Here is a 72,089-nt window from a genome sequence, read left to right on the forward strand (position 1 = left end):
AGATTTGAAATCCATACCTAAAAGTGTCAGGTAGTTTGAAGGTGAAGTTTTTTGATGAAGATGCTTGGTCTTCTTTAGTGGAAATCCTTCTACAGCAGATGATGGGTGGGGCACCTGCCGATGAGGACCCAATCCCACCTGACAATGTGGACCCTCACCCTCTTCCAGGCAACAAGAATGCTTTCCCTGGTTTTCATATTAACCCCCAGCCTGCTCAGCAAGATGATATGGATGCAGATGAGGGGCACTGGGCTATGCAGCCTCCAGTTGTTAATAATGTTGATGTTGAGGAAGAATTTGATTTTCTGCAAGGTGTCCAGTAGGAAGAAATTGCTTGGGCTGATGGTGAGGAGCTTCCACCCCCATTGGAAGGCCACAACAGCATCACAACCACTGTTTCATTGTCAGAAGGGTTTTCTTCTCATGCAAGTGAGGAAGTGAATCAGATCCCACCTATGCAGCAAATTCAGGGCAATGGTCTTGAGATTCTGATGCAGGACTACCAAGAGGAGGATCAAGATGCTCCTGCAATTCCAGTTATTCAGGCTCCTCCTGCTATGGCAGTTCCACAGGATAATTTAATACCTGCAGTGCCTCTGGTTGAGTTACAGGTTCAGCCAGTTTTGGAGGAAATAAATCAATTTTTTGAGCCAGTGATTGGGCATAGCTTTGATGTACTTCAGGACCTGACTCTGGACTCTAACAGAGTTTTGCCTGTGGATAAGGAAGCAGCAGACCAAGGCAAGGAACCCTTTCAGTCAGAAGCTGCAACTTTGGAGGGGGAAGCAGGTGTTAGTTCTCCAGCAGTAAACCCACCTCTTTTGGCCCATACTAGGGTGGATAATGCTAACAACAAAGGTAATTGGATTGACCAAATAGAGGAACACTTTGAGTTTGCACCCTCTTTACTTGGTTTAAAATCTATTCAGGTAAAGGCTCTTGCTAATAAAGATACTATTCTGTCAGAGGAAGGTCTTGTGATTTGGAAGGGGAACTTTTCTCAAACACCTTTGGGGTTCCTTCACTTTCTGTTAAAGTCCCAGTAAGTTGGTTCAATTTTATTGTGCACCTTCTCATGACACCAGACAAGTTTACCTAGACACTCAATATGCTTAAATCTCCATTGTGGGAACTACTTGCTGAAGTAGAGGGCACTGAGGATTCTTATCTTTTCCACATTCCTGATAAATGTCTAGCTACTAAGGCTCCTATTTGTCAGCAGATCATGGTTGAACCACATCAGCAGGACACAAACAAGGAAAATGCAAGAGATTCTTCCAACCAGCAGGACTTGGACTCTTTGGCCCTTCTTCAATCTTTTGGGGCTGAAAACTCCAAGAAAAGAAGAGGAGGAAAGACACCTCTTGTAGAAACAGAGGTAAGGAGGAGTGATAGAATTAAAAAAGATAATGCTGGGTTTAAAAGAGGTTCATGCTCTAATAATAAGTGTCTGCCATATAATGCTGCCCCCCAGTTGTTCAGAAATCAGTGGTTAAAAATCTCACAACCTCATTTTGCAAGGTGGCTGATCAGGACTTGGAGGGGAAGATCTCTAAGAAGCCCAAGAGAAGAGTGGGAGAGGAATTGGCTGGGATGCTCCCATCCAATGAGGACAAGCAGGACTCCCAAAATGCTTAGATGATCAAGTTATGTGCTTTTGTAGTGGAGAGATAGGGGATTAAAGTCATGACTTGTATCCTTGTTCCTTTTGGTTGTACTTGCACTATATGGGCCCTTTGGACTTACTGTAATAGTTCATGTACCTCTGACAATGCACTCTGCTACTATAATACCCTTTGGGAAGTTACCTCTTTTGCTATGCTATGGATGATGTGGTTGATGTATCTGCTGAAATTGCTTACTCTGCTGCCTTCTGGGTCAGTTTTTCCTGGGCTCTGGCCAAGTGGTGGTGCTTGGTCATTGGTTACTCTCATAAATTGTTTCCATGAATAGTCAAAATAGAAGCTGGAATATTCTCAACTGGAACATCAGAGGGATTAACTCACCTGATAAATGGCTTGCTCTAGGGCAAAAAATTGAAGAAAGTGCTTGTGCCATTCTGTGTCTGCAAGAAACCAAGAGGGAACATTTTGATGCTACTTACATTAAGAACTTTTGTCCTAACAAGCTCAATAAATTTGCTTTCCTGCCTTCAATTGGCGCTTCTGGAGGACTTCTAATCACCTGGAATGGCTCACTCTTTGAGGGAGAGGTCATCTTCCAAAACAGATTCTCTCTCTCAAGTAGTTTCACTAGTTTTTTGTCCAATCAATCTTGGGTCCTCACCAACATTTATGGGCCTTGTGAACAAGCAGACAAACTTGAATTTATCAATTGGTTCTCCAACATTCATATGCCTCTGGACACTAATTGGATCCTGGTTGGAGGTTTTAACTTCATTAGAGCTCCTACTAATAGAAACAGACCTGGTGGGGATGTTAATGAAATGCTTCTCTTTAATGAAGCCATCTGTAACCTTGGTTTAATTGAGCTCCCACTTCATGGTAGAAAATACAGTTGGAGTAATATGCAATAGAGTCCTTTGTTGGAAAAGCTGGATTGGTTCTTCACCTCTGCTTCTTGGATGACTGCTTTTCCTGATACAATTGCTATGCCTCTTTCCAGGCCTATTTCTGATCATCTGCCATGTGTTATTAAAATTGGGACTGCTATCCCAAAGGCCAGGGTCTTTAGATTTGAAAATTTCTGGTTAAAGCACTCAGACTTTAAAGATGTTGTTTCTGCAGCATGGAGTATTCCTGTGGGTAATCTTGATGCAGCAAAAAGCTTAAATGTCAAGTTCAAAAACCTGAGAAGGGCTCTCCAACTTTGGGCCAAAATCTTGTCTTGCATGAAAGTAAAAATTGCAGCAATTAATGAGGTTATCTTCTTGTTTGATCTGTTTGAAGAATTCAGATACCTGGGTGATTTTGAGTGGAAGTGCATGGTGATTCTCAAAGAGCAATTGCTCATTTTACTGAAAAACCAAAAGATCTATTGGAAACAGAAAGGTAAGATCAAGGGTGTTAAGTTTGGTGATGAAAACACAAAAAAATTTCATACAAAGGCTTCTATAAACCACAGGCATAATCACATTGCAATGCTAAAAAATGAGGATCAAGTGGAAATAACATATCATGCAGGAAAAGCTGCCCTTCTGTGGAATGCCTTCAAGAGCAGATTAGGGCAGTCTCAGCAAACCACTATGCACTTTGATTTATCTTCTCTGCTGCAACACCAAGCTAGTTCTTCAGACTTTGAACAGCTGGAAATTCCTTTCACTGAGGAAGAAATCAATGAGGTTGTAAAACACTTGCCATCAGACAAGTCTCCTGGACCTAATGGATTTAACAATGAATTCTTTAAGAGCTGCTGAGATATCATAAAGCCTGATGTCATTAGACTGATTCATGAGTTCTATGCTGGGCAAATTTCTCTAGAGAGTATCAACACCTCTTTCATAACCCTGGTTCCCAAGGGGCCCTCTCCAATTACTGCAAATGATTTCAGGCCTATACCTTTGCTAAACTGCTGTCTCAAGCTCATTACCAAATTGCTTGCAAACAGGCTGCAAAAAGTGATCCTCAAAATGGTCCATACAAATCAGTATGGTTTCCTAAAAGAAAGATCTATCCATGACTGTCTAGGCTGGGCCTATGAGTACTTGCATCAATGCCACAAGTCCAAGGAGAAAATTGTTGTGCTGAAACTAGATTTTGAAAAGGCATTTGACCTCATTGAATACTCTACAATCATTGACATCCTCAGAGCAAAGGGATTTGGTGAAAGATGGATTGGCTGGATTAAAATGCCATTTACATCTGCTTCATCACAAGTGATTCTCAATGGTATTCCTGGGAAAAAGTTTTATTGTCTGAGAGGTGTAAGGCAAGGGCATCCCCTCTCTCCTCTCCTTTTTGTGCTGGCTGCAGACCTCTTTCAGTCAATCATGAACAGAGCTATGAATTTGGGTCTTCTCACACCTCCTTTGCAAGTGCAGTCATGTCCTGATTTTCCCATAGTATAGTACGCCGATGATACTCTGATTCTCATGCAAGCTGATGCCCCACAACTCCATTGTCTTAAAGCCCCGCTTCCCACCTTTGCAGATGCTACTGGGCTAAAGGTCAACTACAGTAAATCAAATCTCATTCCAATCAATGTGAGTGATGAAAAAATGGAAATTTTGACTGGTACTTTAAACTGTTTGAAGGGATCATTCCCCTTCACCTACTTGGGCATGCCTTTAGGGCCCCTAAAACCAACAGTGGAACAGTGTTTGCCTTTAGTAAGCAGAATTGCAAAAAAATTGGTGGGTCTATCCTCTTTTATGACTCTTGCTGGCAGGTTGCTTCTGGTCAAGTCAGTGCTCAATTCTCTTATTATATATTTCATGGGTTGCCTTGATGTTCCTATAACCATCAAAAACCAGGTTAACAAATACTTGAGACATTGTCTTTGGAGAGGTCCATACTTGGAGGATCACAGACCTGCTATGGTAGCTTGGTCCACTGTTTGTAGACCCAAAAATCAGGGTGGCCTAGGAGTGATGAACATCTTTGTGCAAAACCAAGCCCTTCTGCTCAAAAACCTCCACAAATTCTACAATAGGGAAAATATCCCTTGGGTCAACCTCATTTGGGAGGCTTATTATGACAATGGCATCCTCCCAGGACAAAAATGGGAAGGATCCTTCTGGTGGAAGTGTAACTTGAGGCTCATAGCTACAAATCCATGGCAAGATGCACAATTGGAGATGGTAAATCTGCTCTGTTTTGGTCTGACCTCTGGCACTCTGCTTGTGTGAATCAATTGTTCCCTCATCTTTACTCCTTTGTCAGAGATCAAAACATTTCAGTGCAACAGGTCCTTATGTTTGAATACTTGGAAGACTTATTTCACCTACCACTTACTCAGGAAGCTTTTCTGGAATTTGAGCGGATGGAAGAGATTTGTGACACCTTAAGAGGATCTGTATTTACTGACCACCTGGATTCTTGGAGTTATATGTGGGGGAATAATACATTTTCTGTGGCCAAATCATACAAAATTCTGATAGGTGTAAAAATTGTACCAGCTCAGTTCAACTGGATTTGGAAAAGTTCTGCTCAGCCAAAACACAAGGTCTTCTTTTGGAGACTTCTGCGTGATAGACTCAATACCAGGAATCTGCTAAGAAGGAAAACTTTTCATCTTGACAACTATAATTGTGCTACTCTCAACTGTCAGCAGGAAGAAACTTTACAACACCTATTTTGGACCTGCCCTTTTGCTTCTGCTTGCTAGGATTTCCTATGCCCTAACAGACAAAGAAACCTAACCATCATGGAAGCCATTCCAGACTTAAGAGGCAATCTACAACAACCTTTTTCTATGGAGATCATTATCATTGCCTCATGGGCCATTTGGATAATCAGGAATGATAATATTTTCAGTAACATTCCCACTAGCCTTGATAGATGGAAATTCATCTTCCTCTCAGAGCTACACCTTCTCAAATTCAGAATTAAGGAGAAGTTTTCATCTGCTTTCATTTCCTGGTTGGACAGTCTAGTCCTGTAATTTTTTTCTGTTGGACTTTTTAGACTAGTTTTCACTTTTCTTCTGGGCTTATCTCAAGCCTTGTATGTTTAAACTCTCTTTTATAATATATAAAAATTGCAGTGGGGTTTTGCCCTACTGTGTACAGTCAAAAAAATATCAACGCTAAAATAAGTTATCCCTAGCCCATCATGCTCAATCATCGATCCATTCATGAAACACACTCGCATATTAACTACACCCAATTCTCAAGTACGATCATAGTGCCCCCTAGTTGGTGCTTTATAAGAGAAGATGGAGACTCAGATTAAGAATAAAAATTGTATAAAGTAAAAGAAAGGCCCTTCACGGAGGGAAGTAGATATTTGTAGAGGTGCGAGAGCTCAAAGCGAAAATTGAGAGATAAAAACATTTTGAGAGGCATACTTTTCCCACCAACAAAAACGATTTAGAGTTCCCAACACTTTCCATGCTAGATATATCATAGGCGGTTCCCAAATATAAATTAAAGTTTATGCCTTTTTCCACCATACTTTCACTTTCCATGGCTAACCGTATCCACGGGTGCCTTCCATACCAAGACTTTTCAAGGAATTTATTATTTGACAACATAAAGTAAGTTCATTTTTCATTTCGGGACTGGGCTTCCCTTATACCTTTGCCTTACTCTCGTGTAATGACAAATGAATAAACTCTAATCGTGAGAATAACACATTTAGCATGGAAAAAATTGGCCACCCCTCGCCGCCTTGCGAGCGGTACGAGCACACAAAAGAGAAAATTATTTTGAAAATTAGAGATGACACATACAAATTTGCTTAGAACGGCAAAATAATACCACATATAGGTAGATATAATGGACTCATGTGGCAAAACTGGTTTAAAGGATTTTGGATGCACAAGTAGTGATCATACTTAGTGCAAAATGAAGGCTAGCAAAAGATTGAGAAGCGACCAACCAAGAAACGAATAATCTCATAAGCGAGCATTAAGCATAATTAACACTGAGTAATGCATCACAAGTAGGATATAATTTTATTGCATAACTATTAACTTTCAGGCTTGCATAGGGAATCACAAACCATAACAACAATATTCTTACTAAAGCATAATTACTCATCAACATGACTCACATATCACATCATCATATCTCAAAACTATTACTAGGAATCAAGTTTATTTTGTCCAATGATCTTCATGAAAGTTTTTATTATATCCTTCTTGGATATCTATCACTTTGGAACTAAATTTCATGTGTTGCTTTTGATAAGCTCATACAAATATAAGTGAAGATCATCAGCATAATTTTTCTTTCTCTCAAATTAATTTAAGTGAAGCCAGAGAGAATTTCTTTAAAATTTTACTAACTATCAAATAAATCTAAGTGAAGCAAGAGAGCATTTCTTCAAAAATACTAAAGCACACCGTGCTCAAGAAGATATAAGTGAAGCACTAGAGCAAATCCATGGCTCATAAAAATTTAAGTGAAGCATAGAGAGCAATTCTAACAAGTCATGTCATAATTTTGGCTCTCTCAAATAGGTGTTTCCAGCAAGGAATCAAGACTAAAAACACAAAGCAAAATAAGCAAAGCTTCAAATCATACAAGACGCTCCAAGCAAAACACATAGTATGTGACGAATAAAAATATAGCTTTGAGTAAAATACCGATGGTCCTTAGAAGAAAGAGGGGATGTCACTCGGGGCATCCCCAAGCTTAGTTGCTTGCTTCTCTTTGGATAATAACTTGGGGTTCCATGGACATCCCCAAGCTTAGCCTCTTCTTACTCCTTATTCCTTCACCCATCGTAAGATAACCCAAAACTTGAAAACTTCAATCACACAAAACTCAACAAAACCTTCGTGAGATCCGTTAGTATAAGACAACAAATCACTACTATAAGTACTGTAGAAAAACAATTCATATTTTATTCTTGCATTATATCTACTGTATTCCAACTTTTCTATGGCAAAAACTCATCAAAGAAAACCATAGAATCATCAAAACAAGCACACAACGCAAAGAAAACAGAATCTGTCAAAAACAAAATAGTCTGTAGCAATCTGGATATTTCGAATACTTCTATAACTCCAAAAATCTTGATAAATTAGGAAAGCTTGAGAAATTTGTATATTAATCTTCTGCAAAATGAATTTGTATTTTATCACGCTCTGGTTAAAAATGAGAATTGTTTTCGTGAGCGCAAAAGTTTCTGTTTTTCAGCAAGATCAAACAACCATCACCCAAGAAGATCCTAAAGGCTTTACTTGGAACAAACACTAATTAAAACACAAAAAACACAATTATAACATTAGCATAATTTTTCTAACACTCAAGAATAGAAATCAAAAGGCAAAAATGAATTTTATTCCTTGGGTTGGCTCCCAACAAGCGCTATCATTTTACGCCCTTAGCTAGCATAAAGCAAGGATCTAAGTTTTGTCATCTTTGTTTCGAGATCCATAAGATGCCCTCATGATTGATTCATATGGTGGCCTAATTCTTGTTCTAGGGAAGTGTTCCATACCCTTCCTTAGTGGAAATTAGAACTTAATATTGCCTTCTTTCATATCAATCACGGCACCAATAGTGCGTAGAAACGGTCTACCAAGAATAATTGGACAAGACAGATTGCAATCAATATCAAGAATAATAAAATCTATGGACACATAATTCCTATTTGCAAGAATACGAACATCATTATTTCTTCCCATGGGCTTTTTAATAGTAGAATCCGCCAAGTGCAAATTTAAAGAGCATTCTTAAATATCGGTAAGACCAAGCACATCACATAAAGATATCAGAATTGTAGAAACACTAGCACCCAGGTCACACAAAGTAAAACACTCATAATTTTAAATCTTAACTTTGATAGTAGGTTCCCATTCATCATGTAATTTTATAGGAATTGAAACTTCTAATTCCAACTTTTCTTCTAAAGCTTTCATCATAGCATCAAAAATATGCTTAGTAAAAGCTTTATTTTGTTCATAAGCATGGGGTGTACTTATCATGGATTACAACAAAGAAATATAATTAATCAAAGAGCAACTATCATAATTAAAGTCTTTGTAATCCAAAAGAGTGGGCACATTACTAGTTAAAGTTTTGACCTCTTTAAATCCACTTTTATCAATTTTCTCAACAAGATTTTCACCCTCTGAATTATCGGAACGCCTTGTAGCTAAAGTTGACTCTTCTCCAGTCCCTTTTTGATCAATCTTAACTTTACTAAACAAGGAATCAATAAACGAAACACCAACCATTTTAAGATCATCGTTTTTATCTTCTAGCGAGACTGGTTTAGCGGCCATTTGATTTACTAGGGTAGCTTGTGCATCGGATATTATTCCTAGCAAACTTTCAGAAAAGGAATATTTAGATTGGAGATTAAACTTCTCTACTAATATCATCAAGTTGTTTTGTTATAGCATCAAGCACAACGGAGTGTTCCTTAAGTTCTTCGGTAAAATACTTATTATGCTCAAATTGTGTAGTCATATATTCCTTAGTACTTTTCTCAATTTCAAGCAAAATATTGGGGTAAGGAACACCATAATATTTTCTTTGAGGCATCATGACTACGCAAACAAGAACGCACACAAAAACAATTCCGACAAGAAAACGGCAAACGAAAAATAGGGCGAATAAAACGACAAATTTTTGTGAAGTGGGGGAGAGAAAAACGAGAGGCAAATGGCAAATAATATAAATTGCGAGGAGATGAGATTTGTGATTAGGAACCTGGTATATGTTGAAGATCCTCCCCGACAACGGCACCATCAATTCTTTTTGATGCGGCTTGAAGTTACGTCGGTATTTCCCCAAAGAAGAAGGAATGATGCAGCACAGTGGCAGTAGGTATTTCCATCAGTTATGAGACCAAGGTGTTGAACCAGTAGGAGAACCAAGCAACAATACACAAACATCGCCTGCACACAAATAACAAATACTCGCAATCCGACGTGTAAAAGGGGTTGCCAATCCCTTTCGGGTAGCGGCGCCGGAAATTGGCAAATGGACGTGAGAGAGTAGTAAATATTGATAGATCGAACACCAAATAAAATAAAGTGTAGCAAGGTATTTTTGTATTTTTGGTTTAATAGATCTGAAAACAAAAGCAAAGGAAAATAGATCACAAAGGCAAAAAATATGAGAAAGAGACCCGGGGGCCGTAGATTTCACTAGTGGCTTCTCTCGAGAAAAATAGCAAACGGTGGGTAAACAAATTACTGTTGGACAATTGATAGAACTTCAAATAATCATGATGATATCCAAGCAATGATCATTACATAGGCATCACGTCCAAGATTAGTAGACCGACTCCTACCTGCATCTACTACTATTACTCCAAACATCGACCGCTATCCAGCATGCATCTAGTGTATTAAGTTCATGGAGAAACAGAGTAATGCAATAAGAACGATGACATGACGTAGACAAGATCTATTTATGTAGAAATAGACCCCATCATTTTATCCTTAGTAGCAACGATACATACATGTCGGTTCCCCTTCTGTCACTAGGATCAAGCACCGTAAAACCGAACCCACTACAAAGCACCTCTTCCCATTGCAAGATAAATAGATCAAGTTGGCCAAACAAAACCCAAATATTGGAGAAAAATACGTGGCTATAAGCAATCATGCATATAAAAGATCAAAGAAACTCAAATAACTTTCATGGATAAAAAGATAGATTTGATCATAAACTCGAAGTTCATTCGATCTCAACAAACACACCGCAAAAAGAGTTACATCATATGGATCTCCAAGAAACCATTGTATTGAGAATCAAACGAGAGAGAGGAAGCCATCTAGCTACTAACTACGGATCCAAAGGTCTACAAAGAACTACTCGTGCATCATCGGAGAGGCACCAATGGAAGTGGTGAACCCCTCTGTAATGGTGTCTAGATTGGATTTGGTGGTTCTGAACTCTGCGGCGGCTGGAATTGATTTTTGTCGACTCCCCTAGGGTTTATGGAATATTGGGGTATTTATAGAGTAAAGAGGCGGTCCGGGGGCACTTGAGGTGGGCACAACCCACCAGGGCGCGCCTGGGCCTCCAGGCGCGCCCTGGTGGGTTGTGCTCCCCTCAGAGCAGCCCCCAGGTGCTTCTTAGGCCCACTGGATGTCTTCGAGTCCAAAAAAAAAATCCTCAAAAAGTTTCGCTGTGTTTGGACTCCGTTTGGTATTGATTTCCTGTGATGTAAAAAACATGTAGAAAATATCAACTGGCACTTGGCACTATGTCAATAGGTTAGTACCAAAAAATGATATAAAATAACTATAAAATGATTATAAAACATCCAAGAATGATAATATAATAGAATGGAACAATCAAAAATTACAAATACGTTGGAGACGTATCAACTACCAATGTCTAACCTACCACAATAGGAATCACCTAGAATGCCTTTCAAGTCCCACTTAACAAGATCCCAAAACTCGTGATAAAAATCAATAGGGAATCCATTAGGACCAGGGCTTTTTTTTGAATTTTAGGACCAGGGCTTTTATTTTTCTCCATCATGAATTGCTTGCATAGAAAAAGGTTCTATTATTATTTCAGCCACCTCTCTAGTAATCCGAGGCAAATCCTGGTTTTGGAAAGCAATATTAGAGAAATCGGGTTACCTATTTTTATTTATAAAATTCAGTTATGTAAGCCATCAACTGAACTTCACCCTCTATCACCCCTTCTTCCTGTTCCAAGGATGAAATCATATTTCCTCTTCTTCTCCCCCATTTACTTTAGCATTAAAGTATCTAGTATTGATGTCTCCATCTACAATTTCTTTATCCTTATATCTCTGCAGCCACTTCAATTCTTCCTATTTTAAAATTATAGTCAACTAATCTCTGAGCTCTTTTCTGCTCCCGTCTATCACACGCAAAAGACCCATTTTCTCAGTAGTTTTATCAATAGCATCTAGCTTACCTAAAATCTCCAACTTAGTCTTGTAAACCAAACGTCAACATTTCTACTCCACCCTCAAACTTTCTTCCTTAGATTTCTCAGTCTTTCCCACCATCTGTCGAAATTGGATCCATAATAATTTTGATTCCAAATTTTAAAGACAAAATCCCTAAAACCCTCTATAAGCATCAATGATTTCTCAGACTAAAAATAGGAGGGGCATGGCAGCGATCTCCATAATCTAGAAACAAAGGAGTATGATTAGAAACCTCTCTAGCAAAGGCTTGCAGCATAGACAAAGGACAATGTTCCTCCCATTCAGGGCAGAAGAATACTCCATCTAGTTTTTCAAAGGTAGCATCCTCCAAATTATTTACCCACGTGAAATTTCTCCCATTTAAAGGCTTCTCTCTCAACCCAACATGTTAAAATGATGTATTAAACACAAAACGCTAGTGATTAGTATCATTGGATTTGTTTTTTCACAGCTCTTTCCCATTATTTTAAAATCCCCACCTACTAAACACGGTAGAGGATTATCTTGATATATTCTAGCCAACCAATCTTGGAAGTTAGCTTTTCCTTCCAAGTGCGCATCACCATGAACAATAATGAGATTCAAATTAAATTCGACAATCTTATAAAAAGTATTATTCTAATAAAGTACTCTCCCCTCTCCAGTTGGATAATATCAAACACATCTTTATTAATACCCACTAAAATCTCACTGGACCTCCACCTAGGATGATTTCAATGCCACTATTTTTTTCTACCACTCAAAAGAGTGAAGTTCATTGTTAGAAAAAAAATGTTTTGTGGTTTCCAAAAGACCAATAAAATCCAATCTATGATCAATTATCATTTCCCTAACATATCTCTTTTGGGGATCTTGTCCTAAACCTCTAAAAATTCAATCTAAAAGACCTCCCACGTTACAACTTGGATGGACCTCATGCATGAGTCTGGGAGAAGGTTTCGAGGAGTTGCATCACAAGCCTGCGGCCATCCATCCCCTCCCACGAGGCCTTCCTAACGCAAGACTCCGTGCTCTGTCGAGACGGCTAAACCTATCATTAAAATATTATTTTATTTGTTTTTATCCATGTACGTATGCACCCAGGGTAACTATACTTTAAACCGTTACAAAGAATACCTTTAGTTGGGAATTGTTTTCATAACAACAAGCCTACAATTACACCTTGTTTTATTTCGTTGAGATGATAGTCCTAGATTTATGAAATGGAATTTGTTCCTGAAGTGTCCGTTTCCACGTCAAAAGTGTAAGTGCCACCTTGAATTGGAATCGTGATTTTACTCCGATCCAGCATTTGCTTTTCGAGAACAAGACTCCGACTCAGTTTTTCTTTCGTCCGATTGTCCTAGAATCTTGAGAATCGGGAGAAAGAACTTGGCTCCGACATTTGTTTAGGGATAACACACCATGGCCCTGGCCCCAACGAAGCTGCAAGCCCAGCCCACCGGGTACCCACGTCCCTCGGGCCTCGGGCCTCACCCATTTCCATTAGCTAAGAGCAACTCTAGTAGACCCCGCAAGAAGCCCCGACCCGCAAAATAACCGCTAAAATGCGGGTCGGCGTGGAAAATCCCGCCCGAACAGACCTGGCATACACGTCCGACCCATAATTTTTTTGCGGGCGTGGCAATAGATCTTCCCCGACCTCTAGATTCACAGGGTGGGAGGACGACTCGAGCTCGGCCCTTATCCACAGCGAGATTTGGCGGGAGGGACATTTCCGCGCGGCCATTCCTGCTCCCTCGACCCTCCACCACCATTGCCCCATCACCTCCCGCTCTGGTGCATCTTCCTCGACTGTCCTTCGCCGCCATGGACGACTCCCTGCCGTCCCCGTCACCGTCGAGGTCGCGCACGCTCAATCCCCTTGGGCGGATCTTGTCGCCGGCCATGTTGGCCCCGCCGTCGCCCAAGGCACCACTGCGCATGCCCGCAAGCGGCAGGGCAACATGGTCATGCAGGGCGGGAATCCGGCTGCCCCCACCAGAAGGCCCGCGCTCCGGGCGCCGACGCCGCTGCACGATCTCGGCCGGTGGCGGAGAAGGTCGCTAAGGTCTCCGGCGCAAAGCAAAAGAGGATTACGGCTACAAAGAAGCCGGCTCCTTCATCCACTCCCTCTGGTCCGGAAAGAGGTTCCTCGACGATGCCGCTCAACGGTGCTGCTCCCACCGCAAGCGAGGTGTTCGACGAAATGGCCGAAAAGTATGCCTCTCCGGTCATGGAATTTTTCTTTGCTTTTTCGCCATTTGTGATGGCTCGTGACTTGTTGCCATTCACTATAGCGGTGGTTCGAACAAATGCAACTATCGAGTTCGTGAACTTGTTGAACACCAAAGCCGTTGACATCGATCAAGCCCCGTTCGCCGCATTTGATTACAATGAAACAAAGGGCGGCGTGGATGATCATGGGGGTGAAGAAGAAGTTGAGGAGAACGATGAGGGGGCGTATGAGCAATCGCAAGCAAGAAGTGGAAAAAGCCAGAGATCGAAGAACTACACGACCTTGGAGTGCGGTGTCTCTTGATGCATGCACGGGTACTTCTCAAACCGCCAAGAGGTGTTGGCAAAGGATCGGAGATCAATACTTCTGCATGATGGCAAAGTATCCCAATAGGGCTCCACGCACCTTTCGGTCGCTCCAAGGTCGTTGGGACGTGATCCAGCCTATTTGCAGCCGTTGGGCAGCTTGCTTGGAGCAAGTATGCAATGCACCTCCAAGTGGAACCGTGGAATCTGACTATGTGAATTTGTTCTGACTTTGTTCAAGTTGTGCACATCATGTTGCATCATATGAAATGATTGCATCATATGAAATGATTACATCATTCAAATTGTGTAGGACAAAATTGCCCAACAAAGATACAAAGACATGGAAGCTTCAGAAGGCAAATTCTTCAAACTAGAGCGTTGTTGGGATTTGCTCAAAGAATGCGAGAAGTGGAAGTTGATTGACAAAGAAACCCCACTGAAGTAAGGTTCACTTACAAACATTGATGAAGATGAGGATGACGATGGCCCAAGAAACTGAACAAGCCCGATGGCAACGAGAATACTAAGGAGAAGATGAAGAGAGAGCACGAAGCGTCGAGCTTGAGGGAGAAGATTGATGCCATGGTGCAATCAAATGAGTTGATGTTAGTGAAGACGTTGGAGATCAAAAAAGAGTTGGTCGAGAAGAAGGCATGAGGAAAGCAAGAAAAATGGCAATTGCTCAAGGAAGAGGGACTGCGCAAAGCAGCCATTTAGGAGAGAAGAGCACATGTCGCTGAAAACGAAGCCATGTCCAAGTTGCTCGCAGAAGAAAACAAGATCATGACAATGAACCGCAATGATATGGACGACCTCACCAAAGAATGTCATGATATGGCAACAAGAGAAATCTTGAAGAGGAAAATGGTTGCGTCGGCCAGTGCGTGTTACAATGGCAGAGATGTTTTTTCAGTGGGGTTTGGACCAATGTCACCGATGTGTTCAGTGCATCAGCCGATGATTTCGGTGCAGGAGTTGGAACAAGCGCCGGAGGTGAACTCCATGGACTCGATGGCACGGAGTGAAGATCGATCAAGATGATGTCGAACGTGATCGTCACTTTTGCAAGACCCTCTTTTGCGTTTGTCTTAAAAAACTTAAGCTTTTATTTGCGCGTGAACTGTGTTTTATTATTTGAATTTGAACTTATTTGTTGAAATCGATGTCAAATTTGATAATTGGGCGTCCTCGGTTGCGGGTCGACGCGGCGGTGCCCGAGCAGATCCCGCATAGCTGACTCACAAAAATGCATATTCACCGAATATCTTTTTTACGGTTCTGTTTTGCAGGGTCTGAGTCGGACCTTATCCGCGCCAGCCTGCATATACACGTTTGTGGGAACTACAAGATATTGCGGGGTCTGTTAGAGATGCTCTAATAAATACTAAATATTGGTAAACCCCCATCCCCTCTCCCCCACCCCACCACACACACAAGACAGCGGCCAGAGAAGAGGAACTGAAAAGGAAAAAAACGGGGAAGAAAAAGGAGGCAAGCAGTGCACAGGTCTAGTGGAAAATGGCGGAGGCGGCGTGCTCGACCTCGGGCACGTAGCTCACGCGCAGCTCACCGTTCCCCGTCGCGCTCTCCAGAGACCCCGCGCCGCCGCCGGCGACCAGCAGCTCCCCCGTGCGGCGGCTCCGCGTCTCCACCCGTCTCGTTCTCCCGCTAGGGTTTCCCCCGATCCCCAATCACTGTAAGCCGCGAAGACTTGTCTCGCTAGTTTCCTTCTGGTTTAAGCTCACGGGAGCGTGCGCGTGGTCCCCGAGTGGGTGGATTTGGGGGTTGCGGTCTCGGATCTTGCGCGATCAGTGTAGCGCTGTTCCCAGCTAGGGTTAGTTCGTAGAAGCATAAGCTGGGAACTGAAACTCGTGGAGCCTTATGTCATTTGGGTCAGCGAGCTGCTTCTGTAGCGAGAACTTATAAGCTCTGAGCGCGTCATGTGGAGTAATTGGCCTATTCTGTGCAATAATCCCATCTTTAAACATTCGTCTCTTTTCCGGTTCCGTTAGGGATCTTTTGGGTGTGACTTGGGTTTATTCCTTGTATGCATTGCCTAGTCATGACCTGATTGGTTAGCTTTTAGTTGCACTTAATTGGTCGGTGAATTGTGTTATAGGGTGGGATGTCTTGTTAGTGAAGCTTGATCAGTATCATGCATCTGATTGCTTTTCTCAAAGAGTGGCACTATTTTTTTAGACCAAATGAGTGGCACTATTTCGTTGTTATCCACAGAATTTTTAGCATGTGGAGCGGTCCCACGCTACCATGAAGCAAGAAATACCAGTTTTTAACTTTAGCTCAGCATATACTGATATCTCTGCTACTTTCTCTAGAGCAGCTTGAATGCACGCCATTGTGATGCCTGCTATTAATTTACATAGCATTACATGTGGTGAACATGCAAATTCTATAGCAACTTTTTTGGAAGTTCTGTTTTTGGTAGCTATGTAACTGTAGAGTATGCCTGTTTGCAATTTACTAAACCTGCTGCTCTGCATTAACAGTTTGCATCTACAAAGATTAGCTCTGAAATTCATGCTGCTGTATCTGTACTCTCTTTCGAACTTGGATCCATAATAATTTTGATTCCAAATTTTAAAGACAAAATCTCTAAAACCCTCTATAAGCATCCATGATTTCTCAGACTAAAAATAGGAGGGGCATGGCAGCGATCTCCATAATCTAAAAACAAAGGAGTATGATCAGAAACCTCGCTAGCAAAGGCTTGCAACATAGACAAAGGACAATGTTCCTCCCATTTAGGGCAGAAGAATACTCTATCTAGTTTTTCAAAGGTAGCATCCTCCAAATTATTTACCCACATGAAATTTCTCCCATTTAAAGGCTTCTCTCTCAACTCGGCGTGTTAAAAATGATGTATTAAACACAAAACTCTAGTGATCAGTATCATTGGATTTGTTTTTTTCACAGCTCTTTCCTATTATGTTAAAATCCCCACCTACTAAACATGGTAGAGGATTATCATGATATATTCTAGCCAACTCATCTAGGAACTTAGCTTTTCCTTCCAAGTGCGCATCACCATAAGCAGTAATGAGATCCGAATTAAATTTGGCAATCTTATCAAAAAGTAATATTCTAATAAAGTACTCTCCCCTCTCCACTTGGATAATATCAAACACATTTTTACTAATACCCACTAAAATCCCACTGGACCTCCACCTAGGATGATTTCAATGCCACTATTTTTTTTCTACCACTCAAAGAGTGTAGTTCATTGTTAGAAAAAAAATGTTTTCTGGTTTCCAAAAGACCAATAAAATCCAATCTATGATCAATTATCGTGTGGTGGGCCTTGGAGAAACACAAAGTCCCAGCAAAGTACATTACCCTCATCAAGGACATGTACAATAATGTTGTGACAAGTGTTCGAACAAGTGATGTCGACACCGATGACTTCCCGATTAAGATAGGACTGCATCAGGGGTCAGCTTTGAGCCCTTATCTTTTTGCATTGGTGATGGATGAGGTCACAAGGGGTATACAAGGAGATATCCCATGGTGTATGCTCTTTGCGGATGATGTGGTGCTAGTTGACGATAGTCGGACGGGGGTAAATAGGAAGTTAGAGTTATGGAGACAAACCTTGGAATCGAAAGGGTTTAGGCTTAGTAGAACTAAAACCGAGTACATGATGTGCGGTTTCAGTACTACTAGCTGTGAGGAGGAGGAGGTTAGCCTTGATGGCCAGGTGGTACCTAGGAAGGACACCTTTCGGTATTTGGGGTCAATGTTGCAGGAGGATGGGGGTATTGATGAAGATGTGAACCATCGAATCAAAGCCGGATGGATGAAGTGGCGCCAAGCTTCTGGCATTCTCTGTGACAAGAGAGTGCCACAAAAGCTAAAAGGCAAGTTCTACAGGACGGCGGTTCGACCCGCAATGTTGTATGGCGCGGAGTGTTGGCCGACTAAAAGACGACATGTTCAACAGTTAGGTGTGGCGGAGATGCGTATGTTGAGATGGATGTGTGGCCACACGAGGAAGGATCGAGTCCGGAATGATGATATACGAGATAGAGTTGGGGTAGCACCAATTGAGGAGAAGCTTGTCCAACATCGTTTGAGATGGTTTGGGCATATTCAGCGCAGGCCTCCAGAAGCTCCAGTGCATAGCGGACGGCTAAAGCGTGCGGAGAATGTCAAGAGAGGGCGGGGTCGACCGATTTTGACATGGGAGGAGTCCGTTAAGAGAGACCTGAAGGATTGGAGTATCGACAAAGAGCTAGCTATGGACAGGGGTGCGTGGAAGCTTGCTATCCATGTGCCAGAGCCATGAGTTGGTTGCGAGATCTTATGGGTTTCACCTCTAGCCTACCCCAACTTGCTTGGGACTAAAGGCTTTGTTGTTGTTGTTGTTGTTGTTGTTGTTGTTATGATCAATTATCATTTCCCTAACATATCTCTTTTGGAGATCTTGTCCCAAACCTCTAACAATTCAATCCAAAAGACCTCTTGCATTACAACTTGGATGGACCTTAGGCATGAGTCCGGAAGAAGGTTTCGAGGAGTCGCATCACAAGCCCGCGACCATCCACCCCATCCCACGAGGCCTTCCTAACGCAAGATTCCGTGCTTTGTCGAGACGACGAAACCTATTATTAAAATATTGTTGTATTTGTTTTTGTCCATGTACGTATGAACCCAAGCTAACTATACTCAAAACCGCGTTACGAAGAATACCTCTAGTTGGGAGTTGTTTTCATAACAACAAGCCTACAATTACACCTTGTTATATTTCATTGAGATGGTCCTAGATTTATGAAATGGAATTTGATCCTGAATTTTCCGTTTCCACGTCAAAAGTGTATGAATTGGAATCGTGATTCCACTCCGATTCCAACATTTGCTTTTCGAGAACAAGACTGACCCAGTTTTTCTTTCGTTCGATTCTCCTAGAATCTTGAGAATCGGGAGAAAGAACTTGGCCTCCGGCATTTGTTTAGGGATAACACGCCATGGCCCTGGCCCCAACGAAGCTGAAAGCCCAGCCCACCGGGTACCCACTGCCCTCGGCCCTCGGGCCTCGGCCCTCACCCATTTCCACTAGCTAAATACTGGTAAACCCCCCCTCCTCTCTCCCCCACCCCACCACACACACAAGACAGCGGCCAGAGAAGAGGAACTGAAAAGAAAAAAAGGGAAGAAAAAGGAGGCAAGCAGTGCACAGATCTAGTGGAAAATGGCGGAGGCGGCATGCTCGACCTCGGGTACGTAGCTCACGCGCAGCTCATCGTTTCCCGTCGCGCTCTCCAGAGACCCCGCGCCGCCGCCGGCGACCACCAGCTTCCCCGTCGGCGGCTCCGCGTCTCCACCCGTCTCGTTCTCCCGCTAGGGTTTCCCTCGATCCCCAATCACTGTAAGCCGCGAAGACTTGTCTTGCTAGTTTCCTTCTGGTTCAAGCTCACGGGAGCGTGCGCGTGGTCCCCGAATGGGTGGATTTGGGGGTCGTGGTCTCAGATCTCGCGCGATTAGTGTAGCTCTGTTCCCAGCTAGGGTTAGTTCGTAGAAGCATAAGTTGGGAACTGGAATTCGTGGAGCCTTATGTGATTTGGGTCAGCGAGCTGCTTCTGTAGCGAGAACTTGTAGCTCTGAGCGCGCCATGTGGAGTAATTGGCCTATTCTGTGCAATAATCTCATCTTTAAACATTTCGTCTTTTTCCCGGTTCCGATAGGGATTATTTGGGTGTGACTTGGGTTTATTCCTTGTGTGCATTGCCTAGTCATGACCTGATTGGTTAGCTTTTGGTTGCACTTAATTGGTCTGTGAATTGTGTTATAGGGTGGGATGTCTTGTTAGTGAAGCTTGATCAGTATCACGCATCTGATTGCTTTTCTCAAAGAGTGGCACTATTTGTTTTTAGATCAAATGAGTGGCGCTATTTTGTTGTTATTCACAGAATTTGTGGAGCGGTCCCACGCTATCATGAAGCAAGAAATACCATTTTTTAACTTTAGCTCAGCATATAGTGGTATCTCTGCTACTTTCTCCAGAGCAGCTTGAATGCATGCCATTGTGATGCCTGCTATTAATTTACATAGCATTACATGTGGTGAACATGCAAATTCTATAGCAACTTTTTTGGAAGTTCTGTTATTGGTAGCTATTTAACTGTAGGGTATGCCTGTTTGCAATTTACTAAACCTGCTGCTCTGCATTAACAGTTTGCGTCTACAAAATTAGCTCTGAAATTCATGCTGCTGTATCTGTACTCAATGTACTGTATTTGATTATCGAAATCTATCACGTTTGTTTTCCTACATTAACTAATGGCGTACTGGTTTGCCTCTTATAACTTATAATTTATATAATTTATTTATCTTCTTTTTGATTGATCTTATTTTGATGGCAAGCAGAGTTTGCAAATGGCTTCATCACAGCATGTTGAAGTGGAGGCTGCGAAGCTACTTCAAAAACTCATTCTGGAATCAAAGGATGAGCCCGCTAAATTAGCAACAAAACTTTATGTGGTATGCAGCGCAACCGATATACAGGACATGAAAAGCCTTAACTCAACCATAACCTTGTTTCTTTGTTCAATGTTCTAGATATGTCAACATATGAAGTTAAGTGGAAAAGAGCAGTCTCTTCCCTATCAGGTCATATCTAGGTAAATATTTCTTTTGTTCTTGGCTATCTTTTCAGAAGTTTTTTTTGCCATCAATTTTACTGTAAATATTAGTCAAATATTCTGTTAGAAAAACACTACTCTCTCCGATCCATATTAATTGATGCTGGTTTAGTTGTATTAACTTTGTACTAAACCAGTGTCAACTAATTTGGATTGGGGGGAGTAGTTAAAGTTCTACCTTGTGTCTTAGACATGTTGTCTTGTTATTCTTGACTTTCAGATTTGATAATTGTTGATGTGTTGTTCTTATGTTCGAAAGTTCTGCTTATTTAATTATAATTATGCCATCATCAAACTAGATTTCACACATCAGTTAGTACTCATTGTCAATTCTGGAATAGCATACAAGGAGGGGGCCTAACCATCTAGATGCTGTTGCAGCGAGGTTGTAGCTTGGTACTCTCCCTAGGTACTAAATGTTGCTCCAACTAGTTTAGGTGAAGAAAATAGGAATAAGCAGAAAGACCAGACGCCCCTGGACACAGGCTCAATGAGGGAGACAGGAGGGGATTGAAGCTCAGTGATGGACACTTTCCTCATCTATGTAGTGAACTGTTAATACACACTTACACAGTAGTACGATATCCACAACCCCAAAATGCATGGGCAAATTGAAGTTCAACATCCTCCCTCTGAGCAGCCTTTCTCATGGAGATGGAGATTGAGGAGGGAGAGAAGTCGTTGGAGGATGGCAAGAGGGAGCGGCAGAGAAGTGCAAGTAGGAGTAAGATGGGAGTAGCGAGCTGTCATTTGGAGGCTTACAACTGATAATATTTGTCTTTTGGTTGACATGTTAGCCTGTAGTAATAGATCTTGATTCTTGAAATCCTCTATCCTTGATGGGAGTAGCGAGATTTTTAAGACTATTTGATTGTGTTTGGCTGGGCTGTGGATTTTGAGCTTGGCCTGGGCCTGAGTTTGGTGCTGATTTGTGCCTGGCCAGGCTGGCCTGGGCATGAAGCGTTTGGTTGGTGGCCTGGATGTAATAGCCTATTGGTTGATAGTAGCTCTGAATAAAATATAAATAAAAGCTCTAGACAAAGCTATTTGCATGGGATAGCGTGCCCAGGCAGGTTTATAGATGGCCAGGCATCCATTTCCATACGCCTGCCCCAGGCTAACGCCCGTGCCTGGTGCTCCAGCCAGGCTAATCAACATGAAAAATGCTCCAGGCCAGGCAAGCATTTCATTGCTCAGGACACCATCGAAACAACCTCCAGGCTAGTATCAGGCAAGCTCCAGGCCAGGCATAAAGAGGTGAGGAAGCGAACCAAACTGACCCTTTCTGAAAGCAGATGCAAGAGATGTACCGTGGGAAAGCTGCTGTGGACGGTGTGTTGTGAGAAAGCTGTGAAGCCATTTGGCAAACTAGCTGTCTGAAGTGCGGCTGCGGGGATAAATGTCTGAAATACCCTTAAAAGCCGAGACATTGGATACATACTGTTTAATGATAAAAACATCATTACAGGTTGACCTAGTTCGTAAATATAGCTATTCAACCAGTTACCTAGTTAATTATTTCATGGAGTTTTTGTTTTAATGCATATTAATAAAAATATATATAGCTCTACATATCACAAAATAGATGCACCAGTGCCATACAAAATTTACATATCAACAGACACATCAATCTGGTTCCAGTCTGACCATAGGCTACTACTGCCATACAACATAAACATATCACCAAAAAATGCAATGGTCGTACATCTCCAGTGGGGCAAATCTGGAGAAAGGAACGACATGTACATGGGCGAGGGAAGCGGCAGTAGTACACCTCGAATGGGGGATGTAGCAGAGGTCAGGCAGCCATGGTCGGCGGTGGCCTTGCTCGTCCGAGTAACCTTGGACACTGGTGGAGGTAGATGAGGGGGTGGGGGTGGAGCAGGGAAGAGGAGTCCAATTGACCGAGGTGGATGAAGGGATGGAAGCATCCACCGGCGGTCTTGCGGCGACGTGCCGTCAGTGACATGGGAGCGAGCTGGTGACCAGCAGCTGGCCGGCGGTGCTAATGAACCCTAGAATCGCCAGAGGTGGGGGACGAGAAAAGGACCTTACTCGATGGGTTTGGTAGAGCTGTCTCTCGTGGACGTACCGGCTGGATTATTTTGGCGGTGAAGGTGAGTAATTTGATCTCAAGTGGATGTAGGTTCAGGGAGCCATGCAGCCAAAGCCAGAAAAGCACCTCTTCGTCCGCTTTCACTCGTACATGTGTTTTGCGATGGCTTTCAAGGGAATCGCGTTCGCTCGTTTTGCCGTTTGGTTGTGATTTCAGCTCTGAAGGAGAGAAATCCACAGCGAAAGCCAAACCAAACGCAGCCTTTGCCTTAGACAATTTAAGAGTGTAGAACCTTGCGCGCACCATTTGTCTGGAATCAATCATCAGTGCTGTCAACTGGAGCTATCGTTTTCCATAAATTTGGGGTTGTTTTTGCACCAAAAGAATTAAGTATCTTTTGTTTGGTAGAGCTTATACTCCATTATGATATTGAGTGCGTTATGGTTTATACTCTATAGTAGGTGGTGTCAGATGATTTACCAAATGTACTGTTTGCAACGTGTAGTATAAGTATAGTAATACAAATAATCCAGTTTGGTTAGGTTTACTGTACCTGAGTGTTTGTAATTTCAAATGAAAGGATTCTGTGTATGTCAGAGAGTTCTATCAAACTTTCAATTTTTCTCTAGCTTGACTTCTCTCCTCTTTCTAGTTTCTAAGATGCCCATAACATCCGTAATTTTTGCCTGCAGGGCCATGGAGACTGTTGTAAGTCAACATGGAATTGATATGGATGCACTGCGATCATCACGAGTTCCATTTGCCGGCGGTCCACAAGCAGTAGATTCTAGTGGCGTTATGTCTAAGGACAAGGAGATCATTGGTGGTCAGTCTTCCATGGTTGGAAGTGATGCATCCCAGAGCAGCGGTCAAGCTGCATTATGGCATTTGCCACCAGGTAACCAACCAATTTGGAAAGGAAACTGCAGTCACTGTTTTGGAGATGTGATATGATTTATTTTATATTATTAGGTTCAGCAGATATGGCAAGGCCTGGGGTGTATATTCCAGGCAGGGTTCCAGCAGGACAAAATAGGGGTGATGTCGCAGGATCTGATATTCATCAAGGCTCCATGTCGCAAAAGAGTGGCAGGTCCTCTGGAGTCGAAAGCCCTGCAAGTCTGCAAATGGAGGACACTAGATCTATGAATTCACATGATTCTTTGAAGTCCGATGAAAAAACAAGCAAGAAAGCTTCCTCTTCCAAGAGAAAAAGGATGGATTCAAAAGCAGCAGGGGATATGCAATCTGAAGAAAACTCAAAATCAGATGGTATCTCAAGTGGACAAAATATTAGAAAAAGGAAACAGGTTGGCAAAGCAGGTGCACAAGGTCAGCCCTCCAGGGGAGCTGAGCCTGAGCAATCACATATACTGCAAGGTGCTACTGCTCAGGTGCCACCCTTACCTGGTGGTGCATCATTTTTCAGGGCTCACCAGGAAGGTCCACCAGCTTCTGCTGGGAGGACTATTGACAATACTAAACCATCAAACCCGTTCGCAATGTCACAAGTTTCAAATTTTGCTGAAGGGCTGGCTTCTGGTAGTATCCCCACTGAGTTGCAGAAAAGTATACTGGGAGGAACAAATATGTTTAACACTGGTTTTGGCTGGAATCAAAGTTCACAAGGTTCAGCTATTAAGAATACTCAAGGTTCTGTTGCCAACTTAATGCGACCAGGAGTTAAGGTTGAAGGTACTTCCATTAAAAAATAATGACATAACAGCATTGTGAAAGACTTGAATTACAAATATTTACCTTAATGAGCTTGCTTATACTGCAGGGAAAATTAATGTAGGGTCACAAGGAGCTTTTAACCCTACTCCCACATCGCAGATGGATTTTCCCAAAATCCCTCCTTACATGTCTTCCTCCTTTGGAGGTGGCTCACAGTTTCTGGACAAGGGCAAGGATTCGGCTTCTGGCAATACCGGCACTGAACTTCATTCTGCTGCTAAAGTTGGAGTTAACATGGGGATTGTGCATGTAAGGCCTGTAGTTTAATCCTTAAAGACCCGGGGTGTTAACATGCTATTTCGGCTACAGTTTGGCCCTTCTAAAAAATCTTTTAATTGAAAAGCTAATATTTTTTGCTGTGTTCGCCAATGGTAACCTGTTACGGAAGTGCCTAGTAGTAATGGTATAATGCAGGGTATTCATTTGCATAAGATTGTACTCGAGCTTCGAACACAAGTGTATTGCACGCCGGTTTCGTGTATGTCTATTTGCGTGCCTTGATAGACTTTCTGCCAGGTTTCAGGTTGATCAACCGATAAATAAGCTGTTTCTGCCTGCAAGATTAATAATTTTGTTGTCTGGTCATTTAGTGATATGTTAATTGATTTCTGTATCTCAAGTAGAGGTGCTTTATTTGATGCATCCATGTAATACGACTTTGCAGGGCAGTCCAATGCAAGAAAGGCAAAATATTACCAGAGCACCACAGAGGGCCGAATCATCTTTGCAAGAAGCCAGATTGTCTTCGCTCCCGAATAGAAATGTTGGGCCATATCAAACGTCTCACATCTCTCCAAACACACCTTTCAAAGAACAACAGTTAAAGCAGCTCCGAGCACAGTGCTTAGTATTTCTTGCATTCAGGTACATGCTTAGAGCACTGTAGGATGATTGGTATCCGAAGTTCATCTCTGTAGTACTAATTTAGCTACTCTTTCTTGTAGAAATAATATGCAGCCCAGAAAGGTGCACCTTGAAATTGCCTTAGGTGGAGGCCCCACTGCAGAGGGTAAGAACTAAGAACAGAAAACATTGTGTGAGCTGACAAGGTTTCTGTACTCATGATGAGCTTATAATTAAATAAACAGGTGGCGGCGCGGGTCAGGGAGGTAACGAGAGCAGAGTGGCTGATGGTTCTGTAAGGGAAAACGGAAACAGTCAGGAAAACTCTGCTATTTTCGGCAGCCAAAGTGATATGTCTAGACTCCCATCCACATCTGCAGGCAGCATTGCAGAGGCTGACTCTTCACTGAAGGACTCGGAAATTAAGAAGAAGATCAATATAGCTGAACATGAGAAGTCATCGATGGAAATGGAAAATATCCAGCAAGCTGTTATGCAGGGAACTGGTTCAAGTTCTGAAATGCGCTCCCAAGAAATAGCATCCCCTGTGCCATCTGGACCACAGCAGTCATACTTTCAGGGAGATAAAAGAAGAAATGCCCCTGAGGCCTACAGGACGGATGCAGAAAATTTGAACAGGAATTTAAGTTTCGGAGGCCAGGGACCATCTTCTTTGGGTGGTAATAGACAACATCCAAATTTTGAAGCTGCTGTTTTGACCAAAGATCGATTACAGGATGAAGCATCTAAAGAATCATATCCACCTTCGAGGCTTCATCACATGCCTATCGATGGTTACAACTCCAATTTACCAGGAAAGGATCTAACTCCAGATACAGATAGAAATGAGGTTGAACATTGTACCCAGATGGGGGAGATGTCTGATCGATCAGCTGATGAAGGAGATGACGATCTATTTGAGCATGATGATTTTGCATCAACTCCTCCAAAATACACAATGACTGAAAAATGGATCGTGGATTATCAAAAGAGAAAATATGGAGAAAATGAAAAGAAGGTATTAGAGCAGCAGAGCGCACATAAAAGGATGTCAGCATCCTATCAGAAGTTAAAGGTCTCTCTCTGCCTTCCTCACATTTATTTTTGAAATGGGGGAGTGTCATTTAGAAATACTGTGTACATATTTATGAGTTTTTGCGAGTTCCTGTTTCATATGTCCAGTTTTCCCTCACTGTAGCAGCTGTAATTGTTGGTTGCAAAATTTTAAGTTCTTGTTCATCCTACAGGAAAGTGTTAGTTCATCTGAAGATCTTACTGCAAAGACAAAGAGTGTCATTGAATTGAAAAAGCTTCAACTTCTCTCACTTCAACGTCGTGTGCGCAGGTTTGCTTGCCATTGGAGATCATCAGTCTTCAGTTTCTCTCCTTGTGCTTACCGTATGTTTCTATGGCTGTAACTTCCCTATTCTAATTTCTTGCTTATATTGGGCAGTGAATTCTTGTCAGACTTTTTCAAGCCTAATACAGCTGATTTGGAGCGTGTAAAAGCAGTAAAGAAACACCGGCATGGACGCCGTGTGAAACAGCTTGAAAAAATTGAACAGAAAATGAAGGAGGAAAGGCAAAAAAGAATACGTGAGAGGCAAAAAGAGTTCTTTGCTGATATAGAGTCTCACAGGTTGGATGACTATATTTGATTCTTCATTCTGACCCCTTTAGTATGTAGATGTTATTTAAATTTTTTCTTACGCAATATTCTCAAGTATTTGTGGCATCTATGCTCCGTTTTTACAGTACTGATGATTTGGGGTCTATTTGGTATTTGCCAATGCAGTGACTATCAAGCTTTACTTTCATTTTGGTATTGTGTATAGGCTAATATCATCTGCATTAGAGCCACAACAAAAGCTGTTTACATTATTCTTGCTGTTGTGTCGCAGACTCACCTTGTTTTGGCTGTTTCGTATGTGTGTGTGGCGGCTCTGCTAAGAACGGGAGGACTGGATGCCTCCTTCTAGGTCAGTACCTCCACATGGGCTTGGGCCCTAAGTGACAAGGCTTGATGGGCTTGGGCCCATACCGGTTCAACACTCCCCCTCAAGATGGGTGGTAGATATCTATCATCCCCATCTTGTCACATGCCAAGTTACAGTCCTTCGTTCCCAGTCCCTTTGTCAAGCAATCTGCAAACTGCTGCCCAGAGCTGACGTGAGTAAGACTGATGATACCAGCATCAAGTTTCTCCTTAATGAAGAAGCGATCAATTTCCACATGTTTTGTCCTATCATGCTGAACTGGGTTATTAGCAATAGCTATAGCTGACTGATTGTCACACCACACCTTCAAGGGTCCCTTCCTCAGAAGTTTCAACTCGCTCAGTAGGTACTTCACCCAGAGCATCTCACATAACCCTTGAGATAAAGCTCTATACTCGGCTTCTGCTGTTGATCTAGACACAACAGGTTGTTTCTTGCTTCTCCACGACACCAAGTTTCCTCCCACAAACACACAGTAGCCAGAAGTTGATCTTCTATCATCTTGACAACTGGCCCAATCAGAGTCACTATAGCCATCCACTTCAAGATGTCCACTCTTCGCAAACCACAACCCTTTACCTGGAGTCCCCTTCAAGTATCTCAGAATTCTGTGCACAATATCAAGATGCCCACTCCTTGGTTCATGCATGTATCTGCTCACCACACCCACGGCATACGTAATGTCAGGCCTGGTATGACACAAGTACAATAACCTCCCAACTAGTTTCTGATAATCTTCCTTATTCACCAGCTCGCCTGACTGAGCTGTCACTTGATGATTTTGTTCAATCGGCGTAGGGGCTGCACGGCATCCCATCATGCCCATGTCACTCAAGAGATCCAAGGTGTATTTCCTTTGGCACAAAGATATTCCCTTCTCTGTCCGGGCCACTTCAATCCCAAGGAAGTATTTTAGGTTGCCCAAATCCTTCACCTCAAACTCATTGCTCAGACACCCCTTCAATCTCTTTATTTCCTCCTCATCATCTCCGGTGATGATAATGTCGTCCACATAAACTGCAAGAATGGTGATCTTTCGATTAGAGAGTGAGTGTCTGTAGAACACCGTGTGATCACCATTACATTGACCATACCCCATAGCACGGACAGCACGCCTGAACCTATCAAACCAAGCCCTCGGCGATTGCTTCAGTCCATACAAGGATTTCTTCAGCCTGCATACCTTCCCCGTTGTCAGTGAAGTACCAAAACCTGGTGGTATCTCCATGTACACTTCTTCCTGCAACTCACCATGCAAGAAGGCATTCTTGACATCTAATTGATGCAATTTCCACCCAAAGTTTGCAGCACAGGAAACCAATATCCTTACTGTGTTCATCTTTGCCACTGGAGCAAACGTCTCGTCATAGTCAATTCCATAAGTTTGACTATATCCTCTGGCGACCAATCTGGCCTTATACCGTTCCACCTTCCCCTCAGGATTCTGCTTCACTGTATAGATCCACTTACAACTCACTGCTTTCTTTCCTGCCGGCAATGTGGTTAGCACCCACGTCTTATTTTTCCTCAGTGCTTCCAACTCTTCTATCATTGCTTTATGCCACTTCGGATCTTGCTTTGCAGCCTTCCAATCCTTTGGGATTGACACAGTTTGAAGAGAGGCAACAAACACTCTATAGGAAGGAGACAAAGCCTCATAAGACACAAAATTTCCAATGTCATGATCATCCAAAAACTCCAGTGGTAAAGCCTTCTCAGCCGCTTCACGTGTCCCCTTTCGCAACGCAATAGGTAGCTCCACTGTGTTAGATGAGCTTGCACCACTGCCTTGCTGCTCCCCCTGCACTGACTGCTCCCCCTGCACTTGTTGCTCCCCCTCCTGCACAAGTGGCTGCCGCCGAGAATATACCAGACGAGTGTCAGATGAGTCATGCACCTGTGGCACTTGTGGCTCTCGCCGAGAGTACACTAGGGGGATCTTCTGCCACCGATCTCGAACAGGGAGCTGGAGATTACCAATCTGAATGGAACCCACGGTTGGTTGGACCCGTACCTGCACATCACCATCAATGAGAGTACCAACCGAAATTGTACCCACAATTGGCTGGACTTGAACCTGCACATCATCATCATCAATGTTAGTGCCCACAGAATCCGCGTGAGTGTGAGATACAGCCTTCTCCCCATCTTGACCATCTTGCACAGAGTGGAAATGGTCAAGCTCTTGAAACAACACACTTAGATCTGTTGGCTCACCATAGAATGGCTCAGACTCCCTGAAGGTTACGTCCATACTGACAAACCTGCGTTTCTCTGAGGGACACCAACATTTATATCCCTGCTGACTAGAAGAATAGCCCAGAAAAATACACTTCACTGCCCGCGGATCAAGTTTTCCAACAGAAGGACGGTGATCTCGAACAAAACAAGTACTGCCAAACAACTTTGGGGGAACAACAAACTTAGTTTCTCCATATACTAGCTCACACGGAGATTTCATGCTTAGTATTCTTGATGGTGTCCTGTTGATCAAGTATGTGGCTGTCATAACTGCTTCACTCCACAAGAATTTGGGCACATTCATCATAAACATCAATGACCGGGCAACCTCAAGAATATGCCGATTTTTCCTTTCTGCCACTCCATTCTGAGGAGGGGTGTCTGGGCATGAAGTTTGATGAAGAATACCGTGATCAGACAAGTAAGCCCCAAATGTGTTGTTCACATACTCTGTCCCATTGTCAGTCCTGATCACCTGCACCTGCACCTGAAACTGATTCTTCACCAAGGCATGGAAATTCTGAAAACAGCTAAACACCTCATCTTTGTGACGCATCAAATAAATCCAAGTCATACGAGAATAGCAATCGATGAATGTAACAAAGTATTTCATTCCATTCATTGATACAACTGGGCTCTTCCATACATCCGAATGAATAAGCATAAAAGGAGATATGCTCCTAAGCCCCTTACTCACATATGAGGCTCGTGTGTGTTTGGCATATTCGCAAGCATCACATGTCAACTTGCCCTTGCCTATCCCACACATAACATCCGGAAAGATTCTACTCATCTTATCAAAAGATATATGGCCCATCCTACAGTGATGGATCATCGCCTCCTTCTCCTTGTCCTCCATGGTCGCAGCACACACCAAGTCCGGCTGCACCTCCTGGTCCATGTACCAGAGCCCCCTACGCCTGGTGCCAGTCCCAACCGTCTGACTCGTCTGTCGCTCCTGAATCACGCACCCGAATTTGTCAAGGATCACACGACAGTCAATTTGATCAATTAGAGCACTGAAAGAGACCAAATTGACAGGAAAAGCCGGCACATGTAAAACTGAGGATAGGGAGATGGTCGGAGTGCACTTGACTGTGCCAACCCCCATGACAGGCTGGTTTGTGCCATCAGCAGTTTGCATAGTGCGCGGGTGAGATGGAGGGTGCTTATTGTAAGACTCAAACATGCAGGATTTACTAGCAACATGCTTAGATGCTCCAGAGTCAAGAACCCACTCTGGAGCACTCTCATTAGAAGCAAGAGATGCCTTTTCCGGATTACCTTCATCAGTGGAGGCCCAGAGAGCAAAGTCTCATAGTTAGCATCATCTGCATCTTTGCCTTTTGACGTCCCAGTGTCTCCTGCCACTGCCATGTGAGCCCTCTGATCTCCTGAGTGTCCTGAGTAACCACCTCTGCCCATAGAAGCCTGACCCCTTGAGGTCCCTGAGTATCCACCTCTGCAAGTTCCCCCTCTGTTGTATCCCCTGCCTCTGCCACGAGTTGGACAGGCCCACTTCCAGTGACCTATCTCCCCACAAAGATGACATTTGTTGGGATCGCTCCACTCCATGCGCTCAGTGACAGCAAATGTCGAAGCCGGCACAGCCTTCATGTCTGCATGCTCAAGAGATAGCCGCACCTCCTCTTGAGACATTGCAGCAATAGCCTCCTCAATAGAGGGCAGAAGAGGTTGGTGCAACAGGGAAGCCCTCCTGCCATGAAAGCAACCTCTAAGACCCTCCAACAGTTTCAGCACACGCCTGCGTGCAATCCACTTGCGCCCTGACTCGATGCAAGCCGCATCATAGAGTTCCAGAGGGTCGCAGTTATCCTGCTCTGCCCACAGAGCCTGCAGCTCTGCCACATATGCCATCACTGACATGTCGTCACCTTGATGCAGCCGACTGATCTTCCCCTCAATCTGAGCAATTAGCATGACATTGCCCTTGCCTGAGTACAAAGTGGACAGAGTCGTCCATATCGCAGCGGATGTGGATAGCCCCTCCACAGAGCGTCCAATGGGGGGCACTACCGAGTTCAACAACCAGCCAATGAGCACAGAGTTTATGACCTTCCATCTCTTTCCCTCCACAGTAGTCTTGTCTCCTGGTTCAGCAACAACATCCAACAAGTGCCCATCAAGCTCCTTCTGTTCCACAGCCAGCAACGCCCTCCGGGACCAGCTCAGATAATTGGTAGTCCCCTCTAACTTCATGTCCATGGGTGACAGTTCGATCTTCTGAGCCACTTCCTGTCGAGGAACGATGGCCCCAGATTTCGACTCCTCGAGGAACTTAGCTAGCTTCTCGAAAGCCTCAGCAAGGCCTGTTGGCTCACTCATCTTCGGAGACAGGCTCTACACACCCAACAACAACAGCAGCAAGCACAGCCGCACACAGTCCTCTGCAGAATCAGCAGCAACAGTCCGCTGCACACATACAGCAAGGCCCTCTGTTCTTTCTCCCCCTCTGCTCACACTCCGCACGCGCAGCAGCAACAATAAGCAGCACCTTCCTCTCTTCAATCCCAGCAGCCAGGACACAACGGCAACGAGCAGAGCCGTGCGGACTCGCTCTCTCCCTCCGCGCGAACGACAGCAGCACGCCTCTCCTGCTCTCCACGTTCGCTGTTCCTCCGGCTCTTCTCCTCGTCCTGCGCCACAGCCGCACGCCTCCACGCGCACAGCCGCCGTTGATTTCCCGCTGGCCCGCGCAGCCGCCGTGCGCTCGCCGCCGTGACGCGCAGCCGCACGCGCGCGCTCGCACACAGCCACGTCCGCCCAGATGCGCCGCCGCCTCCCCACCGGACTCCGCCGCCGGCCGGCGACTAGGCCACCGTCGCCGTCGTCCCCAGCACCTCGCCTGCGTCTGATACCATGTTGTGTCGCAGACTCACCTTGTTTTGGCTGTTTCGTATGTGTGTGTGGCGGCTCTGCTGAGAACGGGAGGACTGGATGCCTCCTTCTAGGTCAGTACCTCCACATGGGCTTGGGCCCTAAGTGACAAGGCTTGATGGGCTTGGGCCCATACCGGTTCAACACTTGCAGCTAAATAAAGTCCATGGTGGAGCACAGCAAAAACAAGCTGGCCTTAAATAATCAAACATAAGTAAGCTAAGCTGAAATAAGTAAATGGTGGTTTTTAAGTAAACATGTTGCTAAAAGAACTGGATCAGAATAGCTGATTCAACCTAGTCAGTAGTCACCTTTGTAAACGCTGCCTGTCTGTGTTTACACCCCCTCAACATTTTACCCATGTCATTTGGTAATAATGCCTTGCCTTTGTAACTTGCAGAGAGAGACTGGAGGATAGTTTCAAGGCTAAAAGAGAGCGTCTAAAGGGTTTCAATCGATATATAAAAGAGTTCCACAAGAGGAAAGAGCGAATTCATCGGGAGAAGCTGGATAGGATCCAGCGGGAGAAAATTAACTTGCTTAAGAACAATGACGTTGAAGGGTATCTTAGGATGGTCCAGGTGAGTCTTATTTGCTTTGTTTCTCATCATGTTCTTCTATATTAGCTTAACCCTTCACACGTCAAAAAAAGAAAAGCTTAACCCTTCATTTTATTTTCTCAATATTTATTGGACGAAGTCACATCTGCTAAGTGTTACTGCTTTGCAGGATGCAAAATCTGACCGTGTTAAGCAACTACTACGAGAGACTGAGAAATATCTACAGAAACTTGGGGCCAAATTACGAGGTGACAGCTCAATGGATGGCCGTTCTTATGTTTCTGGTAAGGGCGTCACTGCAAACGATGTTGAAGACGAGAGCTACCAGCCACAGGTTTTATTATCTCTTTGTTTTAGTCAACGTCTAGGTGCATTTTTGTTGAATATTTACTTAATTTTGTTCTCCTTTCAGAATTATCTTGAGAGCAACGAGAAGTACTATCAGTTGGCCCACAGGTACTACATGGATTAAATAGACTTTCATGCTTCATTTAGTAAATCCTTATCAATGTCTGCCTAGCATAAATTATGTACTACCTAACTTTCTAATCCTCCATCTTATTCATACTTTTTTTTTGAACTTTACCATCTTATTCATACTTCTTTGCCATTGAATTTTCTAATTCTTTTTTTTGAGATTACTGAACTTACTAATTCTGCCTTGTATTCATACATATTTGTTTATTTTTTCTAGTGTGAAGGAGATTGTAAATGACCAGCCTACTTATCTTAATGGTGGGAAATTGCGGGAGTAAGTTGTGCTGCTATTTTCCCTGCTTTTACCTCCTTTTCATTTTAAGTGTATTTTGACATTATTGTTACTGACTTGTGTCCTGCTACAATCTGTTTAACCATCCAGTACATATTTCCTTGATCTATTACTTGCTGTATTACAGGTACCAGATGAACGGTTTGCGTTGGCTGGTTTCATTGTACAATAATAATTTGAATGGAATTTTAGCTGACGAGATGGGGCTTGGTAAAACAGTTCAAGTAAGATCCAGTACAACGCCATCTCAACATTTATTGTTCGGTTTGTATGTTATCTGATCTAAGCAAGTGTCTGAATTCTGCTTACACTGCCCTTGCTACTTTCTCAGGTAATCTCTTTGTTGTGCTACCTTATGGAAACAAAAAATGACCGGGGCCCATTTCTTGTGGTTGTACCATCCTCTGTTCTTTCTGGATGGGTATCTGAACTCAACTTCTGGGCACCTAGTATAAATAAAATTGCTTATTTTGGTCCTCCAGAAGAAAGGCGCAGACTGTTCAAGTAAATTCTGAATTTATAGTTCGATACTTTGTCACAGTTCATGTGAACATTTTATTAACCAAGCTAATTTTTTCAGAGAGATGATTGTTCAACAGAAGTTCAATGTTCTTTTGACAACATATGAGTACTTGATGAACAAACATGATAGGCCAAAACTAAGCAAAATACAGTGGCACTATATAATAATCGATGAAGGGCACCGCATAAAGAATGCGTCTTGTAAGCTCAATGCTGATCTGAAGCTTTATCGGAGTTCTCATCGGCTATTGTTGACAGGAACACCTCTGCAGGTTCTAAAGCTTGCACTTATACTTTCACACTTGATCCTGTATTTGTTGCTTTTCAATGAATGTTCTTTTCAAGGAATGTATGAACGGCTTGCTCATATATTTATTTAATGGTCTTGGGTCTCTGTATGAAGTATTCTATTATGCATATATGTCAAGTTGCTAACTTCTTGTAACTTCTTCTTGAAGAATAATCTTGAGGAGCTGTGGGCACTTTTGAACTTTCTGTTGCCCAATATATTTAACTCATCCGAAGATTTCTCTCAGTGGTTTAACAAACCATTTGAAAGCAATGGTGATAACTCAGCTGATGAGGTAATGCTGCCGTTTTTCATGATACAACATTGTTTTCTTGGAAGGAAACTGTGTTTGACTCCAATCATCTTCTTTCTTAAAAGGCCTTACTTTCAGAGGAGGAAAACTTGCTGATCATAAACCGTCTTCACCAAGTTCTTCGGCCCTTTGTACTCCGAAGACTTAAGCATAAGGTATTGATTTTATTTGCTATCTTAATGCTTGTGTTGAAATCACTGGCACTGTAGGAATTCACCATGCAATTTATTTGAAATTCCAAGTTCCAACAGGAGATCTATGCTATGCTTAGCTATTCAACCTCATTATCTCAAACTGAGGGAGTTCCAGCCTTCCAGAATTGCATCCAGTGATCACATTGGCAGAACCCTTGCTTCTAACCGAAACCTAGTAATAGTAGGGAGACAGATAAGAAAATAATTGCTTGATGTCTTTATTGATGTGAGGGCCTAGCCTTATATAGCTGGCTACATAGATATATGGAAATAAAGTAACAATCTTGGAAGCTTATCTAGTTATTTAAAAGAAATCTAATAACCAGTAACCAACTAGAGATGAAATCTGTTACGTATTTGCTTAAGGCAGACCAGGGGGTTAGACTTTAGGCGTTGGCTGTATGCCTAACCCCACTTGTCACACATTATAAGCTCATATTATTTGAGCAGTACACATGTTCCTTAAATATGTGTGACCTATCAGGAGTTACTCACAGCATGTAATTCGGCTTTCAATATGTCAGCTGATTCAGTAGACATTGCTTGATGTTCCTTACTTCTTTTTCCATTTGAAGTCTTTATATGTTGCATTTGTTGGGATGATTCATGTTTTTGTATTGTACGAATGCTGAGCTGGGCATTGCAGTGGTGAAGAGCTAAATATTGTCCATAACTAGGTTCAATAGCACAACGCAACACAATATAGCAACGTCAAACTGGTTCTTGTTAGCTTTGTTGCTCTACATGATCTGTAATTTAAAAATTCCATGGACAAGATTTCTCTATGTGCTTGTACACATCCATCTAGCTGCCTGAATGCCAAAAAATGTTGCTTATTCTGTTTCTCAATATATGCTACTTTGGCATACCAGTACAAGCACGGTCACACTTTTCAAGTTTGACCACCAACATATTAAAAACATCTAGATTTTCACATCAGAAAAACACTAGTAGCTCTTCCACTAGAGTTGCTCTACAAGTTTTTTTGAAAACTAGTTGCTCTACAAGTTGTAGATGCTTTTATGAATGTGGATTTTCTCAACTAGTTGCCGCTGCACCCTACTCTAGCATCCATCGCGAAAAGTTCTAAAAAGACGGGAATTTTGTAGATGTACAGTTTGCTATAATATGCGCAGCTGATAAATGGCCATTTGTGTATTGTGCGAAAAATTAAGAGATGAGTGTCTAGTATAGCAACTATATGTGCACACATGGTCACACTCACTCTTAAAGCATATGTGCGAGCATTTTGTATATCTATGACTTTTTTTCGCTTTTTGATAAAGAATTACGTGCTTTCCATCTTCACATTCTTGTGAAATGCATAAGATATAATTTTGCCAACTACTATACAAACATATAATCATTAAGACCATGAATAGGAAAGCATCTTTCATTTATAAACGGTGAGTGCTCCATATTTCTTAGTTTATGATTACTAGTAAAAGGTACTGATTCTGTTCCTAAATGTAAGACGTTTTTAGAAGTGCAAAAACGTCTTACATTTATGAACAGAGGGTAGATTATACGATTTGAACAGAAATCATGGTATTTGGCAATGTTCAAAAAATCATTAACTGGTAGCTGCTTGGTCGGCTGGCGATAAGGGATTTATAGGTGAATCGGCCAGTTAACGGCAAATATACCAGTTAATTCGCCTATAAGTCAATTAATCGGCTACTCGGTGACCCACTGAGTAGGGATTAATTGGCCAGTTAACTGATTTATCGGCCGATATTCTGACAATACTTAATTATGATAATTTTCGATCATGTGGTGTAGACGTGCAAATTTGTTTTTTAGAGGTTGGTGAACCAATCTTGCAACCGGTTCATTGATTTTTAAAATTTAATATTTGAAGCAAATTTGTTACGCCAAAAGTCAAAATTTTGAATATGAAAACTGAATTTTTTTTGTGATAAATTTTCACAAAAGAATAACCGAAAGTATTGAAATTATGCCTGATAGTTCCAAATAGTCAAGAAAACTCGATCAAACTACATATTAATTGGTTCTTATGCTAATGACCAGCTGAAAAATTGGTTTTGGCAGGAGCACTGTTGATGGTGTGTAAATCAAGTTCAAAACTGCTGTTTATAAGTAGAGATTATGATTACTTTAAGTTGCAACTTAGTTAAAAAAGCAACTCATATGTCCATGCCCCCTTTTCTCTTGGTTTTGAATTGATTTTTGTTTAGACTTTAGAACCGTTGATGTCGAATAAATTTGAAAGAAGCACCAATCATTGGAGCTCCAACCATTTGTACTTCTTTGAAACTTATTCGACATCAACGGTTCTAAAGTCTAAACAAAAAACTACTATTGTGATGCTGTGTGGGAAACTAGCTCGTCAGGTTGGGGATTTGATATTGTTTCCCAATTGTTTCTCATCTTTGTTTGTATCTAGACCATCTGGATGGTGCAATAGTTTCAATTGTGTTTTACTGTCTTCAGGTTGAAAGTGAATTGCCAGGGAAGATTGAAAGACTTGTAAGATGCGAGCCATCAGCTTATCAGAAACTTCTGATGACAAGGGTGGAAGACAACCTTGGTGGAATTGGAGCAGTTAAGGTGCGTAGTGTGTGACTGTTCGAGTTGTTTATTTTAATGTTTCACTTGTCAGATATTTCACAGGTTCTTATTTGTAATATGTGTCTTAAAATTTTTAGGTTCGCTCGGTGCACAATTCTGTCATGGAATTGAGGAACATATGCAACCATCCATACCTTAGCCAGCTTCATGTTGAGGAGGTAGAGCATGATTCTGCCTTGTCGCCACATTCTGGCTATTTTTGTTTCCTCTTGGGCATCACCAGCCATATGGATTGTCTATGCAGATTGAGGGTCATCTACCTAGGCACTACCTGCCATCTATTGTGAGGCTGTGTGGGAAACTTGAGATGTTGGACAGATTGCTACCCAAACTCAAAGCTACTGGCCATAGGGTAAGTGGATTTTACTGGTAGCGTGGTAGGTTTGTAAAGATCTCCTACTCGTATGTCGCATGAATTGTATTTTCTTGAACAAGTCTCACATCAAACTTGCATTATCTGAGTTGAAGTTGTCGTTCGTTCCTTGTTCCTTCCTTGGCATGCAGGTTCTACTTTTTTCTACAATGACAAGATTGCTTGATGTGATGGAGGATTATCTGGTATGGAAAAAGTATCAGTACCTTCGGTTAGATGGACACACTTCTGGGCATGAGAGAGGAGCACTTATTGATAGATTTAATGATCCTGATTCTCCAGCTTTCATTTTTCTGCTAAGGTAAAATATTGGTTCAGTATATTGTGGTGTAGGAGGCATTATATAAATAGAACATAGTGAACTCATGAATCCTTATCGGCCAATTTAATTAATTAATATTTGATATCTAAGGCCTACTTCACCCCTGTTTTCTGTAGTATCCGAGCAGGAGGCGTTGGTGTCAATCTTCAAGCAGCTGATACTGTCATCATATTTGATACTGATTGGAATCCTCAGGTAGCTAAAGTTCCTTCAGTGTTGTCACTCTATGTTGTAAGATTTGTTTTACATAAATATATCTTTTCCTTGATTATTTCAGGTTGACTTGCAAGCACAGGCTAGAGCCCACAGAATTGGTCAAAAGAAGGAGGTTCTTGTTTTACGTTTAGAAACTGTAAGTGCACACTGACAGTTCGCTTATCACCAGGAGTAAATATGTAGAAACTGAAATGAACAAGGAACATTTGTTTGCTAACAAGGAGATGGTAGTTAATAAATAGAGCAAGTCGCCAGTTGAGTCCTTTGTGTTGCATAGGGTTTGTTTGAGCATCTTAGATCAATAGTTAGATACGTGACTTATGTGGTATTCTAAATGAAGAACTGGTCCAGATTTACTCAATACCACTCCACCATGGGGATGGGCCCCCATGCATAAACAGCACCCTGCTTGCACTTTCTTCCTCACTTCATGTAAAAGGGTTAATTCGGAGGTGCAATGTTTTGACTCATGACTCATCATGCATTATATGCTACTATGCCCACACTAGAATCTGGATTCCAATACTGCTTGGGTTTTCCTCTCTTTGTGCCAATTTGTGGCTGTTGTGTTGCTGCGCTGCCTTGGAACCTAGCTATAGGGATCTTTACTGTTTTCTTGTATATTTTGGTGATATAACTCCAAAAGAAGTTACTTTCAACTGCTCCCTCCGAGAATTCGCTTCTGAATATCTTTCCATGGAGAATATCACGAGTGTAGTTATTGCTGTGTTTCCAGTCTCTGTTTTACTTAAATGCTTTGTATCTGTCAATTAGTAGGGGTACGCATGGTCATTTCTCATTAACTCTCTCAGATTTAGTGCTCTCTTTGTCCGTTCGCTTGATGAAGTAACTATCCATATGTGGAAAAAGGTACTGCACTAGGTACCAGATCGTGACTGCTCTCTACGGAGCCTTTGTCTTCTTGGCTGTTTATTTCTCTAAGCTTGGACAGAACCCACTAGCGTTTTGTGACACTGCCAATATGATAGGAATAAATGCTGCCTGTTATGCTCTAACCAGAACCAATGCATTCTATTACTTCAACTGAAAATTTCAATACGCCTGTTCCTGACTTGGATGTACCTTGTTGAATTTAAGGTCCGAACTGTAGAAGAGCAAGTCAGGGCTTCGGCAGAACATAAATTAGGCGTTGCTAATCAGAGTATAACTGCTGGATTTTTCGACAACAACACAAGGTCAATTCTTCTACTCGGTTAAGATTTTAGCTTTTCTAGCTCTCTTTTTTCCTTTCCTTCATGCTAGATGGTAACAATTGCAGTGCTGAAGATCGGAGGGAGTATCTTGAGTCACTTCTACGTGAGTGTAAAAAGGAAGAATCAGCTCCAGTGTTAGATGATGATGCTCTGAATAATATTCTTGCCCGCAGGTAAGACTGAGTTTGCTGTTAGTATTATTTAAGCATTGTTTTAACAATCTCTGTCACTCCTGGTACTTTATCTAATTACATGACATATCACATTTCTCTCCTTGCAGCGAAGATGAGATCGACATATTTGAATCTATTGACAAGCAAAGACTAGATGATGAAATGGTATACTAAATTCCTTTACTTTGTACATGTTTATTTCTGCTAATATTTTGTGCATCCCAATTTGATTCTTGTACCCCTTGTAGGCTGTATGGCTAAAGGTTGTTCAGGATGGTTCAGTTAGTGGGCTAGACCCCTCAGTATTGCCACCCCGCCTTGTGTCTGATGATGATCTGAAGCCCTTCTGTCATGCTATGAAGATTTACGAGTCTTCAAATGTAAAAAATGTGAAGGTAAATGTGAGGAAGAAGGGCGAGCTTGGCGGCCTTGATACAAAGCATTACGGAAGGGGAAAACGTGCTCGTGAGGTCAGTTGCATTATCATCTTCTGTATGTCTCTCTATTATTGGTTGAAGTATTTGTTTGCTAATTTCATTATATATCCTTTGTAGGTCCGGTCTTATGAGGATCAATGGACCGAAGAAGAATTTGAAAAACTTTGTCAGGCTGAATCTCCTGACTCACCTCAACCTGGTGGTGTATTGAAGGATATAGATATCTCTAAAGAGAGTAAGTTGGAGGTACCTGCAGAAAGTTCAATAGACCCAAAAGAAAGTTCAATAGATCCAGTCGAAGCCAAAACGGTGCCAGTCCTGGCTGTTCCAGACTCCTCACCACCAGTCCCGTCTGTTCCAGACTCCTCACCAGCAAAGCGGCGAAGAGGTAGACCTAGAAGGTCAGACGTTTCAGTATCTCCTGTTATGTCCCCAGCAAAAGCTGTCCAACAAGAGGCAGGAACTACACTTGGCAGTTCTGCACCAGCAAGTACCATCGATTCTGCAGCACCAACTGCTACCATCCATTCTACTGGTCCAGATGTTACCACCCATTCTGCTGCACCAGTTGCTGCCATCAAACCAGATATTGGTGCAGAAGTTAAGGCTACTGCTTTTGTTGCTGCTGTACCAACTGCTACCATGAAACCCGAGATTGGTACTGAAGTTACGGACCATGTTGTTTTGGAAGGGTCTATAGCAAAGGAAGTTGGTCCGGCGGTAGAGAGCGGTCATGACCCAGTAGCTGCCAGTGCAGCCCCTCATCCACCAGCTCCTGCTACATCTAGAGGCAGAAAGACCCAAACAGTTGAAACCCCTCGCAGACGAGGCCGAAAACCAAAATCTCTTTCCTCATCTAGTGCTGGTGATGTTAATATAAACCCTGTGGTTGCAATTGGTAGTGGACCTGCTTCTGTGGGTTCTCCATATCCTCAAGGGGATATGCCTGCAAGTCTCATGTCAAGATTTCAGAAGGATTTGGTTACAGGTAGGCCTGTTACGTCATTGCCAGAGGCAGTTAAGGGCATCTCCGCCCCTGAAGGTACGACACCTGTTGCCGAAGATAAACACACTGGAACTGCAATAAGCTCGGACAATGCCAGCTTACTAATGCCAAAGATCATTCACAACGAAAATGTTGGATTTGTTCAAGTGAGCTCTGAGCAAGTTTTTTCTGCATCAGTACCTACTTTAACTGCCGTCTCAGGTGGAATATTGAAAGCATCACATATTCTCTTGGCAGATAAGCCTGCCGAGAAGCAAAGTGCTTCACGCCGTCGCAGAAAGAAAGCGCCTGGTGGTGAGGATACTGGAGTAAGCACTAGGCAAAGAGCAGCTATGAAGAAATCTGATGGTATTCCTGGTACCACTGACAATGTTGGTGCGGACACGAGCACAGCTGAGAAGCTAGGAGCAGTGAATGTAAAAGATGGCAGTTCACTTCAAGATACTCCCAAGGAATTACCAAATATAAACTCTCCTCCATATGACAAGTCTGGGTATGACTCTCAACCAAGAACACCTATAGCAGTTCCCATTAGTGAAGCTGCACTTCCTAGTGGTTCCGGTAATGCCCATGTTGCTTATTCTGATATAACTCCTAGGATACCTACCAATCCTGATGTTCAAGATAAACCAGTAAATCTGCACATAGGAGCACCTCTAGCGGCAGCCACACAACCTGAAGTGCCATGTAAGACAGGGAATGACCATGTTGCAGTGTGTTCTGTGGTCACTACCACACATTCTGAAACGGTTACTGAAAAACCATTGCTAAATCCTGTTAGTGAAGTAGCAAATGTCCAGGTCGAAGCACCTAGTTCTTCACTTCATAATTCAGGTAAGAACATCAGTACAGTGCCTTCAGAGGTCAATAGTGTCGCTCCCAGTAAGGCATCAGGTAGGAGGAGGAAAGGTCCTGCCTCTGAACCACGCACCAGAAGTAAAGCCGCAACAGCTGCATGTGAACGTCGTGCTCGACTAGCTGGACCAAAGCAGACAGGTGATGCGAGAAAATTAGAAATATTGGCAAGCCCAAGCACGGCGGTTTGTGTTTCTTCAGTTGAGCAACAGGAAACCGCCCTGGCAGAGCCTCTCACCGCTTCTGTCTGCGAACCGCAGAAGAATGCTGAGAGTCATGTACGTGGTGGAATGTCTACTCCGACGGGGATACTAGATGCCCCAAAGCAAATTGCTACCCAGTCAATTACAGCATGTACTGAAGAAACAAATAACAGTCTAAGCACCCAGACTCCTGCACTTCCCATATCCAGAGAAAGTATTCTTTCCATGGGTGACAAGCAAGGTTCTCTCTCTCTCTCTCTCTGCTGTTATTATTCATTGTTTGGTAGTAACAATGGCTCATGCTGATGCCCATGATGCCTTTTTTCAGGTGTTGGAGTTGATACCATACATGGACAAACAAAGATGGTTTTGGCTGCAGAACTGACATCTGCAAATGATGAACATAAGCTGCATGAAGTACATGATAAGACTGCTGATGGTAATATACTCCAACACAGTGCGGCAAATGACACACTCCAGGATAAAACTGATAGCATTGCTGGTTTGGACCTAGCCTCTCGTCATAGAATTGGTGATTTGGAAATGGAGAAGGGTGATTCTAAAACAGTGATGTTACCAGACTGCCAAACCCCTTTTGATGCCTCAGTTAAGGATATTAACGATACTCTTGCCCCCACAGAAGCTGATGTCAGTGATCTGCAAAGTGAGGCTGCTGCTATTGATGTGACTAGTCCTAAGCAAGATACTATGGTAGTTGAAGCACTTTACACTAATCCTGGAGGTTCTGCTAGTCATCTGCCTGCTGCTTTACAATCAACGGACTCAAACCAGCATGCAGAACGGAAAGGAAGTTCAGATAACAGTGGCTCTAAAATTTTTGCATCTGGGAAGAAAACAGAGGAAATGGAAGGAACTTTGGATAAGAATACGGATCACAATCTTATTCAGGCAAATGCCAATATAGCTTTAGGAAGATATTCTCCTTCAGAGGACAAAAGAGAGGACAGTTGTGCCCATGTAGTTGATGGTGGGCTGTTGGGAAGCAAACAAACTCTTCCTGAAGTCGTTTCTGCTGTAAACACTGATGGCTCTGAGGAAGCACTCAATGCTTCGTCTACCCACTCGAATAAAGATGCCACCTTGGTTTGTGAAGTAACAAAGGATCCTGAGAGTCATGTATCAGTGTCTGTACTGGCCTCTGCTGCTATGAACGCTGGTGATGACTCTGAGGAAGTTCACAATGTTCCATCCACCCATTCTGATAGAGGGGGCAGCATGGTAGAAGTTGACGCGTCTAGAGATGATGCTACCTCTATTTGCGAAGTACGCAAGGATCCTGAGAGTAATGTATCTGGTGAGTTGTCGATGCCAGTACGGTTAGCGGAGCTTGAGTTAGAACTGCCAAACCAATCCAAATCTTCTAGCCAGTCTAGCGCAGTAAATGCTGATGAGACAAAGGCCAGTATCAACATTCAGACTACTTCATTGGTAGAATCAGGAGAACAAAAATCACCCAGAAATGGTGCACATGGTACTCCCTATCTCTATCCCCTCTTTCCCCCTCTCTCTCCCACCAACCATGATCCTGTACACATTCCCTGGTGTATGCTGATTGTTATTCTTATCCAGCTAGTGTATCTTTTTTATGTTTTGCCAGAGTTGAAAGAAGGGATGGAGTTGGCTGGGCCTAAGATTGAGTGCACCATACAAATGCCGAGTCCCGATGATAAGAGTATGCTCTGTTATTACTTTCTGTTGTAGTAGAGACGGGCCAGGGGGCTCATGCACATCTGCACCTTTTCAGGTTCTGAGGCTCATAGTTTGGCACAACGGGAGATGGTTTCGGGTGCAGAACAAGCATCTATGAAAGGTATAGTCAGGTTTTAAATTTCTGAATTAATTAACGCATGGTCAATAGTTACTCATGGATAGTGTATCTAACATATGTACAGATGATAAAGAAAACAAGATGGTTGATGTTACATTTTCGTCTGGTGGGGAACAAGAAACACAGCGAGCTGATGTAGACTTGCCCACATGTCCAACATATGCAGATTGTGAGGGTGAAAAGGACGATTCCCCTAAAACTATTTTGGCAGGCAGCCAATCTTTTTGTGAAGCCTCAGATAAGGACGTTGCCCCAGTGAGAGATGATCACACTGATCCGCAAAGTGAAGTTATTGTTGTTGATATGAATGATGCCAACCAAGACTCTGCTGAAGCGGAAGCTATGCAGATTGATAGTGTCTCCAAAGGATCTTCAAGTGATTTGCCTGCTGCTTTACGATCGACCGATTCAAATCAGCTGGCAGAACAAGTATCTCCTTGTCCGAAAGAACATGAGAAATTGGAAGAAACTTCTGGTGAAATTGGTGGTGGCAATTCCAATCGTAGTCGGACTGATGGTGATTCTCATATTATGAATCTAGTTGGTTATTCGGAAGACTCAGATGAGGACGATTCTATCCAGGTAGCTGATGTTGGTGATGTGGGAAGTAAAGAAACCACTCATTATGACATCTCAGCTGTCGCTAGAGGAGCAGAACCAGGAGATGGACCCTGCACAGAGCCTACTTGTGAAACTGCTGTTCATGTGCACGAATGCAATGCGGACGTTGCTATTTCTGAGGATGGTCATGGCACAACGGCCCTTGGCAGCGTCCAAGTGTCTACGACAGAACTAAAGGATTTGGAGAGTGGAAGATGTCTAGAACATGGAATAGGTACTTCTTTATCTGCTTGCTTTATTCATCAAAGCCCACCGAACAAAGAACTTAGTTATGCTATTTCAGTAATTCCTGACCCTGTTGATCATGATGGCACAGGAACCCCTGTGGCTCTTCAGGAGGGAACTGCTGTCGCTACAGAACCAGAAGCAAAGAAAGAGGTCGACGAACCTACTCAAAATGAAGATGTTGAGCTGGCTGCCATAAAGCCAGAGGCGGTGGAGCATGCTGGTACAGAGGCCGATCCAAGTAAAGAAGCATCTATACCTCCTCAAGAGGAAACCACTGCTGTAGCCTTGGTTACAGGACCGGAACAAAATGAAGAAGCAGATGCACCTACTCAAGTCGAACCAGTTGCTATAGTGCCAGATTCCATGGAGCATGCTAGTACCGAAGTTGATCAAAGTATAGAAACATCTGTGCGTCTCCCAGAAAAAACTTCTGTTATACCTGGTACGGAACCAGAAGAGAAGAAAGTAGAGGCATCCTCCCAAGAGGATAATGTTGAAGCAGTTGCTGCAGAGCCAGAACCTGCTGGATCCCAGGAAAATGCAGAAGTTTCTACCAAGCCTAGTCCTATGGAGATAGAGTCGGTTCAGGAAACAGCTATGCTGGGAGAAGCTGAAACCAGGCAGCAACTGCCACTTCCGTCTGCCGAGGGCGTGGTAGCCGAGGCTAGTGAACCTCCAGAGGTGACTGCTATGAAGGAACCAGAGTTGCTGAGCACTGAACCAGCACCCGATGGTGAAAATGCTAAGCTTGGAGAAGCCAAAGCTGAACAGCTGTTGCAGCAACCTTCATCCTGCGAGGCTATGGCAGCAGTCACAGGAGAGCTTCCTAGCGCAGCGGGAGCGAAAACGGATGGAACTTCAGACGTGGTGGCTGATGAGTCTCCTGCTGTCGTGGGAGAGGAGGTGCTCAACACTGAAACTGCACCTGATGGTAAAAATCCAAGGCCGAGCGAGGCTGATACGGCGCAGTCGCCACCTTTGCCTGAAGAGGGCAAGGCCGTTGCAGCTACCGAGCCTGCCAACCTTGAGGAGGCGGAGGCTACTGATGGGAAGTAGTTAGCGTGCAAAAATGGAAGCAGATGTTGCGTTGAAGAACCTCTGCCGTTAGATCAGACAGAGCATGTTTGGGCTGATGAAACTGAGAAGTACCTTAGACTTTATGCAAGTGTTGTATGTAGAACATAATTAAGAAACCTGTTGTATTCAGAGGAGTTGTTGGTACATAAGTTATAACTACCTAGTCCCTTTGCAATGCTAGTAGTACCTTGTTGCACCTGATGCAGTTGGTTGAGATCCTCTACGGCGGGTAGTGCCGATGACACGTGGGGTCTGGACCCTGATGCAGCAATTGCAGTGCCAGAACGGTGTGTTTTTACGCTGTTTTGCCTGCCATCAGCTGTTGAAAGGTCAGCCTGAACGCCATCGAGACCTATGCAATGCAAGGTGCTCGACGACGATAGTTCTGTAGCCGCACTTTGTTTTCTGGACTCGGATCCAGCGCGAACGTTCGTGCAGCAAGACGTTGGTTGATCCGGCGCGCTGCGCGCAGCTCATCGGGTTGCTAACTCCATCCAACCCCTTGCCGGATTAGACGGAAACTAGCGCAGAAGAAGCGCGCCTGTCACCGTTTCCGTCCGTATTTTGCCGAAATAAACAAGAAAATAATATGTATCACGTGATAAAATAAAATAAAGAGAACACGAGTTCCATCTCTACCCCATGATATGTGTAAGCACGGAACCAACATTAAACGATTTAACAAATTAAGTAAACCGGCTTGTCTATTAATATTTTTTTGTATGTTGTTTCGGTTTATTCAGATGATTACAATTCGACTACTATTTTGGTTTATGGTTTGCATAAATTAAAGTTTTTGGTTTATCTGGAGTTTATCACGAGTAGGCTATAAAGTGAAACATTATTAACAATGCATATCCAAGTAGCGAGCAACAAAACAATTCATGCACTAGAGTCAATAATCTAGTTCAGATCGCCATGTGATTTAACATAAATAGTTCACATCTTTATGTGATTAACATCCATAGTTCACATCGTCATGTGACCAACACCCAAAGGATTTACTGAAGTCAATAATCTAGTTCACATCGCTATGTGATTAACACCCAAAAAGTATTTAGGTGTAATCATGTTTTGCTTGTGAGAGAAATTTAGTCAACGGGTCTGCCATATTGAGAACCGTATGTATTTTGCAAATTTCTATGTCTACAATACTTTGCACGGAGCTACTCTAGCTAATTGCTCCCACTTTCAATATGTATCCAGATTGAGACATTGAGACATCTGGATTAGTGTCAAAGCTTGCATCGATGTAACCCTTTACGACAAACTCTTTGTCACCTCCATAACCGAGAAACATTTCCTTCCTCTTAGGTAACTAAGAATAATTTTGACCGCTGTCCAATGATCTATTCCTGGATCACTATTGTACCCCTTTGGCAAACTCATGGTAAGGTACACAATATGTCTGGTACATAACATGGCATACTTTATAGAACCTATGGCTGAGGCATAGAGAATGACTTTCATTCTCTCTCTATCTTCTGCCGTGGTCGGGTTTGAGTCTTACTCAACTTCACACCTTGCAACATAGGTAAGAACCATTTCTTTAACTGATTCATTTTGAACTTCTTCAAAAATCTTGTCAAAAGGTATGTGCTTTTGAAAGCCCTATTAAGCGTCTCGATCTATCTCTATAGATCCTGATGCCCCAAATATAAGTAGCTTCACCGACGTCTTTTATTGAAAAACTCTTATTCAAGTATCCTTTTATGCTATCCAGAAATTCTACATCATTTCCAATCAACAATATGTCATCCACATATAATATTAGAAATGCTACAAAGCTCTCACTCACTTTCTTGTAAATACATGCTTCTCCAAAAGTCTGTATAAAACCATATGCCTTGATCACCTCATCAAAGCATATATTCCAACTCCGAGATGCTTGCACCAGTCCATAAATGGACGCTAGAGCTTGCACACTTTGTTAGCACCTTTAGGATCGACAAAACCTTTTGGTTGCATCATATACAACTCTTCTTTTAAAAATCCATTAAGGAATGCAGTTTTGACGTCCATTTGCCAGATTTCATAATCATAAAATGTGGCAATTACTAACATGATTCGGAAAGACTTAAGCATAGCTACGGGTGAGAAGGTCTCATCGTAGTCAACATCTTGAACTTGTCGAAAACCTTTCGCAACAAGTCGAGCTTTATAGACAGTAACATTACCATCAGCGTCAGTCTTCTTCTTGAAGATCCCTTTATTCTCTATGGCTTGCCGATCATCGGGCAAGTTAATCAAAGTCCATACTTTGTTCTCATACATGGATCCTATCTCAGATTTCATGGCCTCAAGCCATTTTGTGGAATCTGGGCTCATCATCGCTTCCTCATAGCTCGTAGGTTCATCATGGTCTAGTAACATGATCTCCAGAATAGGATTACCTTACCACTCTAGTGTGAAATGTGCTCTGGTTGACCTACGAGGTTCGGTAGTAACTTGATCCGAAGTTTCATGATCATTATCATTAGCTTCCTCTCTAGTTGGTGTAGGCATCACTGGAACTGATTTCTGTGATGAGGTACTTTCCAACTCAAGAGAAGGTACAATTACCTCATCAAGTTCTACTTTCCTCCCACTCACTTCTTTTGAGAGAAACTCCTTCTCTAAAAAGGATCCATTCTTAGCAACAAAGATCTTGCCTTCGGATCTGTGATAGAAGGTGTACCCAACAGTTTCTTTCCGGTATCCTATGAAGACGCACTTCTTTGATTTGGATTCGAGCTTATAAGGCTGAAGTTTTTTCACATAAGCATCGCAACCCCAAACTTTAAGAAATGATAGCTTAGGTTTCTTGCCAAACCATAGTTCATACGGTGTTGTCTCAACGGATTTAGATGGTGCCCTATTTAAAGTGAATGCAGCTGTCTCTAATGCATCACCCCAAAACGATAGTGGTATATCAATAAGAGACATCATAGATTGCATCATATCTAATAAAGTACGGTTACGACGTTCGGACACACCATTACGCTGTGGTGTTCCAGATGGCGTGAGTTGTGAAACTATTCCACATTGTTTTAAATGAAGGCCAAACTCATAACTCAAATATTCACCTCTGCGATCAGATCGTAGAAACTTTATTTTCTTATTACGATGATTCTCCACTTCACTCTGAAATTCCTTGAACATTTCAAATGTTTCAGACTTGTGTTTCATTAAGTAGATATACCCATATATGCTCAAATCATTTGTGAAGGTCAGAAAATAATGATACCCACAGCGAGCCTCAACACTCATCGGACCGCATACATCGGTATGTATTATTTCCAATAAGTCATTGACTCGCTCCATTGTTCCGGAGAATGGAGTTTTAGTCATCTTGCCCATGAGGCATGGTTCGCAACTATCAAAATGATTCATAATCAAGTGATTCCAAAAGCCCATCTGCATGGTGTTCCTTCATGCGCTTTATACCAATATGACCTAAATGACAGTGCTACAAATATGTTGCACTGTCATTACCAACTTTGCATCTTTTGCCATCAATATTATGAATATGTGTATCACTATGATCGAGATTCAATAAACCATTTACATTGGGTGTATGACCATAGAAGGTTTTATTCATGTAAACAGAACAACAATTATTCTCTGACTTAAATGAATAACCGTATCGCAATAAACATGATCCAATCATATTCATGCTAAACGAAAACACCAAATAACATTTATTTAGGTTCAACACTAATCCCGAAGGTAGAGGCAGTGTGCGATGGTGATCTTATCAACCTTGGAATCACTTCCAACACACATCGTCACCTCGCCCTTAACTAGTCTCTGTCCATTCTGTAACTCCAGTTTCGAGTTACTAATCTTAGCAATTGAACCGGTATCAAATACCCCGGGGTTACTATGAACACTAGTAAAATACACATCAATAACATGTATATCAAATATACCTTTGTTCACTTTGCCATCCTTCTTATCCTCCAAATACTTGGGGTAGTTCCGCTTCCAGTGACTATTCCCTTTGCAGTAGAAGCACTCAGTTTCAGGCTTAGGTCTAGCTTTGGGCTTCTTCACGGGAGTGGCAAATTGCTTGCCATTCTTCTTGAAGTTCCCTCTCTTTCCCTTGCCTTTTTATTGAAACTAGTGGTTTTTTAACCATCAACACTTGATGCTCTTTCTTGATTTCTGCCTTCGCCGATTTCATCATCGCGAAGAGCTTGGGAATCGTTTTTGTCATCCCTTGCATATTATAGTTCATCATGAAGTTTTAGTAGCTTGGTGATAGTGACTAGAGAACTCTGTCAATCACTATCTTATCAGCAAGATTAACTCCCACTTGATTCAAGCAATTGTAGTACCCAGACATTCTGAGTACATGCTCACTGGCTGAGCTATTCTCCTCCATCTTGTAGGAAAAGTACTTGTCAGATGTTTCATACCTCTCGACACGAGCATGAATCTGAAATACCAATTTTCAGCTCTTGGAACATATCATATGCTCCATGGCATTCAAAACACTTTTGAAGTCCCGGTTCTAAGCCGTAAAGCATGGCGCACTAAACTATCAAGTAGTCATCATACTGAGCTTGTCAAATGTTCATAACATTTGCATATGCCCCTGCAATAGGTCTGTCACCTAGCGGTGCATCAAGGACATAATTCTTCTGTGCAGCAAATGAGGATAACCCTCAGATTACAGACCCAGTCCGCATCATTATTGCTACTATCATTTTTCAACTTAGTTTTCTCTACGAACATATCAAAAATAAAACAGGGGAGCTATACACGAGCTATTGATCTACAACATAGATATGCAAAAACTATCAGTACTAAGTTCATGATAAATTAAGTTAAATTAATCATATTACTTAAGAACTCCCACTTAGAGTAGTTTTCAATGGTGAACATCTCTATGTTGATCATATCTACTATATGATTCACGTTCGACCTTTCGGTCTCCAGTGTTCCGAGGCCATGTCTGTACATGCCAGGCTCGTCAAGTTTAACCCGAGTATTATGCATGTGCAAACTGTCTTGCACCCGTTGTATTGGAACGTAAAGTCTATCACACCCGATCATCACGTGGTGTCTCAACACGACGAACTGTCGCAACGCTGCATACTCACGGAGAACACCTATACCTTGAAATTTTAGTAAGGGATCATCTTATAATGCTATCGCTGTACTAAGCAAAATAAGATGCATAAAAGATAAACATCACATGCAATCAAAATATGTGACATGATATGGCCATCATCATCTTGTGCCTTTGATCTCCATCTCCAAAGCACCGTCATGATCTCCATCATCACCGGCTTGACACCTTGATCTCCGTCATAGTGTCGTGGTCGTCTCGCCAACTATTGCTTCTACAACTATCGCTAACGCATAGTGATAAAGTAAAGCAATTACATGGCATTTGCATTTCATACAATAAAAAGACAACCATAAGGCTCCTGCCGGTTGCCAGTGACTTTTACAAAACATGAACATCTCATACAATAACGTATATCACATCATGTCTTGACCATATCACATCACAACATGCCCTGCAAAAACAAGTTAGACATCCTCTACTTTGTTGTTGCAAGTTTTACGTGGATGCTACGGGCTTCCAGCAAGAACCGTTCTTACCTACGCATCAAAAACCACAACCGTGATTTATCAAGTTTGCTGTTTTAACCTTCAACAAGGACCGACCGTAGTCAAATTCGATTCAACTAAAGTTGGAGAAACAGACACCCGCCAGCCACCTTTATGCGAAACTAGTTGCATGTTTGTCGGTGGAACCGGTCTCATGAATGTGGTCATGTAAGGTTGGTCCGGGCCGCTTCAACCAACAATACCGTCGAATCAAAATAAGACATTGCTGGTAAGCAATATGACGATCACCGCCCACAACCCTTTGTGTTCTACTCATGCATATCATCTACGCATAGACCTAGCTCGGATGCCACTGTTCGGGAACATAGCATGCAATTTCAAAAAATTTCCTACGCTCACGCAAGATCTATCTAGGAGATGCATAGCAACGAGAGGGGGAGAGTGTGTCTACATACCCTCATAGACCGAAAGTGGAAGCGTTTGACAACGCGGTTGATGTAGTCGAACTTCTTCTCATTTCGACCGATCAAGCACCGAACGTACGACACCTCCGAGTTCTGCACAAGTTCAGCTCGATGACGTCCCTCAAACTTTTTATCCAGCAGAGTGTCGAGGAAGTAGATGAGTTTCTTCAGCATGACGGTGTGGTGATGGAGATGGTGAAGTGATCCACGCAGGGCTTCGCCTAAGCACTATGAGAATATGATCGAGGGTGTAATCTATGGAGGAAGGCGCCGCAGACGGCTAACAGATGTTGTTTTTTGTTCTAGCCATGCCCCCACTCATATATATAGGTCGGAGGGGAGGAGAGGCAGCCAAGGAGGCGCCCCAAGTAGGAGGATCCTACTTGGGCGCCTCCCAATTCGGCCTCCCCTCTTCCATATTCATTCGGAGGGGGAAGGAAGGAGGAGGGAGGAGGGAAGGAAGGGGAGGCCGAATCCCTCCCCTTCATTTCTCCCTTCTCCTCTTTCCTTCCCTTATTTTGGCCTACATGGGGCGCACGAGCCCCTTAGGGGCTGGTCTGTCCCCCTCTTGGCCCATTAAGGCCCATGTAGTTGCCGGGAGGATGCCCGGAACCCCTTCCGGTGACCCGATATGCACCCGGTACCCCCGGAACACTTCCGGTGTCTGAATACCATTGTCCAATATATGAATCTTTACCTCTTGACCATTTCAAGACTCCTCGTCATGTCTGTGATCTCATCCGGGACTTCGAACAACATTCGGTCACCAAATCACATAACTCATATAATACAAAATTGTCATTGAATGTTAAGCGTGTGGACCCTATGGGTTCGAGAACTATGTAGACATGACCGAGACACCTCTCCGGTCAATAACCAATAGCGGAACCTAGATGCTCATACTGGTTCCCACATATTCTACGAAGATCTTTATCGGTCGTACCATAATGACAACATACATTATTCCCTTTGTCATCGGTATGTTACTTGCCCGAGGTTCGATCGTTGGTATCTTCATACCTAGTTCAATCTCGTTACCGACAAGTCTCTTTACTCGTTCCATAATACATCATCCCGCAACTAACTCATTAGTCGCATTTCTTGCAAGGCTTATTATGATGTGCATTACCAAGAGGGCCCAAAGATACCTCTTCGATACTCGAAGTGACAAATCCTAATCTCGATCTATGCCAACCCAACAAACACCTTCAGAGATACCTGTAGAGCATCTTTATAATCACCCAGTTACGTTGTGATATTTGATAGCACACAAGGTATTCCTCCTGTATCGGGGAGTTGCATAATCTCATAGTCGAAGGAATATGTATATGACATGAAGAAAGCTATAGCAATAAAACTGCACGATCAACATGCTAAGCTAACGAATGGGTCTTGTCCATCACATCATTCTCTTGATGATGCGATCCCGTTTATCAAATGACAACACATGTCTATGGTTACGAAACTTAACCATCTTTGATTAACGAGCTAGTCTAGTTGAGGCTTACTAGGGACACGATGTTTTATCTATGTATCCACACATGTATCAAGTTCCCGGTTAATACAATTCTAGCATGAATAATAAAAATTTATCATGATATAGGGAAATATAAATAACAACTTTATTATTGCCTCTAGGGCATTTTTCCTTCAGAAGGCGTGGTGGCCGGCGCTGGGGCGCCGTTCTTGCGTGTGCGCGCGAGAGGGAGAGAGCAAGGGCGGCGGCTAGGGTTAGGTCTCCCGGCTCCCTAAGGAAGCCTAGCAAATATGACTGCTTCTTTCTTAATCCCAACATGGGTCCTTACACAAGTTTATATAATCCTCCTAATAAGATAATTGGGCTAAGCCCCTAATAACGATAAGATAAACTAGGCTACAACTAACTGGGCTAAGCCCCTAATATGTCGGTCATAACATCTCTCCCCGCCTGCACAAAAGGATCGTCCTCGAGCTGGAAGGCAGGGAAGCGCTTGCAGAACTCCTCGAGGTGATCAATGGGCGCCCAACACCTCCGCATCAGCTGGGGCAGGCAGGTCGCCGAGCCCAGCGGCGGTAGTGTCCTCCTTAGTGTAGTCCGTAGCCTCCGGGTAGAAGAGTCGCGGGCAGACGTGGTCGGGCACGTAGGGCTTGTCGTAGTTGAAGCACAACCCTTGGCAGTGAGCCAGCGGAACGGGTACACCACGAACACAACGAGGGGTGCCGCGGAAGCCTGAGCAAGCCGACCCTGCACGGGAACTTCTGGCCAGGGCGGCGACCCAGTGGCCCGGGGTAGTGGTGCCTGCTGGATGGCCATCGCGCGGCGCTCGAACATGCGGGCATAGTACATGGTCGTTTGGAGGTCCTGTGGCCCGTGCATTTCCACGTCCACGCGAATGTGGTCCGGTAGGCTGCCGACGAAGAGCTCAGCCCGCTGACGAGCCGAAACACCGAGCGCGTGGCACGCCAATGTCTGGAAGTGGTTGACGAAGTCTTGCACTGTGGTGAGGAACGGATGGCACCCAAGCTCCGCTAGACGACTCCCGCGTATAGGTGGACCGAAGCGCAAGAGGCACAGATCACAAAAATGCTCCCATGGCGGCATGCCGCCCTCGTCCTGCTCGAGGGCGTAATACCACGTCTGGGCGGAGCCGCGTAGATCATAGGAGGTGATCCAGGTGCGGTCAGACGCGAGCGTGCGCTGCACCCTAAAAAATTGGTCGCATTGGTTGAGCCAATTCAGGGGGTCGACGGTGCCGTCGTAGGTAGCGAACTCTAGCCTGGAGAATCTCGGCGGTGGCTGGGCATGGACGACAGGCAGGTATGTGTCATCTGTGTGGAACAGCGAGGGCGATAGTGCCGAGTGTGCAGGATGCAGAGTACCGCCATGGAAAATGGGCCCATCGACACCATCATAGGGACCGCGGCACCCGAGGACCCACCGAACTGCATGGTTGGGGGCCGCGCTGGCAGTGACATCACGTGCGGCTGTCTTGAGGCCATCGTATAGACTGGCTCAATGGACCTGACGAGCCAGGCCGGTAGCGGAGATGGCGACGGGGGAAACTGACCTGGTGAATGGGCACCCCGGGTGCCGTCTACGGAAGGCCCGACCCCGAAATCGCCGATGGCGACGATGGCGGCTGCTGCTGCAGCGGCAGCGACATGATGGATGCGACGGAAGTCGCCGGTGGTGGCGGCTGCCACGGGAGCTGCTGCGGCCCTATGATGGTGGTGACGGGGGCGGGCGAAGGCAGCCCATAGTGCCCCCGAGGAAGGTGTAGATGCCCTGGACCGCCCGAGTCAGGTCCCGGAACGCCACCGTCATCTCCTCCGGGGTGAGCACGGCGGAGGTGGGCATGGGTGGCGTCCAGGCGGCGGAGGAGACTAGCCCGGTCAGGTACGACATGCTCGCCGCAGTGGTCATCAGTGTCGAGGATGCGATCGACAGCGGGAGGGAGGGGGTGGGCAGTGGTACAGACATGATCGAGCCTGAGACACCTGATACCAGATTGGTAGGAACCGGATCCCTACCAGGGCGAGATCTCAGGTTGTAGGGGTGGAAGGAGGGATGGCGTGGTCACCGACACTGGGGCACCGTCGTTGCGTGCACGCAAGAGAGGGAGAGAGCAGGAGGCGACGTCTAGGGTTAGGTCTCCCGGCCCCCTAAGGAAGATGATAAGATATGATTGCTTCTTGCTTAATCCCAAAACAGGTCCTTACACCAGTTTATATAATCCTCCTAATAAGATAATTGGGCTAAGCCCCTAATAATGATAAGATAAACTGGGCACAACTAACTGGGCTAAGCCCCTAATATGCCGGTCATAACATCCCCTCTCTCTCTCCTGTTACTCCATAGTTCTTCTGTCCTCGTTCTAGTAGCACTTGGTGAAGCCCTGCTGAAGTAGCTCCACCACCACCATCACCACCACGCCATCATGCTGGTTGTGATCCCATTTACTTCTCCGGCTTATCTTGCCGGATCAAGGAGGAGGAGACGTCATCAAGCCGCACGTGTGCTAAACTTGGAGGTGCCATCCATTCAGCACTAGATCGGTTGGATCATGATTGGATCGCGAAGAGTACAACTACATCAACCGCGTTATATACGCTTCCTCTTTCGGTCTACGAGGGTATGTAGACACACTCTTCCCTCTTGTTGCTATGCTTCTCCTAGATAGATCTTGGGTGTTCGTAGGATTTTTTTTTATTTTCATGCTTCGTTGCCCATCAGTGGCATCATGAGCTAGGTCTATGCGTAGATGTATATGCATGAATAGAACACAAAGAGTTGTGGGTGTTGATGCTCAAATTGCTTACCTCTCTTGTCTTATTTGGACTCGACGGTATTGTGGGATGAAGCGGCTCGGACCAATCTTACATGTCCTCGCACATGAGACCGGTTCCATCGACTAACATGCAACTTATTTTGCATAAGGTGGCTAGCGGGTGTCTGTCTCTCCTACTTTAGTTGAATCTAATTTGAGAAAGGCGGTCCTTATAGAAGGTTAAAAGGCAAATTGATTATCACCGTTCTGACTTTGCATAGGTAAGAACGGTTCTTGCTAGTTGCCCATAGTAGCCACGTAAAATTTGCAATAACAAAGTAGAGGACGTCTAACTTGTTTTTGCAGGGCATGTTGTGATGTGGTATGGCCAAAACGTGATGTGATATATATATATATATTGTTGTATGAGATGATCATATTTTGTAATAGGTTCATGACTTACATGTCGATGAGTATGGCAACCAGCAGGAGCCATAGGGTTGTCTTTAATTTATTAATCGCCATGTAATTGTTTTACTTTATCGCTATGCGTTAGCAATAGTTGTAGAAGCAATAGTTGGCAGAGACGACCATGTGACGACACGATGATGGAGATCATGGTGTCATGCCGGTGATGATGGAGATCATGCTGGTGCTTTGGAGATGGAGATCAAGGGTGTGTTTAGTTGATGTCATCAAGTGGAATGTAATGGATCGGTTCCGTCCCCAAAGCCCGTTCCCATGTTTGGTTTGTCGAAGGAACGAGAACCCACCGATTCCAGAGAATGGCATATTCCTTGTTTATGCGGAACTAAGTGATACCTCCAAATCCAGCGGACGACACAGAACGACTCTCGCTCGTCTTTCCTAGTTTCCCTCCCCGGCGCTGCATCTCCCTCCCAACCTTGCGCGCGCCGCCGCCAACAGCCCCACCGTGCGCGGCCATGAATGGCCACTGCTGCATCCGTCGCGCTCGTAGTCGCCCGGCCACACCTGCGTCTGCCCCTTCCCTGCGCCGCAGCTCCCTCCGCATCCTTGCGTGTGCTGCCGCCAACAGCCCGACCTCGTGCGGCCATGACTTGCCGCTGCCGCATCCTCGCGCTGGCGCTGCTTGCCGTCGCGCTGGCCGCGTCCCAGCCTGGCGCACCTGATGCGTCCCACCGAGAAGGGAGGTCGGGCGGCTCTCTCAATCATCTTCTTCAACCGAGCATGGAGGCCGGGAAGCCCTCTCACTCGTCTTCTTCAGCCGGGCATGGAGGCTGGGCACACCAAAGGCGCTATCGTCGGGGAGCTTTGGCCGCCGCACCAAGGAGCTTGTGGTGTGCAGTGACATTAGCCGTGGATGTTTTTTGCAGGCACTGAACTCCAGATTAATATACGGCAGCGTCAAGTACATGTGTTCTTCCGTATTCAGATTCAGTGTTCCGTGGGTATTCTTTTGTACTGCAGCGTCAAGTACATCTGCTCATTACAATTGATGGAATCAAGTGTTCAACATTCAGTTTAGTTTTTTATCAAAACTCTAATTCATCATGTAATAAAGTGAGATGAAAAATTCCATTCCATCTATCAAACCAAGCACTAAAATGTACTCATTCCATTCCTCGAAACCCCTCCTACCAAACATAAGGATGGAACCGACCCATTCTAGTGGAATGGAACCATGACATTCCATTCCATTTCGTTCTGAAACCAAACACACCCCAAAGGCACGACATGATAATGGCCATATCATGTCACATATTGATTGCATGTAATGTTTATCCTTTTTATGCATCTTATTTTGTTTAGAATGACGATAGGATTATAAGATGACCCCTTCACTTAATTTCGAGAAACTGTCTCCCTGAGTATGCACCGTTGCAAAAGTTCGTCGTTTCGAAGCACCTCATGATGATCGGGTGTGATAGACTCCACGTTCGCATACAACGGGTGTAAGCTAGTTTTACACATGCGGAATACTTGGGTTAAACTTGACGAACCTAGCATGTACTGACATGGCCTCAGGACACAGGAGACCGAAAGGTCGAACATGAGTCATATAGTAGATATGATCAACATGAAGATGTTCACAATTGATGACTACCCCATCTCACATGATGATCGAACATGGGTTAGTTGATTTGGATCATGTGTCACTTAGATAACTTGAGGGATGTTGATTTAAGTGGGAGTTCATTAGTAATTTGATTAGCTGAAATAAATTATCATGAGCTTAGTCTTTAATTGTCTTTGCAAAATTTGTGTTGTAGATCAATGGCCCGCGCTGTAGTTCCCCTGAATTTTAATGCATTCCTAGAGAAAGCTAAGTTGAAAGATGATGGAAGGAACTATGCGGACTGGGTCCGTAACTTCAGGATTATCCTCACTGCTGCAGAGAAGGCTTATGTCCTTGACGCACCACTATGTGATGCACCCCCTCCAGCGTCATCTGTGGATGTTGTGAACATCTGGAGGGCACGTTCTGATGACTAATAAATAGTTTAGTGCATACTTTACAACTTAGAACCGAGGCCCCAAAGACTTTTTGAGCACCACGGAGCAAATGAGATGTTCCAGGAGCTGTAATTGGTATTTCAAGATCATGCCTAGGTCGAGAGGTATGACATCTATGACAAGTTCTTTAGCTGTAAAATGGAGGAGAACAATTCTATTAGTGAGCATATACTCAGAATGTCTGGGTTGCACAACCGCTTGACTCAGTTGGGAGTTAATCTTCCAGATGACTCGGTTATTGACAGAATTCTCCAATCACTGCCTATTGGGGAACATAGTATTTCAAAAAAATTCCTACGATCACGCAAGATCTATCTAGGAGAAGCATAGCAACGAGCGGGGAGAGTGTGTCCATGTACCCTCGTAGACCGAAAGCGGAAGTGTTTAGTAACGCGGTTGATGTAGTCGAACGTCTTCACGATCCAACCGATCAAGTACCGAATGCACGACACCTCCGTGATCTGCACACGTTCAGCTCGGTGATGCCCCTCGAACTCTAGCTCTAGCTGAGGCCGAAGGAGAGTTTCGTCAGCACGACGGTGCGGTGACGGTGATGATGAAGTTGCCGACGTGGGGCTTCATCTAAGCACTACGACAATATGACCGAGGTGGAAATCTGTGGAGGGGGCACCGCACACGGCTAAGAAATCAACTTGTGTGTCTATGGAGTGCCCCCTCCCCCGTATATAAAGGAGGGGAGGAGTGGGTCGGTCGGCCTCAAGGAGCGCGCCCTAGGGGGGAATCCTACTCCTACTAGGAATAGGTTCCCCCCTTTCCTAGTCCAACAAGGAGGTGAAGGAAGGAGCAAGGGGGGAGAAGGAAGGAGGGGGGCGCCGCCCCCACCCCTTGTCCAATTCGGACTGGGGGGCGCGCGCCACCTCCTGGCCGGCCCTCTCTCCTCTAAGGCCCATGGTGGCCCATTAACTTCCGGGGGGGGGGGGGGGGAGTCCGGTAACCCTCCAACACTCCGGCTTTATCTGATACTATCTAGAACACTTCCGGTGTCCGAATAACATGCATATATCAATCTTTATTTCTTGACCATTTCGAGACTCCTCGTCATGTCTGTGATCACATTCGGGACTCCGAACAACCTTCAGTACATCAAATCACACAACTCATAATACACATCGTCATCGAACAGTAAGCATGCGGACCCTACGGGTTTGAGAACTATGTAGACATGAGCGAGACACTTCTCTGGTCAATAACCAATAGCGGAACCTGGATGCTCATATTGGTTCCTACATATTCTACGAAGATCTTTATCGGTTAAACCGCACAACAACATACGTTGTTCCCTTTGTCATCGGTATGTTACTTGCCCGAGATTCGATCATCGGTATCATCATACCTAGTTCAATCTCGTTACTGGCAAGTCTCTTTACTCGTTCCGTAGTGCATCATCCCGTAACTAACTCATTAGTCACATTGCTTGCAAGGCTTATAGTGATGTGCATTACCGAGAGGGCCCAGAGACACCTCTCCGACAATCGGAGTGACAAATCCTAAACTCGATCTATGCCAACTCAACAAACACCACCGGAGACACCTTAGAGCATCTTTATAATCACCCAGTTAAGTTGTGACGTTTGATAGCACACTAAGTGTTCCTGTGGTATTCGGGAGTTGCATAATCTCATAGTCATGGGAACATGTATAAGTCATGAAGAAAGCAATAGCAATAAACTAAACGATCATAGTGCTAAGCTAACGGATGGGTCTTGTCCATCATATCATTCTCTAATGATGTGATCCCGTCATCAAATGACAACACATGTCTATGGCTAGGAAACTTAACCATCTTTGATTAACGAGCTAGTCTAATAGAGGCATACTAGGGACACTCTATTTGTCTATTTATTCATACATGTACTAAGTTTCCGGTTACTACAATTCTAGCATGAATAATAAACATTTTATCATGATATAAGGAAATATGAATAACAACTTTATTATTGCCTCTAGGGCATATTTCCTTCAGTCTCCCACTTGCACTAGAGTCAATAATCTAGATTACATAGTAATTATTCTAACACCCATGGAGTCTTGGTGCTGATCATGTTTTGCTCGTGAGAGAGGCTTAGTCAACGGGTCTGCAACATTCAGATCCGTATGTATCTTGCAAATCTCTGTGTATCCCTCCTTGACTTGATCGCGGATGGAATTGAAGTGTCTCTTGATGTGCTTGGTTCTCTTGTGAAATCTGGATTCCTTTGCCAAGGCAATTGCACTAGTATTGTCACAAAATATTTTCATTGGACCCGATGCACTAGGTATGACACCTACATCGGATATGAAATCCTTCATACAGACTCCTTCATTTGCAGCTTCCGAAGCAGCTATGTACCCCGCTTCACACGTAGATCCCGCCACGACGCTTTGCTTGGAACTGCACCAACTGACAGCTCCACCATTCAATATAAACATGTATCCGGTTTGTGACTTAGAGTCATCCGGATCAGTGTCAAAGCTTGCATCAACGTAACCATTTACAATGATCTCTTTGTCACCTCCATAAACAAGAAACATATCCTTAGTCCTTTTCAGGTATTTCAGGATGTTCTTGACCGCTGACCAGTGATCCACTCCTAGATTACTTTGGTACCTCCCTGCTAAACTAATAGCAAGGCACACATCAGGTCTGGTACACAACATTGCATACATGATAGAACCTATGGCTGAGGCATAGGGAATGACTTCCATTTTCTCTCTATCTTCTGCGATGGTCGAGCATTGAGTCTCACTCAATTTCATACCTTGTAACACAGGCAAGAACCCTTTCTTTGACTGATTCATTTTGAACTTCTTCAAAAATCTTGTCAAGGTATGTGCTTTAGAAAGCCCTATTAAGCGTCTCGATCTATCTCTATAGATCCTGATGCCCAAAATATAAGTAGCTTCACCGAGGTCTTTTATTGAAAAACTCTTATTGAAGTATCCTTTTATGCTATCTAGAAATTCTACATCATTTCCAATCAACAATATGTCATCCACATATAATATCAGAAATGCTACAAAGCTCCCACTCACTTTCTTGTAAATACATGCTTCTCCAAAAGTCTGTATAAAACCATATGCTCTGATCACCTCATCAAAGCATATATTCCAACTCTGAGATGCTTGCACCAGTCCATAAATGGATCGCTGGAGCTTGCACACCTTTATGATCGATAAAATCTTATGGTTGCATCATATACAACTCTTCTTTAAGAAATCCATTAAGGAATGCAGTTTTGATGTCCATTTGCCAGATTTCATAATCATAAAATGCGGTAATTCCTAACATGATTCGGACAGACTTAAGCATTGCTACGGGTGAGAAGGTCTCATGGTAGTCAACTCCTTGAACTTGTCGAAAACCTTTGGCAACAAGTTGAGCTTTGTAGACAGTAACATTACCGTCAGCGTCAATCTTCTTCTTGAAGATCCATTTATTCTCTATGGCTTGCCGATTATCGGGCAAGTCAACCAAAGTCCACACTTTGTTCTCATACATGGATCCCATCTCAGATTTCATGGCCTCAAGCCATTTTGCGGAATCTGGGCTCATCATCTCTTTCTCATAGTTCGTAGGTTCGTCATGGTCAAGTAACATGACCTCCAGAACAGGATTACCGTACCACTCTGGTGCGGATCTTGCTCTGGTTGATCTAAGAGGTTCGGTAGTAACTTGATCACAAGTTTCATGATCATCATCATTAGCTTCCTCAGTAATTGGTGTAGGAATCACTGGAACTGATTTATGTGATGAACTACTTTCCAATAAGGGAGCAGGTACAATTACCTCATCAAGTTCTACTTTCCTCCCACTCACTTCTTTCGAGAGAAACTCCTTCTCTAGAAAGGATCCATTCTTAGCAAAGAATATCTTGCCTTCGGATCTGTGATAGAATGATACGGCTCAAATGGCTTTGAGACGATTTTATGTAGTGGCCCTGATCTTTCACTCGCGCAAACAGGTAGAAGAAATAGTTTTAGGAAGTAGAAGTGTAGGTGCAAAAGAACCAGTATGGCTAGACTTGATGGATGGATTGATTGTAGAGATCGGAAAGTAGTAGAAGATGCGTACGTGGTAGTTGTAGTACTAGGATAGATGGAGGGATTAAGCTAATGGCAATTAGCGGCGGCGACGGCGACAGTGACGGAGTAATTAGCGATAATAAGAACTAGCAGAAGTAGATGGAGAAGAATGGGAAGCTAGCTAGATCGACCCTTGTAGATCAAGAATCAAACGACACTTGTACCTTGGCAATCGAAGCTGCCGAAACACATGCAATTATCAAACCCTAGACAGGGACGCAGAAGTACAGATACACATCCATCAGATGAGTTTTCTTCCTGAACTAAAACCTAACCTAGACAACACTGCGCCCCTTGCTTATATAGGTGGTGCGTAACACATGGGCCAAGCCCGACCTAGACTAGGACATGACGAGGACTCCTCATCAATTACAAGTTGTACGCAGAAAGAAACTAAAAAAACACAAAAACCAATTAAACTAGAAAACCAATAAAAAGGACACGCCTCCTTCTCTGCCATGGCATTCTTGTAGGCTTGATTCATCCAGGACCCACGTACATATATTGGCCTTCGTACAAATATTGGCAAGGTGTTCTGAACATAGGCTTCACTTTCTCCCGAGGCACGATCCGAGGAGCAACTTCAGTAGCATATGGAACATGCATCACACCTAAGATTCCTCTCTGTTTTGTAGCACACATTATCTTCTTATGACGCAGAGCGGGAACCACTACTTTTGCATCTTATTTTCATAGCCAGACTCTCGCTTAGAAAATACTTTACTTGGCGATAATGGTGAAACAAGAGTACCTGGGGTGACCGCATCATCCTCCCCCCTTCAAACAAAACCGTCCTCGGTTTCGGAGCACCCTTCAAAATATCCTTGTGTACAAACATATGATCAACCTTGATAGCATTATTACCCATGGGCTGCAGCACACGTTTGATGCCAACATCTCGTAACACGTAAGTGTTCAACCACCCCTCATGTATAGCGTTGCAATCATATTGCCACGGATGACCCAATAGTAATTGGCACACATCCATTGGCACAACGTCACAAATGACCTCATCATAATATGTGCCAATATTGAACTTTACGCGTAGCTTGTGAGTCACCTTCAGACATCCGGAGTTGTACAACCACTCAATGCAATGTGGCTGCGGATGTGGCCATGCCTTCATTCCTAAAGCATCCACCACACGCTTGCTTATGATGTTGGTGTAGCTCCCTCCATCAATAATCAACTTGCAACACTTCTTGTTGATTCGGCATTGTGACTGAAAATTTTTCCACCGCTGTCCTGCGCTTGGAATTTGATCCTCTTTAGCTCGCTGCACCATGATGCATGGAAGATCATAATCCAAAGGATAACACATGATAGGATTAGCTTCACTTTCCCCTTCCTTGGGCTCATCATACTCCAAGTCAGTTTTGTCTTCGGAAACATATCCATCATTAACAAGGAGCACTCTCTTCTTGTTCAGACAATCAATGCGTTTGTGTCCCCTACCTCCACATGTGTAACACACAATCTCACTAGTACGCATAACAGACTGCGCACTTGAATCAGCCCTTGAAGCCACTTTGCTCGCGGCCATAGGTTCTTTGCTCATCTCCTTGTGATCGGTGGCAGCTGACCTATATGATGAAACTGGCTTGACATTATCATCATCATGCGAATAGGAACGCCGTCCCATGCTAAAATTAGTTCGGCCTTTGGAAACCTGCTTTGCTTTGACCCACTGTTCGGCATGCTCTACTTGATGAAGTAGCTCTTGCATATCATTATACTACATTGATAACCCACAAGTATAGGGGATCGCAACAGTTTTCGAGGGTAGAGTATTCAACCCAAATTTATTGATTCGACACAAGGGGAGCCAAAGAATATTCTCAAGTATTAGCAGCTGAGTTGTCAATTCAACCACACCTGGAAACTTAATATCTGCAGCAAAGTGTTTAGTAGCAAAGTAATATGATAGTAGTGGTAACAGTAGCAAAAGGTAACAGTAGTAAAAGTAGTGTTTTTGGTATTTTGTAGTGATGATAGCAATAGCAACGGAAAAGTAAATAAGCGAAGAACAATATATGGAAAGCTCGTAGGCAATGGATCGGTGATGGAGAATTATGCCGGATGCGGTTCATCATGTAATAGTCATAACCTAGGGTGACACAGAACTAGCTCCAGTTCATTGATATAATGTAGGCATGTATTCCGAATATAGTCATACGTGCTTATGGAAAAGAACTTGCATGCCATCTTTTTTCCTACCCTCCCGTGGCAGCGGGGTCTTTACGGAAACTAAGGGATATTAAGGCCTCCTTTTAATAGAGAACCGGAACAAAGCATTAACACATAGTGAATACATGAACTCCTCAAACTACGGTCATCACCGGTAAGTATCCCGATTATTGTCACCTCGGGGTTAAAGGATCATAAAACATAATAGGTGACTATAGACTTGCAAGATAGGATCAAGAACACTCATATATTGATGAAAACATAATAGGTTCAGATCTGAAATCATGGTACTCGGGCCCTAGTGACAAGCATTAAGCATAGCAAAGTCATAGCAACATCAATCTCAGAACATAGTGGATACTAGGGATCAAACCCTAACAAAACTAACTCGATTACATGATAGATCCCATCCAACCCATCACCGTCCAGCAAGCCTACGATGGAATTACTCACGCACGGCAGTGATCATCATGAAATTGGTGATGGAGGATGGTTGATGATGACGATGGCGACGGATTCCCCTCTACGGAGCCCCGAACGGACTCCAGATCAGCCCTCTCGAGAGGTTTTTGGGCTTGGCGGCGGCTCCGTATCGTAAAACGCGATGAATTCTTCTCTCTGATTTTTTTATCCCCGAAACACAATATATGGAGTTGGAGTCGGAGAGGCACCAGGGGGCCCACGAGGTAGGGGGCGCGCCCCCCACCCTCGTGGACAGGTGGTGGGCCCCCTGGCCTTCATCTTTTGCAGGTATTTTTTATATTTTCCAAAAAGTTGCTCCGTGAAGTTTCAGGTCATTCCGAGAACGTTTGTTTCTGCACATAAATAACACCATGGTAATTCTGCTGAAAACATCATCAGTCCGGGTTAGTTCCATTCAAATCATGCAAGTTAGAGTCCAAAAAAAGGGCAAAAGTGTTTGGAAAAGTAGATATGACGGAGACGTATCAACTCCCCCAAGCTTAAACATTTGCTTGTCCTCAAGCAATTCAGTTGACAAACTGAAAGTGATAAAGAAAAACTTTTACAAACTCTGTTTGCTCTTGTTGTTGTAAATATGCAAAGCCAGCATTCAAGTTTTCAGCAAATATTATAACTAATCACATTCACAATAATGCTTAGGTCTCAAGTTTACTCATATCAATAGCATAATCAACTAGCGAGCAATAATAATAAATCTCGGATGACAACACTTTCTCAAAACAATCATAATATGATATAACAAGATGGTATCTCGCTAGCCCTTTCTGAGACCGCAAAACATAAATGCAGAGCACCTTTAAATACCAAGGACTGACTAGACATTGTAATTCATGGTAAAAGAGATCCAGTCAAGTCATACTCAATGTAAATTAACAGTAATGAATGCAAATGACAGCGGTGCTCTCCAACTGGTGCTTTTTAATAAGAGGATGATGACTCAGCATAAAAGTAAATAGATAGGCCCTTCACAGAGGGAAGCAGGGATTTGTAGAGGTGCCAGAGCTCGGTTTTGAAATAGAGGTGAATAATATTTTGAGCGGTATACTTTCATTGTCAACATAACAACCAAGAGATGGCGATATCTTCCATGCTACACACATTATAGGCGGTTCCCAAACAAAATGGTAAAGTTTATACTCCCCCTTCCACCAACAAGCATCAATCCATGGCTTGCTCGAAACAACGAGTGCCTCCAACTAACAAGAGTCCCAGGGGGAGTTTTGTTTGCAATTATTTTGATTTAGTTTGCATAAAGCATGGGACTGGGCATCCCGGTGACCAGCCATTTATCTCGTGAGTGAGGAGCGGAGTCCACTCCTCTTGAGAATAACCCGCCTAACATGGAAGATACAGACAACCCTAGTTGATACATGAGCTATTCGAGCATACAAAACAAGATATTTATTTGAAGGTTTAGAGTTTGGCACATACAAATTACTTGGAACGGCAGGTAGATACCGTATATAGGTAGGTATAGTGGACTCATATGGAATAAATTTGGGGTTTATGGAGTTTGGATGCACAAGCGGTATTTCCGCTTAGTACAGGTGAAGGTTAGCAAAAGACTGGGAAGCGACCAGCTAGAGAGCGACAACAGTCATGAACATGCATTAAAATTAATCAACACCGATTGCAAGCATGAGTAGGATATAATCCACCATGAACATAAATATCGTGAAGGCTATGTTGATTTTGTTTCAACTACATGCGTGAACATGTGCCAAGTCAAGTCACTTAAATCATTCAGAGGAGGATACCACCCTATCATACCACATCATAACCAATTTAATAGTATGTTGGCACGCAAGGTAAACCATTATAAGCTCCTAGCTAATCAAGCATGGCACAAGAAACTATGATCTCTAGTTGTCATTGCAAACATGTTTATTCATAATAGGCTGAATCAGGAACGATGAACTAATTATATTTACAAAAACAAAAGAGGTCGAGTTCATACCAGCTTTTCTCATCTCAGTCAGTCCATCATATATCATCATAATTGCCTTTCACTTGCACGACCAAATAGTGTGAATAATAATAATAATGCACGTGCATTGGACTAAGATGGAATCTGCAAGCATTCAATAAACAGGAGAAGACAAGGCAATATGGGCTCTTTTGCTAGATCAACAATAATGCATATGAGAGCCACTTCAACAATTTAATTATGGTCTTATCCTATCGACCCCAAAGAAAAGAAAAGAAATAAAACTATTTACACGGGAGAGCTCCCAACAAGTAAAATAAGAACATGAAATATTTTTGGGTTTTCTTTTTAATTACTACTACAAGCATGGAAGGTAAACTAATTAAAAGCTACAACTAACTTTTTTGGTTTTTCTTAAGGTTTATTAAACACACAAGAAGAAAGCATAAAAGGAAAATAAACTAGCATGGATGATACAATGAAAAAGTATGAGCACCGACATCTAGCAATGAGTGTGTGAACATAAATGTAATGTCGGTGGGAAATACGTACTCCCCAAGCTTAGGCTTTTGGCCTAAGTTGGTCTATGGCCACGGTTGGCCTGGCTGATATCCGTAGTAGAAGTTGGGGTCGTACTGAGATGCAGCGGCTATCGCCTCCTGAGCTGCAGTGTGGCGATGAGCGGCCTCCGCTCTCCTCTCGTACTCATCGCGTCCTCTCTGGTAATAACATATCTTCCTCTAGCCTGATAATCAAAGAAGGCAGGAGCAGGGAGAGTAATATGGACAGCACGACGTCTGTCAAAGATTAGTCAATACTGGAGAGGTGATTCATTCCTCTCGACAAACTGGTGGTGAACCATAGCATTAAAATCTAGATAAGCAGGAGGTAATTCAATATCATCTTCGCGTATGGCTACACCAAGAAAATTAGCTATGCAGGCTGCATAAATTCCGCCAAAGAAATCTCCATTAAATCTATTAAGATGCAACCTACGTGCAAAAATGGCTCCCAAATTATAAGATTTATCTCCTAACATAGCACTCCTAAGAATACTGAGATCAGGGACACACATGTGACATGCCTCATCTTTACCGTTAATGCATCTACCTATGAAGAGAGCAAAATAATGTATAGCTGGGAAGTGAATGCTCCCTATGGTAGCTTGTGTTATATCTCTAGATTCTCCCACAGTTATACTAGCAAGAAAATCTCTAAATTCAGATTTGCGAGGATCCCTTATACTACCCCATTGTGGAAGTTTGCAAGCAGTGGTGAAGTCCTCTAAGTCCATAGTATAAGAATTTTCATAAAGATCAAACATGACAGTTGGAGAATTACGTGAAGTTGAAAATTCAAACCTCCTCACAAAGGTACTGGTGAGGTTGTGATACTGATTGCACTTCTCTTCCTCGAAGCTCACAAGATCGGCGTTACGCAAATATGCGTTGAATTCTTCTTTAATTCCTGCTCGATCCATAAAATTTTCAGAAGGCCACTCACAAGGACGCATTGGAGTGTCTCTTGGTGGCTCTTCATCAGCATCACGCATTGCAAGCCTGGGTCCTTGCTTCCTTGAGGAACCACCTTGGAACATTTTCCTAAGCATTTTTCTTCCTCTGAAAAATTCTGAATTTTTTAGTAACTTCAAAATAAAAGTAAACCAAACTCAATAATATTGGTAGCAACTACTCCTACAAGTGCCTAGGGCCTATATCATGCATCAAAACTACTTTTGACCATATAAATTTGACATGCAAGCTCAAGAACAGGGTCACCCTAAGCAGCAAAAATTGGCAATGAAAAAAGCACTAGAACAAAAACTAATTGGACCAATGGAGGAGTCACATACCAAGGAAAAATCTCCCCAAGCAGTTTTGTGAGAGGTGCTTTGGGCAAAGAGATCGAAAATGGCAGCAAAACGAGCTTGGACTCGGGTTTGAGCTGGTTATTTGTGTTTGTGGGAGGAAGAAGAAGTGTGTGGGTGCAGGAATAAGTGGAGGAGGGCCACCGTGGGCCCACGAGGCAGGGGGCGCGCCCAGGGGGTAGGGCGCGCCCTCCACCCTCGTGGGCAGGTGGTTGACCCCCCTGCTATGTTCTCAGTGCCAAATATTCTCAAATATTCCAGAAAAAAATCATACTTAAATTTTAGGGCATTCAGAGAACTTTTATTTTTGAGGTATTGTATATTGCATAGATAATCAGATAACAGATAGAAAAATACTATTTTTATTTTATTTAATATAAATAACAGAAAGTAAAAGGAGGGTACAACAGGTTGTGCCTTCTAGTTTCATCCATCTCATGCTCATCAAAAGGAATCCACTAACAAGGTTGATCAAGTCTTGTTAATGAACTCATTCCGAATAACATGGAACCGGAGAAATTTCGAATAACACTATGTTACCTCAACGGGGATATGCACATCCCCAATAATAAGAATATCATATTTCTTCTTGACAGTTGGAAGAGGAAATTCAAAACCTCCAAATATAATCGATGGAAGTTGATACTATGAACTTGAGGTTGTTTCCTCAGAAAGTGTACCGTATGCTCATTGCCATTAACATGAAAAGTGACATTGCCTTTAGTGCAATCAATAACAACCCCTGCAGTATTCAAAAAGGGTCTTCCAAGAATAATAGACATACTATTGTCCTCGGGAATATCAAGAATAACAAAGTCCGTTAAAATAGTAACGTTTGCAACTACAACAGGCACATCCTCACAAATACCGACAGGTATAGCAGTTGATTTATCAGCCATTTGCAAAGATATTTCAGTGGGTGTCAACTTATTCAAATCAACTCTACGATATAAAGAGAGAGGCATAACACTAACACCCGCTCCAAGATCACATAAAGCAGTTTTAACATAGTTTATTTTAATGGAGCATGGTATAGTGGGTACTCCTGGATCTCCAAGTATTCCACCCTTAAAAGTATAATTAGCAAGCATGGTGGAAATTTCAGCTTCCGGTATCTTTCTTTTATTAGTAACAATATCTTTCATGTACTTAGCATAAGGATTCATTTTGAGCATATTAGTTAATCGCATACGCAAAAAGATAGGTCTAATCATTTCAGGAAAGCGCTCAAAATCCTCATCATCCTTTTTCTTGGATGGTCTGGGAGGAAAAGGCATGGGTTTCTGAACCCATGGTTCTCTTTCTTTACCATGTTTCCTAGCAACAAAGTATTTCTTATCATAACATTGATTCTTTGATTGTGGGTTATCAAGATCAACATCAGGTTCAATTTCTATATCATTATCATTACTAGGTTGAGCATCGTTATGAACATTATTATCAACATTATTACTAGTTTCAGGTTCATTACCAGATTGTGTCTCAACATCAAAAATAGAAATATCATTTGGATTCTCAGGTGTTTCAATAACAGGTTTACTAGAAGCATGCAAAGTCCTATCATTTTTCTTTTTCTTCTTTTTAGAAGGACTAGGTGCATCTATATTATTTCTCTAAGAATCTTGCTCAATTCTCTTAGGGTAGCCTTCAGGATACAAAGGTTCCTGAGTCATTCTACCAGTTCTAGTAGCCACTCTAACAACATTATCATCATCTTTACTATTCAATTCATTGAGCAAATCATTTTGAGCTTTAAGTACTTGTTCTACTTGAGTGGTAACCATAGAAGCATGTTTACTAATAAGTTTAAGTTCACCTTTGACATTAGCCATATAATCACCCAAGGGTTCAAGCATATTTGAATTGTATTTCAATTGTCTACCAAAATATGCATTAAAGTCTTCTTGCTTAGCCATAAATTTATCAAACTCATCTAAGCATGGGCTAGCAAACTTAGTAAATGGGATTACAGCTTTATCATATCTATAGAGAGAATTTACCTTTACTACCTGTGTCGGGTTATCAAGACCATGAGTTTCTTCAGTAGGTAAAGGATTAAGATCATATGTTTCTTCAACAGGCGGTAAATTAAGACCATGTATTTCTTCAATAGGAGGTAAATTCTTAACATCTTCAGCTTTAATACCTTTTTCTTTCATAGATTTCTTTGCCTCTTGCATATCTTTAGGACTGAGAAATAGAATACGCCTCTTCTTCGGAGTTGGTTTAGGAATAGGCTCAGGAATTGGCTCCGGGGGTGTCCAATTATTTTCATTTGTCAACATATTATTCAATAGAATTTCAGCTTCATTCGGCGTTCTTTCCCTAAAAATAGAACCAACACAACTATCCAGGTAATCTCTGGAGGCATCGGTTAGTCCATTATAAAAGATATCAAGTATTTCATTTTTCTTAAGAGGATGATCAGGCAAAGCATTAAGTAATTGGAGAAGCCTCCCCCAGGCTTGTGGGAGACTCTCTTCTTCAATTTGCACAAAATTA

General features: G+C 43.2%; 1 protein-coding gene across 3 annotated transcripts; it reads left to right on the forward strand.

Annotated features, from left to right (window-relative positions):
- Nucleotides 1-15,439: 15,439 nt before the first annotated feature.
- Nucleotides 15,440-46,448, forward strand: LOC123149820 (chromatin structure-remodeling complex protein SYD). Of its 3 annotated transcripts, none has more exons than XM_044569556.1 (36): nt 15,440-15,723; nt 20,409-20,522; nt 20,601-20,662; nt 23,432-23,637; nt 23,712-24,434; nt 24,523-24,725; nt 25,141-25,340; nt 25,421-25,485; nt 25,565-26,394; nt 26,567-26,664; nt 26,773-26,958; nt 32,856-33,036; nt 33,185-33,349; nt 33,428-33,471; nt 33,710-33,766; nt 33,912-34,008; nt 34,116-34,288; nt 34,365-34,578; nt 34,765-34,890; nt 34,974-35,063; nt 37,557-37,673; nt 37,772-37,852; nt 37,939-38,046; nt 38,199-38,368; nt 38,506-38,584; nt 38,667-38,741; nt 39,704-39,801; nt 39,885-39,992; nt 40,100-40,157; nt 40,241-40,462; nt 40,547-42,734; nt 42,822-43,985; nt 44,112-44,186; nt 44,259-44,324; nt 44,407-45,177; nt 45,280-46,448. In XM_044569556.1, exons 2-36 carry the CDS (start codon nt 20,418-20,420, stop codon nt 46,245-46,247), a joined length of 10,173 nt encoding a protein of 3,390 aa, XP_044425491.1. In that variant the 5' UTR covers nt 15,440-15,723; nt 20,409-20,417; the 3' UTR covers nt 46,248-46,448. The 3 variants fall into 3 exon arrangements, with proteins under 3 accessions (XP_044425491.1, XP_044425493.1, XP_044425492.1); XM_044569558.1 differs by having other exon boundaries at nt 23,721-24,434; XM_044569557.1 differs by lacking the exon at nt 15,440-15,723 and adding an exon at nt 19,392-19,410.
- The last annotated feature ends 25,641 nt before the right edge of the window (nt 46,449-72,089 follow it).

This window comes from Triticum aestivum, chromosome 7A (assembly GCF_018294505.1).
Source record: "Triticum aestivum cultivar Chinese Spring chromosome 7A, IWGSC CS RefSeq v2.1, whole genome shotgun sequence".
NCBI lineage: Eukaryota > Viridiplantae > Streptophyta > Magnoliopsida > Poales > Poaceae > Triticum > Triticum aestivum.

Coding starts and splice junctions, on each gene's coding strand:
- LOC123149820 (XM_044569556.1), top strand. CDS start 20,418: ATGGCTTCATCACAGCATGTTGAAGTGGAGGCTGCGAAGCTACTTCAA. Junction 23,638..23,711: donor ATTATGGCATTTGCCACCAG/GTAACCAACCAA, acceptor TTATATTATTAG/GTTCAGCAGATATGGCAAGG. Junction 33,767..33,911: donor AATGGTGGGAAATTGCGGGA/GTAAGTTGTGCT, acceptor GCTGTATTACAG/GTACCAGATGAACGGTTTGC.